Raw genomic sequence first — 72,089 nt, 5'->3', positions numbered from 1 at the left:
TAAGAATGATTCTTTACACAAATTCAAGACAAAAATTTCTTGTATGACAATATGTCTGAAACGGCTTAAATTCAAAGATACAAGATGAAAGAAAAAAAATTTCAAAAGTCATTAGTGATATTTTGATAAAACTTTGTTTAAAGTTACTTAACAGTCACCCTGCATATTATTTTAAACTATATAACATAAAGATAAATATTACTCTTGGGACAAATTTCTAATCTATTTTAATCGATTGTTTGTAGTACCGCTCGAGTTCCGAGCTAGGTCAGTACAAAAAATAAGTTAGGTAATCCTATTTGTAAACATATTTACCAGAAGCACTTTTTGTCCTTTTGATTATGAACTTTCTTTGGCAATTATTTATTTTAAGGGATGTCGATACCTTGACCTTGACATATGTTGTCAAGGTCATATAATTCTGAATAACTTTGTCTTAACAACTAGGTGGCGGTCTATTATAGTTTTTGAGATATTTAGTGTTAAAGTGCAATTTTAGTAGTAAAAATCTTTTAGAAAATAAACTCCTGGGGGCATCCTTTCCACTCAATGCGAGGTCCACCCTATTTCTCTTCTCCTGTTTAGAGACAAAACGAGATTTATAATTGTAACACAAATTTTCTATTTAAAATACAAATTCTCTGCTTTAAAAACACAAAAATTATATAAGAAATAAATTGTGCTCACCATCAAAAAATTATTTTGTTAGAACTTAAATGAAGAATCTCTTGATTAATTAAGCCTTTTATTCTATTCTGTATGGATCTTACTTATCAGAAAATGTAGCACTGCCACGTCCATCTTGTGGCAGTGTTGTGTATTGTGCGAGTAAACTTTATGTCAATTTAGCTTTACTTTAAAATTTAAGAACGCTTTAAAGGTTCTAGCTACAAGAAATAATAAAATCGGTTGTTCTAAGATTATATCAAAGTCAGTAATAAAATACTTTAAAAGTCTTAGATTATTTTGGATTAACCTTTCATACACTTTAAATTACCTCAAAATTTTTAAAGTAAACTTTTAATTACCTTCAAAAACCTAAACTTCATTTAATATAAATTTTCCCAAGGATATAAGAATGAGTAATACACCATTATTTTTATTATTGCAATACTACTCTAAGAAGATCGTATACATTTTCTATATTTGTTAATTTGATATGAAATTCACTAAAATAAGATACATTATTAGTAGTCCAATAATCCAATAATCGGAGCAAAAAACGCATGTACTTAACTATGTACAGGTAGCAAAGGACAGTCGTATTAGCTTCAGCCGACCAGGCTGGTATGAGACACAATTTCGCCGGCTAAAATTAGTCACAGAGTGCTCGGTAGTGGTACATATTTCCACATATATCAGGTTTATTTGTGGTTCACGCGCGTTGAGTACAAGTGCCCATGCGTAGGGACATCAGACGTCAATTTAGAGATTCTCTTAGCCGATAAAGCGAGGTCGCTCACTCTCCCTTTAACGTACCATTCGGGTATCTTCCTCAAATGACTGTATGCATCGCGATTTACATGTAAGCCGTATGAGCTAGAATTTTATTTCTAACGTGTATAAAAATGAAAATAGATATTTACTTGTCCTTGAGGTAAACGATGTTACTTTTAAGAGATAGTAACTCCAATCTCTTATACTTTTATAATAGGATAAAACCAACATTATTTATAGATTATAAATATGATATAAAAAGTTGTTAGAGATTTGTAATAACAAAAAAAAATTTTTTAATATAATAAAGAAAAAACAAAAGATGAACAAAAATAATAACAAGTGCCCTTACATATAATATAAAATAACATATAAAGAACGTTCTATATTTCTCTCTCTCCCTCTCTCTCTCTCTCTCTCTCTCTCTCATCTTATTAAACTAACAATGTTATTTAAACAATTATAATGTTCTCTATTATTTAATATTAATTCCATTTTATGTGATGTCTCAAATAATTGCAGTGTGTGCGAAACATTTGCTAATGTGCGTGTATACATGCATATATGTATGTATCTACATTAAAAGTTAAAGCTTTTAGGTTGTAATAGTCGACGAACAAATTACCTGACAATGTCACGTACAGAAGATACGTAAAAAACGATCATATAGTCAAATCAATCGTTCTTAAACGTAAAACAACGTGAAAATTTAAACCCATAAATTTCATTTTCAGAATACGTTAAATTAGCGATCCAGATATACAGATAAACGAAGTTACATCTACGTATAAATATATCTATCAGGAAATGTCAATTACTTAAACGTGTGTGTGCAACAAGATACACTGAGGATATTTATACACGCAATGTCCGTATGCTCACACTCTGCGCGTCTAAATACGTACCCTACATCTCTGGATTCATCGTACGGAGAGGTGATAAAGTGTTGACGATCGATGCCGATCGTTTCAACGCTTCCAAGAAGAGGCTCGCTCTCTTCATACATTGTAGTACGTAAAGTGCCTTATGCTCACGATCAAGAGGCATGTTTTAAAGTGAGAAAAGCTGGAACGGCCCAGATTGCGGTCTATAATCAGACTGGTATAATAAAGACACGATTCATTTATACCTTTCGGCTTTTAGCTGATTCTTCGAGGGATATAAGCTAATAACTATGAAACTTCATTGTTCTCTCTCGATTGTTGTTAGTTTACAAATATTATTTTCTATTGATTTGTAGAAAATTGCATTGTCAATAAACAAACGTCGTTAGAAAAACAAATTGTTAAATTTTCACGTGTGAGAGCATGTACGTATCACCGTATTTTAACCCATCAAATTCAACATTAGATTTCTACGTGCTTTTTTACTTTAAAACCTTATAAACTGAGTCCTAATCAAAATTTTTGCGGCCTTAAAATTTTAATTAGGACTCGAGTTATAAAGATTTAAAAGATTTTACAAAAGACTCTCCTGGGACTTAATGGGTCAAAATAAATGTAGAATAAAAGAACCCAACCAGAAGAGTAGTTACTTCGTAAAGTTATTATTACGAAAAGAATTCAATAGCAAAAGTAAAACAGAATGAAATATTTTTACAGATAGTAAAAATATTATTTTAAAAATCCATTAAATCCATTGAATAATTAGGTGAACTTCCAAAAACAACTCATGTCTGGTTGCCATGAATTTTGATAGAAATATTCTAAATTAAATGACGTCAAATGAATATTGTTAAATGGATTTCTATCGACAAAAAAATTTAATGCCAGAAATGTTTTGTTACAATTTAGAAATAGGGCATTATAATACATAGCTTTTCAATGTTGAAAATTGTTTTTTGTTGTGATTATGACCATCAGTTTTTTATTTTAAACTTAGCAAAAATTAGAAAAAAAATCGCAAAGCTTAGGTAGGACATATAACGTCCGGTTACCTTATATACCAATTAGATCGAGTGGCCCTTGATGGGAGCAAGGCTTGTTGCAAATGTGTTTTGAATTATTTTGCTTTTATTACAATCGATGAGCGAAATAGACATGGACAGAGTCCTCGTCTGTCTTTGAATCACAACTATGCGTTCTCTGGAATACGTTCTTGGCGACGATCTGAAAGGATGCTCAATAACTGGTAGGTTAAACGTTAATGCTAATTACTGTCACGTTGTACACGTCATTTCTACGCAGAGTCTGCTTCCTCGAGCGTCAGAAATCGAGTCGTTAAAATATTTCAAGCTATATTGGATTAGCGATATTAATACAGAAAATCTGGATGATAATAATAGCAGTGGTAAGACTCGAATGGAATTACTATATATACACTCGTCAACAAAATTATCGCAATATAAATTTATATCAAAATTTTGCATAACTTCAAGTAAGCATAACTCCGTGACAAATGATCGTATTTATGGCTCTTTTTTCATTCTCAAGGATAAAATTTGTACTTTAAGCTTTCGATAATTTTTTTTATTTTTAATTTTAATTTCTGTTCTGTCAAAATACACTCCATTCGATGGTGCAAAAAAGCTACTCTAAAAATTATTGAGATATTTGCGTCTGCAGGTTTTTGTGAGATAATTACCTACTCTCAAAAATCTGCATGCGCATGCAATTACCTACTCACAAAAATCTGCATGCGCAAACGTTAGTGATCAAAATTGTACTGAACGTATTCATTAGACTTCCTACTACATGCGACATTACTGTTGAAACAAAATATTCGATATAAGCTTCCGAGTACCGTATAATGTAATTATAAATTCAATATTATGAAACATTGTTTAAACACAAAGTTTACCTATTATATTAAAATTCTAAAAAAATTTTTATCGACCTTGTTGCTTACAGACATTGCAGGTGGTCTGGTGTTTGGTATACCTTTGTCTCAATGCATAGAGAATGATAGGATTACTAGAATTGCCGCTGGAGAGATCATTGATGTTGGTTGCTTAAGCAGGAGTAGCAGGCACGGAAGTAGGACCAGTTTTTCTAGCTTTATAGAAACTCCACCGACTGTAGCGGCAAAAACAGAAGAGGTAAGAAACTGATATCTAAAGAACGAACTCTGGTGCAAATAAGAGATTCCTTTTTGTCTCTTCTATTCGTCCCGTATAAACAATTATATACTTATTACGTCATTTCCTTAAATTCTAGAATAAATTAGTTAATGATATTTGTTAATACTTTCTTCTATTATTCGATATTTTTTATTATAATATAGAAAAATTTTATTGTTAAATGTTCCACTTCGACATAAATAAAAATAAAATTCTTAACATACAGTGTAAAGAGCAGCCTTGAAGTTTTTTTATAAAGTAATAAACTCAGCGACTTTGAATATGCAGTGCATGTTATCTGCCGGAAGTGCATGTTATCTACGCAGAAGTTACCTACCTCTCGTATTAAGTACATCCAGTATCACAACCACTTAGTAGTAATCGAAAATTGGTTCTAAGCTTTAAATATTATTTAAAATTATTAATTTACTTTAAGTGGAAAAAATTACAGAGAAATTATAATTAAAATCGTTTTATTCATATAGTTTAAAAATATAAAGGAACATAAAAAATGCTATCTTACGATTTTGCAAAAATCAAAATAATTTATATTTTAAATCGGAAAAATGTATAGTCTTTAATTGATCTCTATCGTTTTCTTTAGCATCTTTACGCCAAATTATGCTTAACAAGAATGATCGATTGCTACATACGACATCACGACGTAGAATACTCGTGCCGACGTCACGTGCGTCTCCCGCGTTCGAAGTGACATCATAGATCAGAGACGTAAATAGAAGGGAAACGAGATCGCTAATTTTAACCGCAGACTAATTAAGAACTCTCAATTTTACATGAAACTTTATTCGTTATTCCCAAATGATAATAGGAGTCCGCTAAAATGTACGAATAAGAAACTCTTTTATACGATATGTGTATTATTTGTATAAATAAATTTTTATGTCGTAAAATGAGGAGACAACACACCTCTCATATCCTTGATATGCGTAGATAAATTAGACGTTTAGTTTTATAGATCGTATTTAAAACTGTTTTTTTGATAGTCTAGTTCAAATATAGTTTATTTTGAAAATAAGTTATACATACATCAAACGGACACATATTTATGTTTTTTATATTATATATTGAAAAAAACTATGTCTCTTTTCTTTTACTCTTCTTGTTCTCTCCTCCTTTCTCTCTCTCTCTCTCTCTCTCTCTCTCTCTCATTCACTCACTCATGCAGCTTTTTGTTCCTATCTATTATCTTTCTTGTACAAATTACATTTTCTTTTATCAAATTAGGGAGGATCTTCTGAGTCCCTGTCGTCGAAAGGTGGTGCTCTTACAGGAAGCGATTCCGGAGTGCTCGAATTGAATGACAGTGGTGGAGGATGCCTCGCCAGTGAATGGGACATGGTACCAGGTATCGTGAGGCAATGCATTAGACACCTCGAGGCCACTGGTCTTCGGACGTTAGGCGTGTTTCGCGTGTCACCCTCGAAAAAAAGGGTGAGGCAGGTATGACGTATATCTTTAATAATAACATTTTCGTATTTACCTTATCTTGGAAAAAATATTCGTGGCTAACTGTATAACATGATTTTCCTTAATGCCAAAAGTATTATAAGACAATTAAGATTTATTTGTACAATACAACATGCAATTAGATTTTTCCTGAACAGTGTTCTTTAAAATACCTACAATAATTTTTATCGCTACATTTTTATCTAAAAATAGAAAAGCACATAAATGAATTTACATAAAAATTAAACATTTATGTTAACAAAAGGTAATTTAAATCACTGTTTCAGGGTTAATGTGAGCTTAAATTGGAAATTGGTTATACATTTAAATTCTTTTAGACCTTAATCGCACGATATCGGATTTTCTCTTAATGTCTTCATAATGATATCTCATATCTATTACAATTACCAATGGAAATTAAATATTTATAATAGGAATCGATTACTTCGACATAAAAATTAATAATAAGTAAATATTTAATAAGAGCGAGTGAGAATATCCAAAGCTTTATACCAAGTCTTGTATTATTAAATCTACAATGATCTTTTTTTGTTAAGTATTTTTGTTTAAAATAATTTTAATGATTATATTGCATTTTCTTAGGTTAAAATAAATTTATTCTGAAAAGGTATATCTTTTATGTAAATTTTAAGCGTGACATTTCTATAATTATTCCAGTTAAGAGAAGATTTTGATTGCGGTCGAGAGACAAAGATAGGTTCCGATCAATGTCCTCACGACGTAGCTACCCTCTTGAAGGAATATTTCCGTGATCTACCGGACCCTTTGCTTTGCAGGGATTTATATCAGGCCTTTGTGCACACTCAAAGTAAGCAAGAACTAGGTCTTAATGTGATATAAACTGCCGACGAGCATTATTTACATAATTCCTTTTTCATAATTCAGTCGCGACAAAAATTTTTGCATTGTAAAAATTTTACAGATTCAAAATATGCTAAAATGTCAGTCATTTCCTATCTATCTTTCTATACTTCATAATTTCAATGATGGGTTTTCAATCCTCTAATTTTTGCGTTCGGCGAAAGCGTGATAAGCGAGCTAGTCAAATATTTTCCAGAAATCAGAAACAGGCGACTGCAACAAGAAGCTTTGCAGCATCTCATTCAACTTTTACCCACGCCCAATCGCGAAACTCTTTGGGCACTTCTGAATTTTTTAAGCGTTGTTGCAGCGAACAGTGAGGATCAGAAAAACGAAACAGGAGAATGGATCTCAGGAAATAAAATGGACACGACGAATCTCGCGACCGTTAGTATTTAATAGCACTTTTTAATTTTGATTTTTTTTTTGTATTCTGTTCCAGTCCATCACGACAAAAACAGTTTTGCTGAAGTATTTAAAAACCTAGACAAATACAAAACAATTTTGTTGAACTATCAAAATAATTATGTAGGACGCTTAAGCTGGTTGCTGGAATGTCGAAATTTTTTACATCGTTGCTCATCATGCTTAAATTTCCTGCATAATTATTTTAATAGTCTAACCAAAATTTAGATCTGTGTTCAGCTAAATTTTCAAATATTTGAGCAATCATCCTTTCCGTATTGAGTTGCGTATTGCACTTTAATAACTTCTCTCTCTCTCTCTCTCTCTCTCTCTCTCTCTCTCGGTTAAAATACTTAATAAGAGTTTTTTTATTAGTAGAAATATGCATCAAATTTCAAACTAAATTCTTATATTTAAAATTTTTTTCTTAAAAATCTATTATTATAAAAGCGAAGTAGTTAAGTTAATATTAGTCAAGAAAATTTTTAACAAAAATTAATTTTAATTCTGTTTCCATAGTCATTGCATAAAATTCTGCAAATGTCAATAATAACATTATATCGTGACGAATATCCGTGTCGAAATTTCTCAATAATTAATTAATTCGACAACTGATATAGCTCTTGGCTACTGTCATTGGTACTATTTCGAAAAGGTCACATTAAATTAGGAATTATTTTGGGTTGGGGTGATGCACAAATTAAAAGTGAGTTTTACAGGTGTTTGCGCCAAATATTTTGCATTGCGTGAAAGCCGGTCAAATGAGGTCGGAGGTTTCATCGGAAAGAGCCGAGGAGAGAATAGATGTGATAAATGTTGTGCGAACACTTCTGGAACACACGTCGACATTGTTCATGGTACCAACGGCGCTATTGGACGAAGTATATCAGCATATGATGGATACTCATCCGGCGGAGTTAGATATTGCCTTGTCTCGTCGGGTTGAAGAGTGAGCATCACGTTTAACGAGCAATGATTGAACAATACTATCAGAATTACGAAATAATATTCTTCGTATATATGTGTCTTTGCATAGTTTAATAGGATATAGATAAAGAAACGAAGCAAATTCCGTACATGTTTTTGCAGGCAAGGTGGAGATGAAGTAGACCCCTGTAGCGAGGCAGAGACGTTCTCAGTTGAAGAGACACTGACCATGTCGACGACCACTGCGACAACGACGACAAGAAAGGTGCTATGAGATCATGCAATTGTTATCTGACATTTAATTTTAATTTTGCGCGCGTGCAAGGTTTGTTTCAAGTAAATGTTTACTTTATAAATATACAGCGATGTTAAAAGGTGATGTTAAACTAATATTATTTTAAAGACACAAAATAAAATAACAATTACATGTAGATTTAGCGTTAATATTAATTTAATTGACCCAATTATAACCAAATATAACTTTGGTATTCATCATTAGTGGATAATTAAGGCATTATTCAAAATAGTATTTATGTAAACATTGTTTTATTATTTATTAATATGTTACGAGTGTAGTCTACTGGAAAAAAAATCGTTTTCTTTGTTTCAGATGTGGACTAGAGAACAATGTTTACATCAAACCGCGGGTGTTGGCGGTGATATTGGACCAAAGCATCGACGGCCAAAGAAATCAGGAAGCCGAAGGAAGGAGGAGGGTAGAAGCAATAGTGTCGATAGCGGATCGAGCGAGGATCCATCTGATCCTCGGCGAAAATCCTCGCCGATAATAATTACCGCGAGTCTCACCATACCTATGTCCGACGCGTTCACCCTGAACCTCGACGACCCGGACATTCCGTACATCGAGGAAACACCAAAGCAACCGAGCGCTCCTCCGAGGCGACAAAGGCAAAGGTCCGTTTCCGGTTGCAGCGAAGGTTTGTATTTTGTATATCATTTAATATTGTTGTAAAAACATTTTGAATTTTTTAAACGAAAATAAATGTAAAACATCAAATATAGTAGTTTTTAATTAAATTGGACACTCAAAAAATAAATTTATATGTCATTAAATTAATGTGTTATTTCAACAATATTAATTAAATTTTAATCGATTTTAAAAAACACACAAACAATAAATAACTTAATGATTCAATAATCATTAAGAGAAGATATACAAAATGGATTCCGTTAAATAAATTATATAATTACAAAGAATTAAATCTATAAAGATAAAAAGGTTTTAAAAAAAAGAATTAAATGAGTTATTATATAACCTTACCGTAAGTAAACAAACTTTAAATAAACTCTATCCACGCATACAGAAGACTGGAGCAAAGCGGTACACTTAGCTGCATACGTTAAATAATATAAATATAATAAATTTCACGGTAAAATAATAATGAAATAAGCTAAATAGTGAAATTGTCTATTTTAACTTAATATCTCTCTGCGCTTTCAGGGGGAAGACACGGAAGTGATAGTGCCGTGGGTTCCTCGGCAACTCTGTCGGGTGATCAGACATTAAGTTCCCCGCCTTCATGGGCGTCTTCACCTCCAGCTAGTCCCGACAGCACGGTCACCGCCGTTTCATACATCCCAGATCAGCAAGCGGTTCTCCAGAGAGTCTCATTCACGACCTCGAGTGAGGTAAGGCAAGTGAACAGATCGACTGGTCAGCAGGAAACAAGTAAAAGTACAGCGGTGCCGTATACGCCAAGCATCACTAGCATTGGCGGTGCGGTTTTGAGGTGAGTATCATATTGTCCCCCCGTTGCTCCTACAGTTGCCCCTTGCTGCGGTTAACCCCTTTCGTCCCTCTCTCTTTTCGCGTTAAGTGGGAATCTTGTGTAAATCGCTAAAAAGAAGATAATTTTACAGAATTTTTTTGAAGAAACAATACAATGGATCTTTTAAAAAATTTTTTTGTTTTATAAAACATTTCCAAATATAGAAGAAAATTTTTGTGCTAAAAAATAATTGATTTTATAAGATCCATGAGCACAGATGTTGATGCGACCTTCTCGTCGAAGTTGGGAAGGATTATATTATTTCTCTGAATAAATCAGTATAAATATAAAATATATTTGCATTAATTTTTAATATTTTTTATTACTCTTTATTAATTTTCTTTCATTGTTTTTAAAATTTATAGTGTTTTGATGTTAAAAGTATTATTTATGCTGAAATATTTTCAACAATGTCTTAGTCATTTTCTTTTCTTAACGATTTCATAGTCAGCGATTTAATTCTACCAGGGCTACTATTGATTATGCATTACTAAACATAAAGGAATAATACACATGTAGAGATAAAGTAATTCCAATTTTGCATTAAAAAAGCTTTTATTATATGTATATCGTACAGTAAATGTTAAATTGTTCGTGAAAATTCTGCTACTAATATTTCATACGAACTAACGCGAACATGCGTTCGCGTGATTCAGGTCCAAGACGGCAGATATCGAGAGAATGCTGCAGATCTCGCGGTCAGATTTCGAGCCCACGAGCCTGCAAACGAGCAAGAATTCAACGGTGACCTCCAGCGAGAGCAAGAAGTATACGAAGAGACGATATACGGATTCAAGGCATCAGACGCGCCATATACCTGATGCCGACACCCTGGCTGGGAAGACACCACTTAGCATGACATCCACGTCGACGATATTACCTTCCTCTTCTGCTTCAGTATCGACGCAGAAGCAACGCGTACCAACGCAACCAGTGTGGAAGAGACGAGAATTAATCTCCAGTGCTCCAAAGGATAGGGAGGGATACTTTTAATTTGTTATCTGCGATTACAATATCGAATCGAAATTCAAAATTTATTGTCGAAACGGTATTTTTGAGGTTTTTCCAATTGCTATTATATATCGAATTATATACGATCCAGTGTATAGTACATTTTTAAAAATAAAACACCATTCTTTATTCAATGACACTAATCAAATTATATTTATTATCACACACATGACAATTTTGAATTTTGATTCGATGAATAGGACAGTCACTGCCGATCAGGTGTGGCCTGGAAAAATGTTCCTTAATATGTTTCTCATAATCTTGAAAAATCGCGAGATATTCGTTGGTTCCTGTATTAGTGCCGTCCTCGTGTTCTCGAAGGATCTCCATGACGAAATGCGCATTCTCGTTTCACGACGAGAGTTTTATCGACCCTTCGGATGAACCTTGACAAAGTTAAGATAACGGGTGATCGAGAAAACAAGAAAATTAGTGTGAAAAGTATTATCTTACTTTTCGCAATAAAAATATTAATTGTCGCGAGCTCGAAATCAGCCTAAAAATCGTTATCTCTCCGCTGTACTTACCTGATTGCAGTTGTCATCCGACGAGCAATGAGAAACTTGAAATTTATTTGTCCTTTCTAATGTGTCTTCTCTATGACATAATTATTAATGTGAATAATTATTAACGTGAATTGTCATGAGAGACGCGTGCGTTATATCATATTATCAGTGTTGTTAAGTTTTTTTTCTAGTGTCTGTAAGTTAATAAATAAAAGTTAATTTTTTTACTATTATTGTCTTATTTCAATATCGTCGCAAATCGAACCTATTTGATAAATAAGATAAAAAATACAGTAATAAACGATTTATTATTAAAGACAAAAAAATTCGATTGTTCCAAATCCTTTTCCTAAATTATTATCAATGTTAACGTCACGAGGCATTTTCAATATATTTTATAAATATATATCATTTTTTTAAATAAAGTCAGTTTCTCTTTAAATTATTACATATATTTCGTCAGAGTTACACTATAAATACAGGAAAAATGAAATTATAAAATATATTGTATAACCTCACAAATCGAATATCTTTAAAAATGTCTGGTAATTCTCTCGACAACACTCGTAGACATATAAAATATATAATAGTCCGCGCAGAGCGAACTAAACTAAGTTGAAAACCTTTATCATTTTGCAAATTTCACAATATAGTTAACAAGATATTAAATTCTAAAGATTACTAAATAAGCAGATAAAATCGACGCATAAGACAACTTTAAGATATCTTTCAGAGTTCTTTATGAAATATCTTAAAGATATTATCTTAAAATCGATTTTAGACATTCTGCTTATTGGGCAACTAAAAATAAAATAGCGAAAATTGCAAAATGATAGACGACTTTTCAACTAAATTTAGTTCGTTCTACATACCCACGAACGTTGTCAGGAGAATTACCAGACACCCTGTATACTCGAGAATTTTTGTAATGCTTATTACGTTAATCAATACAAATAGTAAATACATTTTTAGTAAAAAATTAAAGATCTGAAATAATAATAAAAGTCAGGCATGTATTTTATTAACTCATTTATTATTCAATTTCTTATGTGTCGTTCTTGACGATCACTTAAATAGTGCCTATATTATCAATATTATTAATACAATATATTGTCAATAATATAGATATGATATTTATTGAATGTTTTTTAAACGATCAATATTAATGTAAAATATTGTATAATAATATTGATCACATAGACTTTATATATCACGTTATGGGTAATACATATAAATTTTACAAAAACAGCCGACTTAACAAATATAATAGATAGGTGCAAATGTGACAAATATATCGTCCACATTAGAATATGAACGATAAATTTGCGATAAATATATACAATATATGTATATTTATGATTACACATCATTAACCAGCTCATTATTTAAATAATAGAAGTTAACTATTCACATTATCTAGTATGAACAATAACAAGAAAATTAAATATGTCACAACAATCTTGTAAGATGACGTAAAGAATGCATTTGCGGTGATAATTTTGCACCAGCAAAATACTTTTTTTTTCTACACACACTTCATCTGTGCAAACCGTAAATTTCACATCAGTAAAAAATTTACAATTGACGTCACACGAGTTATTTCTTCTTAATAAGTAGAAAATACGTCTTTATTTTTTATATCATCTTTTATAAAGTGATATAAATTTATTATATAATTACCTTATGTAATCAAATACTAGATTAAATATAATTAAATACTGTAAATTCTTAAAGGGATGATATGACTTTTGTATTATAATGTCTCAAAGAATTTACGACAAATTGAATATATTTTCTCATTCACTATGATTAATTATTATCTTAGAATATAATAAATTGGAAATTATTTTCACTGTGATACAAAATTATCTTTGCCACTGTAATTTTAACATATTATTGCGATATGCTTGTCATAAAGTAGGTATTGAAACAAATATAATCCGGTGGTATCTTTTACAAAAGTTTCAATACAAAAGCATATTGCACACTTAAAGATTTGTGATTGATCTTAATATACGCGTTTTCAACTTACTAGATAAACCTTAATTTCTAATTTGATTTATATCGTGTTCATACAACTGTTTTGTGAGAGTTATATGATAATAAATTAAACTTTGAACGCATGTATATATATCAAATATTTATTTAGGAAAACATTTCAATTGTCTGTAAAAACAATCGTGATTCGCAATACAAACATTTTAACAAGGCCGGTTCTCGAATAATGTTATACAAATATTTGTGTAAAAATAAAGATACGTTGAACATGTAATAATAACAATAATTATGAAAAAAAATCATAAGTGATAAAGTATAATAATACTTTCGGAGAGATAGAAAAAAACAAATTTATATCTTGATCTCTGATATACGCAAATAATAAATTTTTGTCTCGCATACGTAAATACATATACATACATCATGTACGTAAGTACGCTAAAAAAAATTACTAAATCTTAATACATATTTCTCTGAATAGTATAATTAAGTAGACGTTTAATTACAGTAAATAAATTTATACTTAATAAAAAGATAATAATTAAATCACAAATTAACGGGTTTTGTGTAAAATAAATATATGTTTATATTTAATAAATGTTCACATTTTTGTTAGAATTATCCAAACAAATATTTATTCAAATTTAGTATTTTTTTCAGTGTATGCATGTCTCTCTCTCTCTCTCTCTCTCTCTCTCTCTCTCTCTCTCTCTCTCTCTCTCTCTCTCATCACTATACATACATGCACACATATATGTATATACACATATATTGTATATATACATATATATGTATATATGCACATGTAATAAAACAACTACTATATAAAATATAAATATATAATATTTGTATATCTCTCTTTCTCTTGCCATTTTCACAGCTGCCTACATAGGATTGGACGGATGCAATGCTGATGCAATGTGATTTCACTTTCCTCCCGCGAGAAGGAAAATAAAATTATCACTAAAACTAATAAATTAAAAGAAAATATATAAATACAAAAGAAGAAAAAAAAGAGGAAAACGTATCACGTATCTTGCAAATTTTGTTATGCCGAACAGTTTTATAATTAACGATTAAGTTTATGAAAAATGAAAATTATATTCTTTAGAATATAAATAAACTTTATTTTTTGTAGCGTGTTAAGTTGATTTAATTAAAATCACCTGAATTAACTTTTATTTATTTTAAAATTCAATTTTGTAAAACACAAAATATGTTACACTCTTACATTATAATTAATTTTAACCAATGCAAAAAGTAGTATAATCAACCTTTAATTACAAATCAACTCTTCAATCGAAACTATTTTTTGTGAAATTAAAGTGTATTATATTACTTACAAAATTATAATAAATAAATCAAATAATACACTTTTCAAAGTATACAACAGTTTCTACGTAATCGGTGTATAATACATTATGAATATTTCTTTAATAAACGTTTAGTAAAACATTATACAATAAATGAACATTAATACTAAATATTATAAAGTACTTAAATGGACGGAAAACTGTTAATAATAATATTATTAACACAGATAACTAACAATAATATGTAACTGTATCATTAATACTTATATATTGGATTAAAAAATTGTCGACGAGTTATTAAATTCGGTAACGATTCATTTCCGTATATGTCTTACAGTATGTATAAGTTCATATACATTTTTAAACGAATTTTTTGCTATTTCCTTTTAAGCGTTCAAAAGTATGAAAATATTTTAGATATATGATTACATTAAATAGTAGTTGTAACAAGCAGAAAAGGCCGGGATTTGTTGGAACGGTTTTCACAATTTTGGCATTAGATTTTTTAAACAATTATTACGATTAAAATATATTAATATAATAGAAAGAACCTTTCTCTACATTTTCATACCAGTTCTATACGTATAGTTTCTATATGTTTCTTCGTAATAATAATTAAATACAAAGATGCTGCATTGTAGTCAACTTGCTCCGACGGGGTAAATTGATACATATCACGATGTAGTGTTGCCTCTATGATAAACTTCATATTAAATTAATAAAAACGTAATATAAAAGTAATAGAAATAAAACTCAGTAGTAGATATGTACTTCTTAATAGAAATTATATCTTTCAAAGTTATTTTGAAATAATCAAATAGCAAAATGTTGTTACAGAAAAACAAATATAAATATTATTTTAGTTACCTTATTTTAATACAGAAATATTAAATATAAAGCGTTTTGACAGAATTAAATTGCAATTGAATATTCACGCGTGCGGTACAGAAAGTCTAATTTTTTTTATAAATAAGCCAACAAACCTCATCCCCGCACACGTCTGATTTTTATCATTTTATAATAAATTACCATTAGTACTCAAATAAAATAGTGTCTTATACAAACACTTTTCTTTTAACTAATAATACATCACATAGATTTGTTTTCTCAAGCCGAAGGATTATTAATACAAAATTATGAAATGTTCAAAAATTTACTTGCCTCCTCTTAAATCAAATTTTTCTTTTTTCTATTGTAATACTTACTTGATTTGAATAAAATTTAGGGAAAAGTACTAAGGTTATAAAAGAAATATTTTGCGGTAACTTTTCCATTGTTTCTTTAAATATATAAACGGAACGCGATACCAATTTGCCTCATATGCCAACAATCCCCGGTCTTTCCTATTTTGGTTTTATGTTTGTATACGTAACAAAACAGAAACCATACTACAAAAGTTCCAATTCATATAATTTATGTATATTTGTCTAATTAAATTTTGACATTGGAAATTGCGCTTAGTTAAATGTGTGATGATAATAAAAATTATTTATTGCAGTTTGAATTATACAGTTACGTAATCAAATAACTCCCCAATAATGTATAAACTAAATTAATCATGTTTTATCACAAGCAAGATGTTTCCAAAATAATTTGTATTTCCATAATAAAACAAATTGAAAATTCGGTTTAAAGAGCCTCAATACGTGATCAACATAAAAGAATAAAAGGGGAAGAGATTAGATTTATAATTAAACTTTAAACAAATGCACGACGAACTTTTTATATCATCCGCATAAACTTTCAACAACAATAAAAGTAATAATTCTCTAAGACATCATTATCAACGATTTTTTGCTCATTATCAATTCTATCTTTTGGCATGTATTTAATAAAACAAGAACGTAAGATGTGTTAATATGGAGCATTGAGATAGATTACAGTCTTTATTTCATAAATATCTCTTTAAAAAAGTATATTTATATATAAACATAATTTTTTAAAATTTTAATATGTATCTGTTAAGGGGATCTTAAAATAAAGTCCGAGCTCCAATAAGGTCGCTAACTACCGATAAAATGCGACATATCGACACATCGTCTTTATATACTATTACATCAATATCACGCACACATATACATAAATTTTCATAAAACAATAACGTTTTAATTAGATGTCTGAGTCTAATTCTAAGAAGTCCACGTTGTTTATTCATGTAAAGTACTAGTCTGAGTAATGCTGACTTACGAAATTGTGGACCAGAATTTCGTAAGTACAGAATGCAAAGTTTTTATATCAAGCAAATATGGTTAAGATATTGACAGCTCTAACGCCATATAATTAGACTAAAAAATGGTAAAAATCTCAATTTAAACAATTGCTTTCGTTCTCGGCATAAGCTTTACCTCACATATTAATGCGTATACTTTAATCTTAGAGAAGAATTTTCAAATCTATAAAAGAGGAAAATAATAATTGTTATATAACAATTATTGCGTTTAGTCAGTAAAACAGACTTTAGAATCCCCTTAACATATATTATTATATTGCAATAAAAGATATGCAATTTTAAATAAAAATATAATATTATCATTTACATACCAATAGGTTAAATTTTTTTTCCTACTTTTTATTTTTTCAAAATTCAGATTTTTAGTAACACATTTTACTTAAAAAATTAATTAAATGCAAAGTTGATTTTTGCTTATAATGTGATTGGTAATAACGCAACTAATTTCAGCTATTTACTAATATCATTTGAATTAATATCAATTTTATTAATTTATCTTATGTATTTATGACATTAGCTATCTTAATATCATGTTCTTAATGTGCGAATTTTATTGGTCAATACTCCATGAAATTTATAAAAATACGTGCATGACATTAGATCAAAATTTTCATCACTTATACATATACAAACACATGCCCACACACATCCACACACACAAACACACGCATATGTGTTATATTTTATATTATATAATGCTTTCTTAACCTTCTTTATATTTTAAATTCTGCGTCATCATGATTTATTATATTTATAACAAATGCAATTTTCCTCGTTTTTTTCTATCATATATGATATGTTTCTCTATTTTAATCCATCCTATTCTCCCGCCAATATTTTTATCATATTTCATTTTTGTTTATATTCTATTATATTAGTCCACTTATAAATGTATACGTCGTGTAAAGATATTGTAGAAAAATTGGAAAAGACCTAATATATTCAACAAGTCACTATTAACACGTTAAGCGCCGAGCCTATTTCGTTCAACTTTCCGTTTACGCCACATAATATCGTCGACTGGAAAGATACGCGCGATGCGGGAACTAAAGTAAATAAAAGAAGGAGAAGCAAAGTGATGCCGGGACGACTAACGAATCATCAGTCACACAAAAGGCATGGTACAGTTTTGTTCTCTAAAGCAGATCTCTCTATCAAATATTAAAAAAAATTTTTGGGACATCACCGCTGCACCGGCGTGGCGTAAATGGAAAGTTCAGTGCCGGTTCATAGGAATCAGCATGGCGTAAAACGTGTTCAAACCACGCGTTTGATCTGAATTTCTTTGATATTTAACTCAGGTAGCTTTGAAGAGTTCCGACGATTATCAATCGTAACTTATTTACACTTTATATTGTAACGATATTATACCAAACTCACGAACGACTTGATTCGCATCTTTGGAACTTATTAAAAGTCCCATTATCGAAATCATAGACGACGTCACCGACAGAGAACTTTAGCATTCGACTATGGTGGAACAGTAAAAATCGTTTGATACCGCAAAGACATCGTCTCCGATCGCCGAATCAACCATAGTTAGTGATATTGGAAATCACCTACCGTTAATGGAACATGCACATGGAACTACTTCGAGTAGACGTCTTGTCATCGCCATTCAATTTCCTGTCGCAACAGCCTTGAACGATGACGATACTGCAATCACGTAGCAAACGCTCATGCTGACAACGCACACGTGCCAAAAGAGCGTCAGTTAAACTTCCGTCGAATGCGTCTGTATACGCACTTTCTTTTGCGAGCCGTTCCTCGACAAGGTCGGGCTGTGTGCCGAGAAGCCAGGATTATGAATGCCAAGAGGTTTGGGCTTCTTCAGAGAACTCCTAAGGGGCGAGGCTGTGCTAGTCACGCTACTGGAAGTCGCTACCGAAGCCGTCGATCCATTTCCGGCCCCACCGACGTACGGTTTGCCGCTGGCGTCTGTCATCGAGATCGTACCACCTGCAACTCAATAAGATTAACAACGCGATTACATTTCGTTCTGTTCTTGATGCTGCTTGATTAAACAAACTTTTACTTCTTTTTATTTCTTTTATATTCGGATTGTTATCGATGTAAACGAACTGTTATCACAGGTACGTATATTTTAGATTATACTCATATAGCACAAGCCTATCCCAGGTAGCAAGCTGCGTCATTTTGACGTCAGCTTGCTACCAGGGATATAGCATAAGACGTTTTAAAGAAAATGAAGAACGTTCTATATCCTAATAATGTTCTCAGAATGTTTCTCGGTGCTGTATGGGTATAGACATCTAACATATACAGAGGGAGAGAGAGAGAGAGATCTGCATAGGATACTAACTATAATATGCAAAAGAATGCATAAAAGCTTACGAGCTGTGATACGCACCCTCAAATCATTTTAAAAAATTTAACATTTTTTTGATTACTTACTCAAATGTTTGTCAATGTAACAATGTGTTTTTAATAATAATTCTTAAGATCCCATAACAGTTATTGGATCTAAAATATTATTGTTTAAAAAGGATATATTGTTATGAATATTTAAATAAGTAATCCCAAAAATATCAATCTTTTTAAAAATATTTTCAAACCTTTGGCTTGGAGTGTAGTATTATATATTAGCAGAAAGAGTGTCATAGATAATATTACGATTACATATTATTATTTAAATTATATATATTTTATACGTATATTATTCGCAGTGTGTGTTACAACATTGATAAGCATTAAGCGTACCAGGACGACAAAAAAAGCCACTTCGTTTTACGATCTAACATATTACGACGCCAAGTCCATAAGTTACGGTAGATGGATTTGATGTATTGGGGGTGACCTTTATGCGCAGTAATATGGTGAAGATACGCAGCGTAGCGTAATCGCTACATTACGATGAATTTATTCGGTGTCTCAAAAATGCTATGTAGTGGCGAGCAAATACACAAAACACATCACAATTTATCTCATCCTGCATATAGGTATATTTGTAGTAAAACTTTAAAAGCGAGAGAAAGCGTAGTCTACTACGCGTGTATTACTACGTTCTTCTTTCTATACTCTTTTTTTTCTTCTCTCCTGTATCGTTCTCTTATCACATTTATGGTCATCACTTTTAAATCGACTACTAAATTTTAGTTCCAGACGTGATAACATGATCCTTCTTTTCTGAGAATTATATCGATTTTATGTCAACCGACTAAACCAAATTCTTTCAGAAAAGCCGACCATCAAGTATTGGCAAATATGACCTACAATATAAATTATTATCGAACCTTCGTTGCGAAAGCGAGATTGAGTGTTTCAAGAAGAAAGGATACGTCAAAGCGGATCTTGACAAAGAAAAGTCATCCATAATAGAGCAATATAGATGTCATAACGCAAGAAAAAAAGCTTTCTTTTTGTGTGGTTTTAAAAAATTTTCTAATTCTTAGAAAAGATAAACAGTTAGTTGAATAGAGATTAAAAACTCTACTGCTTTAAAAACAGATGTTAATCGTATTGACTGCCTTATACTGCCAGTTTGGCGAATTTGATTGTGAGTCTATTTGCCATGATATTAAAAAAGATGACATGTCTATATTCAATAGGAAAATTTAGTTGAGTCACAGATATCAAAAAATTGAACTGCTGTCCAGTTCGGGCTTACCGTTCGTGGGTTGATGATATTCCCGATATCCTGGATTATTTATGGTGGCTCCACGAGGATCCGTTACGACCCTAATCTTAGTCGGATCGCCACCTCTTCGGGCGTAAATGCCCTCGTAAATGGCAGAGACCAGTACACCAAAGTTCAAGGCGATGGCAGCCAACTGCAATAATAAATAAAATCTACTAAAAATGTCTTGACCAAAATCTAATCGTGCGAAGCTATGTACATACATCAAAAATATCGATCGTATCTTCTCTTAGCACATTTCATAATTCTTCTTCCCCATTTCATACATTTCTCGTCAAATAGTAAAATATTAGATAATGACAATTATTTGTAAGCAATAACTCTAAAATGCCTTATATGCTCTTGTAATAAACCAAAATTTACATGGAAATTAATACATATATAAAAAAGCATATATTATTAAAGATAAACAAGGTCCTACATCCTCTTTTTATGAGATTTGTAATCCATCAACATATTCGGACGGAATTAAAGCATAACATATTTATCACAAAATAAATAAATTTTTAAACAGATACCTACATGATGCATATAATCGTTCTGTTTGCAATCATATATTATATTGATTGAATAGGTATAATATAAATTATAAATATATAAATAAAACGCATACTTATTGCTTGAGCTTTAAAAATTTTTTTATTGTAAAATTTAGAAAAGTCTTACGTGTTTGATTTTAATTTAAAAAACGGCTTTGATTGTTTCATTTTATAGTTTTAAATGTTTTCTATTATGTGCTTTCACACATTGCTGAGAAATTGGAGAATATGAGTTTTACTTTTAGATATTATACGACTCGCATAATTTAAAGAGTCTATAACAGAATCTTGTCACAAGAAATTTTGACAAAATAAGAGTGAAAAAGAAATATATGTACCGTTTCTTTTTATATATGCTATCTTATTATATTCTATACTTATCCTAACTTACTGAAGTTGAAAAACGTCAATCAAAAGTTTATCAACTCATGGCCAGACTGTTATGTCTCCAGTATAAGTAAAGCGAAGTTTATATGAAATTGATAATAATAATAAAATTAATTCACTAAGAAGCCTATTATATCTTAATATAAATTGTTTATTTTGCGATAAAGATTTATGATCTCTGAAACGAGAGAATGCACCTATCCGGAAATGAGACATAAATAAAATCACAAAAGCTCGGACTGTAAACTTTACGTACACAACCATAAGAAATCAATTGCTTTTCTGAGAATCGCGCATTTATTTTCCTTTGCACTAATCGGCTTGTAGATTCCAATTACTTGACACATCGTCCGTTGTTCTAATCTGCTGTTCTAATTTGGCGCATCTGCGTGTTCTCAAAATATCAATTCACATCGAGACTTCGCTATATACATGCTGCAATACCATAGTCCCTACTATCTTGCAGGAAAACGATTACACACTATGAATCCCATCTCCAAGCGCGCGAACAAATGTCTCTCTTTCTCTCTCTCTCTCTTTCTCGAACGTCGTTCCTCCTTACACGACAAGCAAGTAACTAGGAGATCCTCATCGTGTACTATCGATATGAGCAGAAGAGGCATTATCCGTAGGTGGTGATCGACTGGATGGATAGTGGAAGGAGTGCGCGAGGAAGGGGAGACAATTTAATTAGGGCCAACAAAGAAGCCACGCGCGCCATTGTCGTTCCATCGCTATAATTAATCTGGTCGTCCGGTGTTTGCCTCCTTTCTTTTTGTCCTCCTTGGGGATGAACGTCGCGACGAGCTTCTCTCCCCTATACGCGAGAGACCTGATAAAAAAGAACGCAAGCAACCGCTCATCGTCGATGTTCTTCACCACCCCCTTTTGATTACCAAGGCGATGGTTATTTTTCCTATCGCATTGGACGGGTTTCTTTCGCATTGATGTACGTATGAATATTACCAAACAAATCAAGAAAAAGCAAGTCGTGGTAAAATAACGAAAATTTCGAAATATGACTGAACAAAAAATAAGAGGAACTTCATTTGGACAACAAAAACTGGTTTGTTTTTTATTGCTGCACTCTCTAAATTGGTGCACACGATGCAATAAGTTAAAATGAAACAAATATACAAACGTATATTTCACTTTAACTTATTGCATCATGTGCACCAGTTCACTTCAACTTATTGCATCGTGTGCACCAGTCCAGAGAGTGATAAGAAACAGACCTTTGAGCAATAAAAGATAGACCTTTTATTTCATGCAAACGAGTACGCGTATGTATCATATGATTTCACGACAAACGATATTTTCACACGTATGTAATAGCATACATTAATTGTATGAACGGGATGACTTGGTGTCGTAATAAAACTCTGCTAGCAGCTGTTGTGTGCAACATTAAATTGCTCGCTTCAGTGACTTTTGTTTGCGTAACATTTACAACGAAAATTATTTGCATTATCAATTAGCTGCAACTTGATTTATTTTAAAGGAGATAACTTATGATTATTATTCTTCCTTCTCGATCATAAAAATTCCTTAATGTAGAACTGATTGTCCCTCGATGGAATCACCAAGTTATAAATTTAAATATAATAAAAGATATATAACAAAAGTTTTTCTGTTATTTTCATTTGTACATTTAGTATTACAATATTGCTAGTATCATAGGAAAGTAAGAGCATAGGAAAGTAAGAGCAAATACATTAACTCAATTGAATTTCCTTGAGTAATGATATTACCTTGCCTTGTTTGTGCTTATTCATTCTGTCCAATTCAATTTCGTCCTTGGCCCCTTTTAAGAGACTCCGTTTTCTCTTGTCCATCATCGTATATTTTCGAAGATAAGATATCAAAATACCATCGTATCTAACATAATGATAAAACAATATCGATGTTGAAAGGGAATTTATCGCGAGCGAAATATACAATGCAGTGACCAATCAATCGAAAATTTCGTCGTTTTTAAATATATTATATATTTAATTTTTTAATATATACTTATTCAAAAAAATATAACTAATAGCTTTGAATGGTAAAAAGTATTGCTCACGTTCGAGCTTGCGTGCCACGACAAAAGGCTGAACTCATACCAGCTGAGAAACGAAAAAATTCACTTATCGCAAAACTGAGAACGAGGACAACACGCGGCGAGTTCATTAACGAGCCACACCGAAACACTCACTGCAGGTCCGCCAATGTCGGCTCATTGTTTTAAAAGTATCTACGAGTCGTGGCTGCTCCGACACATACTAAGTTACGATCGGTGGGGAGACAGGGGCTTAAAGAAACACCTGAGTCCAGTTCACGATCAGGTGACTTCTAAGCTTAAGTTTAATTCTTCGTTAGATATACGTTTCTACGTCAATTGACAATTTACTCGCACGCCAACGGAAGTGCATGGTATTACTTGATAAAGTTATCTCAATATGCTCATCCTTTTTTTTTTTTTATATAAGTTCTGCAACTTCAAGCATAGTAGACGATAGTAAGTTTAAAATAATCTATCTTAGCATATTCATAGTATATTATAGTCAGGCTAAATTTCCACGCAGAAAAATGAAATTTATGAGATCTTGGCATAATTTTGCTACGAGATCATAATATTTCTGAAATATATTCCATCACATAATATGATGATATTTGAAAACATTTTTATATATGTTATATTGTATACCTATGTTCATGGCTTTTTGCAAGATATATTTTTACGTACAAATCTATTTTCTTTAGAATTACGTACTTCTTAACTTAAAACTTTACTATACTGCAAGTACTAAATTACAAAGACCGCGAATGTTTCATCTGCATTGGGAGAAACCCGAGCTGCCGTCTTGCGATAAGAACAAACTTTCGAGGTGCGTTGGCGACGTTATCGTTCAGTTTTATAAAACGTGACATTCTTCCATATGCCATCATTGTCGCTGCTGCATCGTACAGTGCGATCAATATCCAATTCAAATTACTATTCATTGCCAATACGAATGTAATTTATTTTTTGATTAGTTTATATATCCATATTAAAGTAGGTTTAATAGAGCCACATATTATATCGGAATAAAAATGTATTCGCGTATAAAAGAGAGATATTTTTATTTAATTAACAGTCTCCGTAATTTTAATAATGTTTTTAATAATAATTTTAATAATAATTTTAATAATAATTTTAAAATAATTTAATAACAACATTTAATAATATTACTTGATCGAAAAGATTGTTCTTTATTTCTTTTTATTAATCTATAAACATTTAAGGTTCTTAAATATATACATATCCTCTTTAATACATATATAGGATAATCATTCCGCGAACAATTGTAATAAAGAGTTTGGTATTTTCTTAACAAAATCGGAACTTTACTATATATACTGCAAGTGCTGAAGTGAGTGAATTGCAAAGACCGTGAATATTAAGAGAGAAATTTTTATATATAAATTAGATTACCTATTACAAAAATGAAGTTAACCTTAATACTTTTACCCAAGGTCAGATCTCGTTAATCAAAATATGTCCCCCTCGTCACCACGCAACATCGTAAAAACAGGATTTCGATATCTTGCTTAATTGAGAAATTCAAATACGTTGATTAAAATGGAACATCCTGTGTATAATCGAAAAATTTAAGTGCGTTGATTAAAATGGGACATCTTCTGTGTGTGTGTGTGTGTGTGTGTGTGCGTGTATGTATATACAGGATGTCCCATTTTAATCAACGCACTTGAATTTCTCAATTATGCAAGATATCGAAATCCTGTTTTTACGATATTGCGTAAACCTGTGTAAAAATTATTAATTGTGTGAATTTTGTCCTGAAACGTCATATAATAATCAATCTAGCTTAAAAGAAACGGGAATACTTGACAGATGTCAATATTAGATGGTACTTTAGAGGAAGTTATACCGTGCTGAAACGTGAAGTTAGCATTTCTTTATTTTTGATTTTTTTAATATTAATGCAGAACATTTTGTTATTTTTAGAAGAATAGTAGGACAATAGAAAGTACTACCGAAATAATTATTACTTTTTGAAAATTAATAAAATTCCATGCTAACTTCACAGACACGGATAGTTTGAATATCTTAATTAATATTAGCGTATCAAACGTGCATGAAATACGGATGTAAATCAAACAGACCAAGTTCAGAATATATACACTGCTTCTGCGTGCAACAGGTTCGGGAACTAGTGTTGACGTCAGCGAACAACATGTTTTAACGGTACATCAAGTGTAAGAAATTAGAAACTTGAAAATGGATACATAACGCGTTCTATTGAAAATTATCTCGTTTGTTAACGGCATCATGTTAACTCGAAGGTCACCCAAGAAGTCAGTTAAGGAAATACACGCACACATATTGAAAACATTAGCAAGAAAATGTTGAAAAAATTAGAGGAGAAAAATTGTCACATATTTAAAGTGTAAAATGCAGATTTAATAAATTAACAACAAAATTATCTAGTTATACTAATGAGATCCGTGGTACTAACACGAATACATAAAAACATATGCCACAGAAATATTATTATTTCAATCTATTCTATAACTTTTCTATAACTTTTCTATAACTTTTCTCATTACAAAAAAAAAACAAAAATTCAAAATACGAAATTCAAAAACAAAAAATTGTTTTTCGTTGTATAGTTGAAGTTATTTTCGTTAAAACTTACAATGTTTAAATATAAAATTTATCTATTTTAACTTATCACTAATATTATCTCTTGTTTAATATATCCTATTATATACCTATTATTTCCTATATAATAATAGCATAATGTATGTACTACAATACTTCAATATTCGACATAATAAATAAATCTATTTGTTGATTCTTTTATTTAAAAAAAAGACTTAAAAGAAAAAATTATTTTCAGCTAAAAATGCAAGAAATTAAAGAAAAAAGAATAACACATTTTATCGCACTATTATACTTTACCTGCATATAAAAAGCTTCTCCTCTTGTGATGGCAAAACTATTGGCTCGATCATCTGTTTGCAGAGCGAAGAGGCTCGCTGCTACAATCGATAATGCCGCTGAAAAGAGAAATTAAACAAATCGATTTATAAAATTTTCAGTTTTCAATCTTATTCAAACGACTAAAATTGTACACAATATTGAATTTTATACAATTTCATATTTCAATTCAATATTATAACGCAATTCATTATATTATTTGATAGATAAAAGGACTTTTCTTATGAAAATAAATAACTGTTTTGCCCTTTATTATTGTTATTTATTTTCATTATATTATTGTCAGATATTAAAAAACGTGTATACAAAAACTACATGAGTAAGAAATACTCAAATATGCGTGCCGTTGGCCGGTGTGAAGTTGGCACCCCATTTTGAAAAAATCGATATTTTATACGCAGTTCCATTTGCACCCACAATAGTTCTACAATAGTTCTATTGTAGAACTATTGTAAAACTGTAGGAAAATAGCAAAAAGTCCGCGGGAACTGGCTGTTACGTGGTACTTTACTCTTGTAGTGGGATGCTGGCTCTGTTGTTGACATTAAAAAATTGTTTAAAAATACGTAGAGGCCAAAACTCTGTGCAAAACCTACAGAAAGCGTTAGAACTATTGTAAAATTGTAGGAAAATAGCAAAAAAGTCGGCGAAAACTGACCGTTACGCGGTACTTTACTCTTGCGGTGGGGTACTGGCTCTCACTTTAAAAAATTGTTTAAAAATACTTAAAAGCCGGAACTGTCGCTGAAACTTATCAGGAACTGTAGAACTCTTCGAGAACTTTAGAATTTCGTGATAAAAATTAATTTTTGCGATACCTGGGGTGCCACGCGAAGTTGGCACCCCATTTATAAAATTTTTTTTTTTTAGTTAAATCAGCGGAACTATTGTTAAAACTTATCAGGAACTGTAGAACTATTGTGGGTGCAAACCAAACTGTGTATAAAATATCGATTTTTTCAAAATGGAGTGCCAACTTTCACACCGGCTGCGCATTGGCGAAATATACTGAAAGAAATTTACTAAATCTTATTATATATATATTTTTTAAACAGAACAAATTAAATATTTACTTATAATAAATAAATATTTACTCAATAAAAAATTATAAGTAAATTAACGATTTCTATAACAAACATTAATATACGTTTATATGTATTAAATATTTACTTAGTACCGTTCAAATAATTATTTATTATAAAATTTAGTGTATATTTTTGTAATATTCAATATTATCTTAACTTATGAAAAGTCATTATATAGTCAACACAAGAATAAAAGAGATTACGCGGTACTGTCACAGCGCATTATAATATTGCTTTAATATAAGATAATCTCTTGTAGACAAACACACACATTCAATACCTCGTATAAGGGCTTACACATAGGTCAGTAAATAGACGAGTAAAAGTAAGCGATAATTCTAATATATTATACGCTCGTAATATATTACAAAAACATGCGACGCACCAATAGAAAGAACTTTTAAATACTTTAATATAATTCGGATATTTTATGTACTTTCAAAGTTTCAAAGTTTTGGTCCATAACGACTATTACGCAGAGTACTAAATAACGCATCAAGTATAAGTACGTAATCTCAATATCAGATGTGAATATACACTATACATTAAAATTGCACTATAAAATAATTTTTTTTTTAAATATATATTTTTTCCCTCATTCAAAAACAAGAAAAGATTTGGCTAATCAAAATCGGCGCTGTAAACGGTGCGCAAATATTTTAGTAAACAATATTTAACATTAAACCATTTAAGGTATTTATATAAAAATATTTAACAATTAGTCATCATAACAAAAAAATACGTTTCAGTTAATTTATTATCTTCAGCCGAAAACAAAACTCAAAATTTTACTTCAAATTCATCGCTTTATTTTATTTTTTCATAAAGTAAATATAATTTTGATTAATTATGTAACATTAAGTATGGTTTTACATTAGTAAATTAGCTAAGCAAAATATTCAAATTGTTTTGAAATTTTTCTTTTCCCTTCTCTCTCTCTCTCTCTCTCTCTCTCTCTCTTTCTCTTCATTTACAAACATAATTTATACTCACTTGCCAATGTAGCAAGGGCGACTTTGCCTATTAAAGCAGTACTGTACGAAATTACAACTCGCTTCGCAGAAGAGGCCATCGCTAATTGAAGCACAGCCAAAGCGACCAGAATCCCCAAAAGGGCAGAAGCGGCAGCGGCAGCTAATCCCGCCACCCACACAGCCACTGGAAATAAAGGAAAAATCTTGTCGTGATTCTATTGCATTGTAATGCAATTCTGCACTTGCATTGAGCTTTCTATAGCTGTAGGAATTTTTGGCGCTGCGTAATTACACAATTCGCCCTTTTTCATATACAACATTTTTTGTAATAATGCAACGAAAAAATAATAAAAGAATAGAATAGAGAGAATAATTTATCATAGGATTTTCATTAATGTTAACAACTCACACAATATATAAATTTTTCGTGAATATTATTAAAAAACTAAATAAAGCTGTTGTATTAATCAGAAATATATAACGTAAATAGTCGTTATGCAATATTTTAACAAATAAATGAAAAAATGAAAAAACAATATATTTAATATAGTTATGCAATATTTTAAATCGTTTAATATTAAAATTGTAATTGATTCAACATACATTTAACTGTTAATTAAAAACCATAATATTTCATGGCTTTATTTAAATAATTCAAATTTAGGAAAAATTGAAAAATATACAAAAAAAATACTCGTCTAATTTGACCATGCTGAGCGTTAATCGCAATTTATCTTTCTTGTTAATTTTCTACGCAGAATATTTAAAAGAATTATTCAAGATCTCATAATATGGAACTATTGTCATCAAACTATAATATAAAACAGCCAATTACAGTCAAAGTTGGATGTTTCAAATATTACATTATTATGTATTTATTAAATAAATTTATTTCAGACATAACTGCGCGTCGATAACTTTCGGACTTTCAACACAATCAATATCTGAAATATTAATAATCCCCCCTTAAATTAAATTAGAAAATGTAAGGAACTTATTGCGAAAAATATTACCTCAGCCAGGAGTCGAACCTGAGACTTTCCGGGGCGGGTGTCTTAGCCATCTCAACCATTGAGGCTTCGGAAATATTCCTCGCAATAACTGATATGTATAGAGAGAATGCTTTAAACGGTAGAGAGAACACTTTACGGTAATTATTGATTTACTACATCAAAACCAGAATTAGGCTACAAAAATAGAAAAATAATATCGTTCTGGCGAAGAGTGGCATTATAAAAATATCAGCACTTTTTATAGTCACACAAAACGAAACTTACACACTGGTTGGAACCTGGAGACGCTTTGGCCGCACCACTCACGTCCATAAAGAAGGAGTTTACATTGTCTCCATGGTCCGAAGTAACCCTTCTCCGCGGCAGTACCAGCTGTAATAATATAAATAGGAAAAATTGAATATAAAAATTTTATTTTTTTCTCTTGCGGAAAACACGGTAAAAACAAATACAAATTCATTTGCAATTTTATCGAAACAAGCTAACAATCAATAAAATAGCATGACCTATATCAAGTAATTCTAGAATGTATAATTTAGTACGTCAATTTTATTCAATGCTATTTAAATTGGAAATTATAGACGAATTAGAATGATAAATTAATGTACAATCATTCTACATACATAAAAATAAAAAAAATATAAAAAGTGAACTAAAATAATAAATAATAATACATATACACTTACTAACAAAGGTTAAGAAGCAAAGTATTTTTTTAAGAATTATATTTTTTTATTTTTTGAGATATATACGTTAGAAATTAAAGAAATGTAAAACAATATCATTTTCTACATTAGGTAATTGTGAACGTGCTTTTAAATATATTTTTACAAACGTCAGAATCAATGTCAAATCGAAGAAACACTGTTAAAAAACAGTTCTAGCAGAAGAACAGTTACAATTGTTACTAAAAATTACAATTATTTTCAAACGAATCAATTAACTTATTCTTTATTTCAATTTTTAACAGAAAAATATAAACTAGGATATTCCACTAACGATTAAATTTATAAACAATAATAAATAAAACGTTTATAAAATGATCAATTGTAACGTTTTGAATGTTTCTTAGTTTTCTCTTTACGTGCGAGTTTCATGGCAATAAGGAATCGACTGGCACAGTGGCACCGGTGTTCAATGTTTGTCTTTTGCAACGTATACAACATCACTGTATTGTATACACATGCTGACCTTACTTGCTATTGGCGTAAAACGAGATGCGATTGAGTCGGGCAGGCAGTGGCACATGAATCGCATTATTCCTCAAAACGCGCTCGCGACAAATAACGAAAAATGTCAACGGCGATCGTTTTGCATTAATGAATATTAACGACTTGAATAATATATGGAACCAATAGTTAATTATTCATATACAAGTATCATATTTTAAACAAGCGTGACAATTTAAAAAGTCTGAGTATACAATAAAGGATATAAATTATAAATTATTAACTGCGATACGAGCAATTTACAAATAATACTGTCCAACAAAAAACTTTCTTTCTAGATCACAAATGCGACCAAGTAATACTTATTGATTTTTGATCGTTGAAAACGATTCCGATATAAAACTATAAAAATATAATTATTACTATTTATATTATAATAGTAGTAACTATAAATGAAGCTCTTAACCATAATTATTTTACCATATAATTATAGTCACAAATACGAAACATTCTTTCAGTGTGTACACATCATACTGATAAGTTTAAAATTATTTTTTATTTTGACTTTTTGAGATAAATTGTTTATGCTTTGAAATATTTAAAAAATATTTCGATATTGCGTTTTATCTCACGAAGGTGTTTTTGGAGATAATTTTCCAGTGGTTAGACTGGCGTGAACGCTCATGGAAGCGACAACCTCAATAATTATTTGATGGCATATCTAGTGGTACATTTAAAAGTCGCTTAATGCACTTTGAAAGGCTCGCCGCACGTTTTCAAGCAGAAAGGATATTAATGCGAATCGCCACTGCTGTGACAACATTTGATTCCCCGTAACTAAAAGCACGCAAAAATTTCACGGTATAGAGCTAAGAAATTTTCATCTCTTTTAAAAATGTTTTGGCCGTACATTATCAGCTAAAAGTATCAGCCAAAAAATCAGTAAGCTCTATATTCTATAATATACTGGAACGCGTTTTCCCTACATTAAATTATAAAAAACAACGGCTCAACAGAGAAGAGGGAGGCAAACAAATACTTTCTAGCTCTTTCCTGCAAAAGCATTAGCCAATTAGCAAGCCTAACAAAAGGACAGCATAATCTTTACATCAAAGTGTCATTGTGTAAAAATTGAAATACCCCTTCCTTGATGACGAACAAATATATATTATAAAGCTTATTGAAAAAAATGAACTAAAAAAGCCAATATCAGCCTTATATCAGCCAAAAAATTTTAGTCATAAATATATTCTGAAACCAATTACAAAAAACAAAATAACAAATAATTTGCTTTGTAACGACTTATAAAGCGCAATGTAATCATAATTTTCTACATTTTTATATGAATGACTTTTAAACAAGTAGGGCTATGTTCAGATTCCCACCCGAGTGCCACCTAGGTATCACTCTATCCATGTTATTTATCGAACGTTAAATAAGGATGACATGACACCCGGACAACACCCGAGTGGGAATCTGAACGAGCTCGGGTAAGACCGCCCAAGAGTACACACCGCTTAAGAAAACGCATTGAGCTTTACGGCGCAATTATCAGATCGTAGCAGCTGTAACTTATACAACATGCCTTTTTGGTTAACCAATCTGTGTATAAAAAAATACTTCTTTAAATATATCTTTGCGAGAAAGCATCGTAACAATTTTTTTAAAAAGCTTAAAAAGTCAATTTTAAAATGCTGATCGGTTAAATTTTGTTCGATGTTCCATCCAGATAGAGCACTTAAAAAAATGATAAAAATACTAGAAAAAATGTCAGTTTCCAATCTTATATAATTTAGGAGAAAAATATATTATATGTATCATAGAGACAAAATTCAAATGCCCGATTTTGAAACTGTATATTCTTCTTCTTTAAAATACATTTTTAAAAACTTGTCTACAATTTCACCGAGATACTTACGTTGTGAAATGCGAAAAAACTGCAAACTGTTCCGAATTTATGAACAGAAGTGTATATTACAAAAAGTAAATAAAACTAAAAAAAGTCACAGGTAATCAAAAGATTGATAAAGAGTTCGAACATATAAACAAATAAATAACATACCTATGCCCAAGTCTTCTCGCAAACAATCTTTTAATTACCCGATTATGTTAATTTTATTTTTTTTTCATAAACAGCGTAAGTTTCTTTTATCGAAATATATTAAAGAGAGCATATGAAACCAATAGCAAGATATCATGACAGTATTTTGCTGTTTATCGATATCACGTTTGATCAATATAGTCAATAATAATTAGATTAGCGCTCGCGCACACGCTCTCTCTCTCTCTCTCTCTCTCTTACCACGAAAAATCTAATAACCATTCATAACACTTGCAATTTGGGCACGTAGATTCTATTTATTTTATATTTACTAGCGTTATATCTTCCTGAAATACATATTGTATTCTCATGTTCTTATTTGCATTTTATAATAAGGCAATAATAATAATGTAATAATTTCTACAATGTTCAAAAGTTTGCATTTATTAATTTTCAGGCAGTAAATTATTGTACCTATAATACATTCACTAGAACGTCTGACAACTTATACACGTGATGTAAATGTACAACACAGTACGACCCGTTAAAAATGATATTGCGCTCTGATTGCGCATTTGTTAATTAAATTTTTTCCATTTGCCGTTGTCTCGTACACGAGAATAGGACAAACTAATATAATGCTCTTACCATAAATGAGATGAGTATAGACGGTATATAGCGGTGTGGACACCCACGCGACCTCGTTCATACATTAAAAGGTCAAGCACGTTTGTTCTTTCACATTGAATTCGCTAATGGTGCCGCTGACGTTAGTCACGCCAACTGTAAACATATTCTACGTAATTCGCATGTGCGTAATAACTTCGACATACGCCAATGTTTGCATTAGCGTATGTCAAAGTTATTAGGATACCGTAGGTATCCTTATTTTCATATAATGAGAAAAGGATTTCAGTACATTCTAGTTCAATTCATAATTTGTATTGTGCGTTATGTTGAAAAAAGATATTTAAAAACATCATATTAAAAAAGGTATTTGAAAAAGTTAGTTAATTATTAAAATAATCCCACAATAAAATAAGATAAATCTGATTGCTTAAAATTATTCGAATTTAACTCTTGGAATTAATCAATTACAATCTAAGAATGCTATAATCATGTTATTGTAAATGTGAATGATTGAAATATTCTAGTAGGTATTATACGCGACACCATTGTGCATTTGCATCATTTCGGTAAACAACAATCTAGTCGCTGCTATTATAATTCAAACTACGCCGTAGTCAAGCCTTCTCATGATGTGTTATTTCAATGCTTCAGTTATGTGTTCGTGGAGTGTTGTATATTTCACAAAATAGCTTTGAATTCAGATAAATACTGATCGATTTGTATTGTTTGCTAAATTATAATTAATTACAGCCTGCACTTGGTTTAATGATACATACACTATTCAAAGCCATACTCGGACATTAAATAATCACTTGTTTAAACAAATTTGATTATACTTATTTTAAAATTACCAAATTTTTTTCTAATAATAAATCTTTCAACGATACACTTCTTTCTATTTATATATTTATAGAACTTAAAGCTAATTTATAATTAAAATTACATTTCAACAATTAATAACTTTAATTACTTTTTTTATAACATTTAATGGATCTGTGTTATAAATCTCGTTATAAGTGATTCAATAAAATTTATAAATATCAGTAATGTAAATAATAAGAAGATGTTACATATCACACAGAATGTATTTATATCTCGCAATTAATTTTAATTAAACAACTAAGAAATGTTAAAATTCGTCGCTTCTATAAGACGCCAACTGTGATAGCGAAATGTTAAAAGCGAGTTCTATTTTAAAGATATTGCAACAATGATAGTTGTTCTTAAATGTCAAAACGTTTCCAAGTCGAAAGAGAAGCGCTTTGTTGTGAATCATATTAACACAAGAATCTCAGTCGGAAATTAATACATTCATTACATTCGCGGTATGTATACGTTATGAGATGAGGAAATATGTATAGCTATAATTATACGATGACTGCGTGATTCGGGATGAATACGATTCGCGCAATTACCGACCACACGACCAACACATACTTGTAACAAGTGCAAACCTAATTGTGGCATTCGCACGACGTTACACTACATAAATTACTATCGTTGTAATCTCGCGTATACAGTACCAGCAAATCTGTAGACAAATATATGTGGGTAGTGTTGTGAGATCTACCGAGTGATATCGTTGAAACAGATTCTTCATATCATTATCGTAGAATATCAGTTTATTCTCAACGAGAAATTCAAAATATGTCACGTTCTGCAGCGTAAAAGGGCAAGGGAGTCCTACCAGGGACACTCAAAATACAGGTTTATAAACAGTTAGATACTAAATCGTTAAAAATTTTGGTAAATATTAACAATAACGGATGTAGCTTAAATAATCTTAATTTTGACATATATTATTAAGGTCATGATCCAGATTGACCTTCAGAAGGTTTTAATCCACGCTCGTTATTCGCCTAAAAGTTATTAACAAAAAAATGTTTTTAATGTCTTGCAATGTTAAGAATCATTTCACACTCTCCCTTTCTTGCGTAATGACTTTCCAAGCGAACCGAGGTCCACTTCACTATTCTTCCTGCCTGTAAGGGACGTCCGATTTTCCATACAAAGCTAGGTTCACCTCACCTCTCTCCTGCCAAGGGACGTAATGACTTTTCATGCGGTATATCTTGCTTTGCATAGAAACGTTCCTAGATAGAGAGGAAGATGAGGTAGATCCAGCTTCGCATGGGAAGTCATTCGCCCTAAGGCAAAGAGGGAGGTGGGGTTGAACTCGCTCCACGAAAGTCGTTACGCAAGAAAGGGAGGATGTGAGATCGTAGTTCTTAATATTTAGCAGAAATAAAACGTGATCTTTTAAACTTTCTTTTGTAGTTTATTAATAATTTTTGAACCAGTAACGAGTGCAGGCTAAAACCCTCTGAAGGTCACTCAGGTTCATAACCTTGACAATATACAATATGTCAAGGTTAAGGTCATCAGAGCTGGGTTAATTATAGTTAATATTTATCAAAATTTTTTATTTAATTTTAATTTATAAAACAAAAATTACCAAATCGTTTTTAATTGTTAATTTGTTTTATTTTTAATTCAAACATCAAAATAATTTCTTTTGCTAATAATCTTTTTTTATTAAATATAAAAGGTATATGTGTTTTATTTTAAATGTGTAATAAGAAAGTCGAATATTCGGGAAATATAAAAAATACAGGAAAATATTTCAGATGAAAGTTGAATGATCTGAAGGGATGCAAATATTGGTATTAATTTTCGAAAAAATCTATTTTTCAAGATTATATGGAAGTTTTTTAAATAATTTTTTATTTAATGTAATTCTTTGATTATTTTCCGCATATAATAATATTAAAGTATAAATCTATCGAAAAATTAATATAATTTACGAGATATTTAATGTATATATATATATATATATATATATATTTTATGTCAATATATGCACCACAAAATATAAAATATCTCTTAATCATTATTAATTTTTCGATAGCTTTACTTTAATACCTTTACGGAATAATTGCAAGTATAAATGCAATAATATATGCACATAATATATAAAAGTTAATATTCTTAACCTAAAATCTAAAAAAAATTGATTTTGCTTTTTAGCAATAATATAACATTACAATAATTCGAACACATTTTCTTTCTTCTCAAAGATGTGAAGCAAAAAGACGATTTGTTGACTATAAAAACATAAGTCATAAATAAATAAATAAGTTACATTTAAACAGGAAAAAATTACAAATATGAAATTAAAAAGGTTTTAATAGTATGTGAGCTATAAATAAATAATTTTTCTCAGGAAAATCTCGATATTATAATTATCTTTGTATTTCTTTAAAGGTTAAATAATAACAAATTAGTCACAATGCGTGCGTCATATACAGTAATTTTCCGTCATATATTTATTGTTTATATGTTCTAATATTTTTCTGCGTAGGTGTGAATAAAGATGTATTATTATCTGGAGATAGTGGAAATGTTTGTTTCATATATTTTTTTAAGATAAATTCAGACTCTTAATAACAAAGTGCTGTTATTATATTTTAATTGGAGTTTTAATAGAGGTATTAATTCACTGCGATTCCAATTAAAAATCCTTGTTTTTTTGTCAAAGTGGGAGCATCAATAAACAGTGGAATATTGTAATAATGTTTTATAAATACTGCGTCGTGAATGAACAACCGTTACGCTTGCTTGAATGAAAAGATCACGACGTGCGTAAATATAGACAACACACTATTTTCCGCGCGCAGTGAAAGGAGCACATTGCGCGATCACATTCGCAGTCGTGGAAATACTCGCCATTTATGTCGTTTACCATATTTAGAAGCAATATTCACTGCGTAAAGCTATAATAAAATGTTGTCTCCAATATCACGTTTCGAGTTCATCGAACTTATTAATCAATTTATTACGCGATGGCATGATGTCTATCCAAACAATGTAACGAAAAATTACAACAAGAAATCTCTCTCGTCAATCAAAAATGTGAATATACATATTATAAATAAAACTTACTTTAAAAAATAAAACAAATAATTTTTGATGTCATAAAATCAATGGGAAGTCCTGATAATTTGTCCTGACAATATAGGAAATGTTTGCTTTTCACTGGAATTATATGTAGACAAATAAAATTAAAATTAAAAGATTAAAGAAACCGATAAAAACTAAGGGAAGCAAGATGTAATATCTTTTTACCGTGTGACGTACATAGCAACATAGGCGGACTCAATTACGTTTAATCTCGTGCAACGATAAGTGGCTATTCGCTTCCAATATAAATAGACATCCTCGGGCGGATAGTGGCAATTCATGTAACATTCTTCCCGTTTCATAACTTAGGAGAGATATCGGCTTACACACACTCTCAAAAGACATCTATCGAAAAAATATTACTGCTAGAAGAATATCCAATTCAGTCTGGCTTTGCAGCTAGCTGTCTCAATCTTTTGTTCCGCCAGAAGCTTAAGTAGCTTATGTTATCCATGAAAAGGCGTGGTGCTTTTATGGGTAATATCAGTCCTTTTTCATATTCGACCTCCATATGGTTTTATTTCTATGTATTTTTCTCATTGTCTGATCGTACATATGAAGAGATTTCTTTGTCTCTCTCTCTCTCTCTTAGATTTATCTTTTCACGTGCTGGACGATTAAATGACGGATTTTTTAAGTCTCGCAATTTTTATTTAAATATAAATTAATTGTTTCGGTTTATTATCTTACGAGTAGGCAAGAATTTGAAAATTAGTTTTCAATTAACAAAAATAATTTCGAATAAATAAATAAATTTTTTATTGGAAAAATGATTTTCAAATTCTTACCTGTCCTTGTTAGAAGACGGATATCGAATAAATAATAATTGAAAATTACTAAAAATGTAAATAATAAAGAATGAGAATGCATAGAAGGAAATAAATTTAATGTACCAATAAAATAATTTATAAAAAAAACAAATATATTGCAATCAATCTAAAAAAAAATATTTAAAAATTTGTCAGTGTTAAAATTTAAAACTGTAATTTAATTATGTAATAATTATTTTTAACAGTATTTAAATTTAATCGAAACCTATTCATCTCTGACGTCTTTCATTTTATTTCTATTAATTATTACTATCTAAAGTAAAGGTTATTGCACATCATTAATTAGCTTCCGAACCCATGCCCTATAGGTATGCAGTACTACATCGTTATAACGTAGGCGAATTCGCAATATGGGCACTTTTACGTGCGTCATATATCGCAAAAAATGTAATTATATTTTATAGATAACGAGCGTGTGTCAAATACTGTGTAGTTTGCATCCGGTGTACAAGGTCTATATACAACGATTTTTCGCTGAAATATCCGGTAAAATCGGATGGTACGATCTGATGTGTCACCAAACACTACATTTCACAATAAAAATACAACATAATATGGTATTTCTATTGTGCTTTCATAAATCGTAGTAGTAATAAAATACTTACATAAATCATAATAGTAATAAAATGAAAAAAAAAATGTAAAATTATTGTTCTTATCTACATATAAACATTATAATTATTATAATCTTGACTCCTGGCGATGTAGAAAAAGTAGAAAATGCAAAGTCGCTGTAGAGGACATTGTCTAGTCGTTCTAATGATTAACCGTCGTAATGGTACCGATCTACGTTAAATACGGACTATTATCAGCATGACATCCTGCAGATCTTGGCGTCACGATTGGCACGAACACGCGAACCATGACCTGGGTGTAGCCATGCAACATGCCGTAATCGTTGCGAAATGCGCATGGCGCCATATCCGTCAGTAAATTCGAAAAAAAATCTGGTGACTTTTGAACATTTGCAAACAATATTTCGGTAATAAAACTATATCTCAATTTAGCAACATGTAACAAATTTGTAAATATCATACATTCAATCGTTTCTTCAATCTCCAAAAAAATGTGATTTTATTAAATTTTATTTATTTATTTATTTATTTATTTATTTTCTTTTTAAATAATAAAAAATAAAATTTTTTTATACTTATCTTCCCTATAACATATTTATGGATATGAAGATGCCTTTCCGAGTCACACAAACACTGGTAGTTCGTGTTTGTGACTCGGAAAGGCATCTTCATATCCATAGATTTATTTAACTAAGTCTAATTATATCTATTTTGATATCTTTATATTTCAAAATAATAAGACTTCAACAACTTGTGTTGAAAGTTTTATTTCTTAATCTCTCGACGATTTTCTGAACAATAAACATTTCTGAATTTGTGTATATTTTCTGTAGAAAAAAAAATAATATACATGCATATTAAAACAATTATTCTTATTTTAATTTATATCTTTATATATATTTGACTGAAAAAACACATAAATTGGAATATTTTTACATTTTTCGTAAAAATCACAGATTAAGTCAGTCAAGCGTAATTAGAATAGTCTGATTGCTGCGGTCTGTATTACTGGAATTGATATCTATTGAGAAATATTATACATATGATTCACTTACAATTCACATGAACCGTTTGATTCATTATTTAATGATAATCACTTTTGTCGATTACAAAAGATCGTAATATAATATGTAATCTTTATAAAAAAAACATATAAAATCTAGATACAGTGTGAGTATATGACAAAATTATAAACATTTAATATTTTATTGTTCAATTCGTTAAGTCTAAAAAAATAAAAACTACTATATAACATAGTTCGATGCATGATAACGTTTATTAAAAATATTCTTTAATTATCGCTGTGGAAATGTAAACGTTACTATAACAAAATTTAGGTCTAAGACAAATGATATTTCAATTTAACATTCAAAACAAATATGCTTTTCTTATTTTATATATATATATATATATATATATATTATACAATTTTTAATTACTTAATTTTTCCCCATAAACGGAAACACCTGCTGCATGTTTAAAACAATTATAGTAAGAATTATTCTTTTATATTCCTATCCTTTATAAATGAAATATTTTTTTTTATATGAAGTTTTACATAAAAGTTTTATATAAAAGAAATTATTTTTATATACATATAGGAGAAGGTACAAAATCTTTTTATATACGAGCATGTATAATATTTTCCCCAGCATATAAATAGTGCAAACGCAGAAAGCCATACATTTTTTTTAAGACTCCTTTGACTCCTTTACCAGATACCTACTATTAAGCTTTAGTTATCACAAAGAGTAAAGCGACTATCTTTAATTGATACGAAAGGCAACCGTAACACTGCACCTTCCTATACGTATCTGTAAAGGCTTGAGTGTATCCGCAAGTTGGTCTATATATGTGTATTCGCTGTACAGTCCATAGTAATACACTCCCACCATTTCCGCCGAATATTGAATTCCTAGAGAACTTCTGCACTTCGAGTAAGTACGATTTATCGTTTGAGAATTCCACACATAGCTCCTGTTGCTCGCGACATTTGTATAGCAAAATCTAACATCGTTTAACTTTGCGATTGAAATCTACACTTGGCGTTAATAAAATGTTACATAATATTAAACACATTGCAAAATATATAGTTTTTCGGTAATAACTGTTTCAAAAGATAAAGTTACAAAATTTATAAATTATATTTTTAAAAGGTAGAAGATGATAACGTTTCCTTTTTTCTTAATGCAATTTGTAGTTTAAGCTATTAATAATCACAATACGATTTCTTTTCGAAAGTTTTGATGACTTATGATAAAGATTTAATAACACACTTTTAATAAATTACTTTTATTTGAACACGAGTTAATTAAATGTTACGCGACAAAATACAGCAGAGAGAGAATGAATGCTTTTCATTTATTATAAAAAAACATATAGATAAAAATCTGTGTACCAGTTAGAGAAAAAACAAATAATAATTATAATTAATATTATACAATAACGACTTTTTATAAGTTTAACTTAATGTTGAAATTAAAAGAATATTCCACTTCTATTTGTAAAGTTTCAAGATTCATTATTTAGGTAATTAAATTTCCAAAACACCTCCAAAATCACATTGAATTTTGTAAAACTTTTACAAGAAAAAATTATTGTAATACAAAATTTAATAATAGCAAAAATCTGTGTTCTGAATATTTCAATTTTGAAAAAATTGATCTAAAATTGACTTCGTGTAAGCGTAAGCTATTCGAAATCTCTTGTGTGATTCATCAGTTTCAACTACAATTGATAAAAATTTTTGAAAATTTAACTATGATAAGCAAAATACAGCATTTTGAATAAATTTATTATACGTACAATTGAAAGCTGTATATTATATTTACAATTTTATTACCGTTATTAAATAATTTATTATTAAATAAAATATTAAATACCACAACGTATGCAATACAACTACTTGTTTTTACTGTAATTATGCTATCCACATGATAGATAATACATTGTTGAAACTTTTCGCATTTTCTCCCAAAACTTTTGCTTTGTTATTTTTGCTTTATACATCGTTTACTTTACTTTATATATCTACGTGTATATAATATAATAGCAAACGCCCACGTAAGAATTTGCCGTGAGAGGAATTCTTGGGATTCTATTCGGAATAATATTAGGGATTAAATCTCAAGATATGGATATCTGAATAAGTAAAATACGTCGACACATTGACGTAAATATATCTTTATTGATCGATATATTTGTGTGTATTCTATTTTGTTGCTCCAATACTATCCAATTTTCGCATACTAAATTAATGATAGAATATTAATTAGAGAGACATTAACAATAAATGATAATGAATATCAAATAAACTGCTACCGTTATTTAGTTTTTCGTTTAATTAGCTTATGGAAGTTTCCATTTCCTCTCGTATTAAATTAAAGTTATTGAAGTGAGGTAAATTCACGAAATTATGAAATTATCGCATAAACAATCATAATTAAAGTCATCATTAATATTCATAATGTTAAAGTAAAAAAATATAAATTTGACATAAATATAATTTACGTTCTTCTTAAATAATAACAAATTATTATAAACCAATAAAATAGTAATTAAAAATTTATTAACTGTTATTATCCTTCCTACATATGCATTCTTTTACGAGATTAACCGACTTATGTGTGTGTGTGTGTGTATATTTTAAACTTGAAATAATGTAATAGCCTCCAAAATCTATATACACAGTGTGGGCGAGCCCTAAATGTATTGTACAACTAAATGAATCATACAACTTACGTCAATGAATTTCGGATATTTTGTCCCAATTTGGCCTAATATGGTCATGAGGGATACCACAATTTGCTTTGTAGGCGATAAAATTGATCACGCTGCAATTGTAATTGTGCGGCATATATATGTATGATGTGTATATATATATATATATATCGAGCGCAAACGATACGATTGACGACGCCCATGCTTCCTCTCAAATTACGTTATCACCTTTGCGATATATATTTGCATACGTTACATCATACGTAGCATGGAAATATAATCGATATATAGCAATTAGGACATAATGAATACGAAAGCGTGAGAGAATAATTATCTTTAAAAATATACGAGTATCTCTATCTTATTATAAAATTTTTCTTACATGATTTATCTTACTTCATTTTCATCATCTAGGTACAAGTACTTTGGAAAAAACATACCGAGACACGGATACAAGTGCTAGAAAAATAATATATATCTAGATTCCAATCTACCTTAAATTCTCAAATGTATCTTAAACGTATCTTAAATGTATCTAAGTATGTACAAGTGCTTTTATTTGTTAACATAAAATTTCAGAAAGACATTTATGATTTCATTTATCGGCACACAATATTTACGTATTATATATATTTTATATGTACCTACATGAACATACATAAATATTCTATGCGATAAGTTTAACATGTTGTACAATAAAATAAAGAAATACTTGTAAAACTATTAATTAGTTCTATTCAAATAATTCATTTTACATTTATACATCACGGTCAAATTTAATCCGTCGTTGCATTATATCGCAATGTACACTCGGCAAACTCGGGAAAAATTTTATCTCAAATTACTTGAAAACAATGACATTTAGAAAAATCAACCGAATTGAAGGGTATTTGGTAACGCATCATCACGGAAACAAGTTTAAATGAAGAATCCCTATAATAATGCATCGTATTCCGTTACGAACGAGGTCTTCGTACCAGTAAATGAGACTCCCGCGTATACGCGGGACTATAATTTTTAGAGAAAGGTCGTATAGAGAGTGGAGTCGCAGAAGGGGCAGGTTGAGTGAGAGCCAGGTAAAGGCCATTGCACTCCCGGCTCGAAAACTCCTGGCCCTAGCGGTACCTTATGCCTTTCTCTTCTCTTCCTCCCTCTCACCCTCCATCTCTCCCTCCTTCCCCCTCCCTCCCTCCCTCCCCCCTCTCTTTCTCTCTCCTACATTTTATTCATTATATATATATATATATATGTTATATATATGTGTGTATATATATATCTATTACGCACACGATAATCTTGCACCGCGACACGCATACCTACGCTCGTTCAATCATTATACAACCGTGCGCATGTGCGTTATTTTGTCCACGGTCACGTTGTAGTACCGCTCTAAGGAATCGACCATGACGCGTCATCAATCGGATCTGACATGAACGCGCAATGGATTCCATCGATCAAGAACCGGACCCGAATGTAATGGCACGTTGACGAGTGAGAAAAACAATATCTGATGCGTCTGTAACCATCTGTCGCGATCAAAAGCTCATTGTCATTTTGCTTCTTCATCTTGTTTCAAATCGTCTCTTATTGGTTTTGAAAATCTTACTAAATCGTATCAAAACAAGAAATTTGATATTGGTGTTTCAATATTAACGAGGTGTGATTGTATCTTTGAATAAAACTGAATTACTAGCTAATTTATTATTACTTTGATTCCTTTACTAAAATAAACTTACTTTTAAGGAAAAACAGATTTAATATTTGAATAATTTTTTTATCTTTTTAGTTAAAAATCATTTAAATACTTTAAATAAATTTTTAAACATTGCAGAAATCAAGGTAGAAACATGCTTTTACCATAAATTCTTATACCATATAGATGTAATTTAGAGATAAATGCTGTTAAATTAGAAAAATAATAAGTTATAGCCATATAATTTTCCATTAAATGTCTGAGAGATGAAGTTAATGTTTAACGAAAAAAATCTGTTATTAACGAAAAAATTATCAGGTACATCTATTTATAAAATTAGAGAATATCATTCGTAATAAATACGTAAAACATAATTGTGTACCATAATAAGGTGTAAAAGAGACAATTTCTATTACATCATAATAATTGATCCAATCTTCCGATTCAACGAGCAACAATAACGTAACGCATATAAGAAAAAAGAAGACGAAAGAAAATGCGTCCCGCGTTGTTTACGGCTTATCGACTTCATCACAGAACTTTCTCGACAGCCCCGTTTCTCGGTCTGTAATTAACAGCTTCCCAACGTGCATCGTCACGTTACACGCGACAAGAACAACAAATGTATGAGTGCTTATGTGTGTGTGTAACAGTATTCCTGCCATTTGTAAAACGCAGGGCTCTTGTCACAGGTAACCACATACCTGACGTATCTTGTATGCAAATGACCGTATCTCATATACTGATACAGAATGAGAAGAAAATTGCTAATTAACGTTTATTTTCTAAAAATAAGGCTTTTTAAAATTTATAAAAATTTTCCTTATACGAATACTTGCATTCATTGTACATAAAATGTCCCTAAAATAGATTGTCAAAGGGGGATGAGTAAAATTATCAGATTTTGGCCTAAATGATGGAATCTTTTTTATGCATGTGTGTGATTTCTTATATTTTTTAATGTGCTGAATTTTTAGCTTGAATAATTTCAAGCTAAACTGATGGGAAAATATTGAAAGTTGGAAACAAAGATTAGATTTCGACGAAATTGTGCTACTTTTAACGTAATTTTCAACATGTTCCCATTAGATCAGTTTGAAATAAATGTTTGCAAATGATTCAGCACATCAAAAAAATATAAGAAAAAAAATTCTATTGTTTAGATCAAAATCTGATAATTTTACTGATTAGAAACATATTCAATTGTATATTTTTTCTCATAAAGATAACAGAATATTATACCCCACTCTGTTGCAGATTAAAAAAATTCATTCTCTCTCTAAATTATAAATATTTGTGATCTGTGAGGTTTTGTATAAGAGTGTAATTCATAAATGATTAACCTCAACGTGAATTTCTTTTTTTCATCTTAAAAATATAGTAAAAAATGGTTTCTTTCTGCAATTTCTTTTTGTTCCTGAGGTAAATAAAAAGTCTGCTCCTAAAGTCTGTTTCAGGAATACCATATATAGACACACATCCGTGTCCAATATTTAGCTGCAGCGTCATATGGTTGCAGACACCTGCTACTCATAGAACGCGGTTACACGCGCGCGTGTGCGTACATGGTTGTATAATGGCTACGGGTTTATCGAACGAACGAGGGGAGCACGAGTGTGGGAGCGTGTTATTTCTCGGCACGACGGAGAGACTTTATTCCTGGAGATTTTTCTCCCGCGCCAGGTCGGAGGAAGCCGTTGAGGAGAGAAGTATTGTACTATGTTTCTTTCCACGATGCTCCTCGATATGCATGCGTACACGCGAAACGGAGAATCCGGACAATGGCGGAGGGAAGCGATGAGAATCATGCGTGTATGGGAAACATAAATTATTTAATTTCGCCCATTGCTCGAATTTCAGCGGATTCCGTTACGATTATCCGCATGATAGACCGCACGCGAATGAAGTGTCATACCGGAGTGATTACCAGCTGGTACGTGCGATCTTAGCAGCATCGTTACGCGGCATCCTACGCGGAATATCATCGACGAGAAATTACGTATGCTGTTGTATTTAGCTCAAGAAAACCGCGCATTATTGAGCAACGTCCGTTTCGTCAACGTTCTTTGAAATATCGCGTTCTTTTATATCACGATATATAATGATGGATAATGAGTGTCGCGACGATATGTTTCCCGTGTCGAGCGAAGACGAGAAACGTGCACGTTTATTTAATCATATATGAGCCACTTATCTTAAAATTTCATTACTCAAAGGAATCATCATAAGTGAAAATATGTAAGAGCTGACTTACAATACTGTCATTGGTAGTTCATACACGGAGAGAATTTTTTCTTAGAGTTTACTTGAAAATATGATAGTCGTGGGATAACTTTGTATTTCGAAGAATTTTAATGTAAATTTATTAATAAAACTACATTAAACTATAAAATAAGTTTGATTAATTTTACTGGAGTGCATGATAAAAAATTTTTTTAATATTATATTGTACTACAACTACCATATTTTCGGAGTAAATTTTAAAAGAAAATTCTCTCCGTATATAGAATTCATAGAGAAGCATGTATCGCTCATTTACTCATACAACAACAATATAATTCAAAATTGTCATTATTACTTATAAAAGAAGCAGTTGCTTGTAAAAAAAAAAGAATGGGAACAATATATAATTAATATAAAGAAAAAAAACATATTTTAAAAGTGCATATTATTATTCCTGTACAATCAGTTATTATATTCAAATTACATTTCGAAATTAATATTCTAAAGTTTTAATCATTCAAAACAATCAAACTTATTTTCTAGAAAACCTTGTTTCTTGAATTACGTCGTTATTGTATATAATAAGTAATACGTAATGATAAAAAACATATAAATTAAACAAAATATAACAACATTTTGATACTAAAATTTCAAAAAGTTCAAAATTAATTTTTCGCTTATTTAAAGCTTCAATATAATAATCCAGACGATTCCGGGATGGAGAATACGTAATAATAAGTATATATAGAAGCGCAAGCAATAAATTGCTCTCGTTAACGAGAATGAAGGAAACATCGCGTTGACGCGATTGTGCAAAGAGTAGATGGACTTTGTAGTAGAAATTACATGGGATATTCTCGAGAAGAACGCCGCATTGAAGTCGAAGGCTGAGACTATCTCCGCAGCGCTGTAACTATTAGGCAAGAGAGAAACAGGTCGGCGAGAGGTAAAGGTAGACGAGGAAAAGCAGTACGCGTAACGTGGCTGTAAAAATGAGCTGCTGGAATTAATTGACTCGATATATAGAGAGCCGTATGCTCTGAATTGGGTCAAACCCGTTACTACTCCGTAAAACGCGTTTTGATTATACTAGGCTGATATGAATGAACGAAGGAAATGTTTCTGGCTCCTTGAATATATTTAATACGCTCTACTTGCGACGCGGAACCTTCCGTTGAAATCCTCTCGATGCTGGAAATACACTGTTCGTCGTGAAAAACAACATATCACAATAACGATAATTGCATCCTTGATCCGTCTTGGAATGACATGAACGTTTCTTGAGATGTGTAAAAAAGAAGTATAAGTTATAGCTATAATTTAGAAAAGCTGATTAATCTTGTTAATCGGTATAACTTGCGTAATGCAAAAATGATGTCATCATATATTATGGTTATTTTTGCGTAATATCTTTAAAAGAAAAATATATCTTCGATTATCAAATATTATACTCATTATATTACATATTTATTTATCGAAAGGATTTTATTTTACTAAAATTTTGATATATAAATATATTACGTTGGTTAATTATTCTTGTACAAGACAAGAACAAAAGTATTTTGCAAATACTTGTACAATGCAGTAAATTTTGTAATTTTTTAAATAAACTTATTAAAATTTTTCAAGAAGAAGAATCTTGAAAATTTAAATATAATTTTGTTCGACTTTTATTATGACTAGTGATCAATTTTAATTTATAGAAAAGGCTTTTAATAAAAGAACATCTTTAATTAATTTGCATGTGAAGCACGATTTCATCTCGTTATGTTTTATCTTTGGATATTAACTAGACAGTCATTGCACATTCCATATCCGTCCGTTCATTTATCACGTACGAAAATAAATCTAATACAGCGTAATATCCAATATCCTTTGATGATCCCGTTACGTGCTTTAAGATTTGCATCACTAATCAGTACATCGTCGAGATGAGATTTCTGACTATCGATCATTCTACGAGATGCAACATTATTGCAAGACAAGACATCCAATTTTATGTGACATTTCCTCTATTACTCGATATATAAGACAAAGTATTAGAGATGTGTTCTCTAATAAGCTTAATCACAAATAACAGTTCACCACAATTCACAAAAAAGAGAAATAATAAAAAGCGTGTTTTGAAATGCTTTTAGAACGCCAATGTTATTATTTGCTACGTCGATCAAAACTAATCCAGTTTTATGACTTATGAATTTGAATAACAGATAAGAATAAATCTAATTAAATAAGAGAATTCTTACATTTGGTCAAAACGGATCTTAATGCTTAAAATTTCTGTGTGAATTTTTATGGGTGTCTGATTCCGCAAACAGCGCGTCGAAATCTTTTTGAAATCATGAGCAGAAGTAGAGTAGTAATATCGCTTATTAAATTGATAAGTGATTTAATATTTTTTATGCTAATATAAGCATCTTTATAGAATATTAATAATCAGATGTTAATGAGAATCTTAAATCTGCGAATAATTTTATTAATATTAATGATATTATTAATAATTAGATTTTAATGAGAATCTTAAACCTGTGAATAATTTTATTAATATTAATAATCTGATGTTAATGAGAATCTGCGAAAAATATTACGTCAGCCAAAGTATGAACCTGAACTTCCAACTTTCCGAGACGGACGTCATACCAATTCGACCACCGAGGCTGATCTAATTTTAATTAAGATACCCGTCACGAGGTATACTTATAGAGAAATTCAGGTTTGAATCTTGGCTGAGATATTTTTCACAATAAATTCTTGACAATATTTCAAAGATGCTCATTAGCATTAGTATTATTAAATCGCTTTGCTCGTCAATTTAATTTGTAACATTACGTACTCCAGCTTTTTTTAATTTAAGATTATGTTTCAAGATTGACAAATAAATCGGTAAACAATTTGCTCGAAGTAAGATTCACACAAAAATATTATCAGACATCAATATCCGTTTTAACCGAATATGGCCTTCTTCGCTTATTTGTGTTAATCTGATTTTCTTTCGTCACTTGTATCAGTGTTATTAATATTACAGCTATAAAAAGAAAACAGTAAAAAGTTACTATATATAAAATTATTATGAAAGCTAAGTTGAACTTAATTAAACAGCGTTTCCTCTTTTTTCCAATATAAACTAAAAAAAATATTCAAGCCAGCTTATCGAGCACGCCAAACTCGCGAAAAAAACTTAACCTACATAACCACGAAGTGAGTCACGTATATGAGAAGCAGGGCTTAATTAATAAAACCGATCACGCGCGCGCCGGACAATGACTCACCGTCAGGATTGGTGAAGTATCCCCAGGTGGGAGTCGCAGTGGCCGCCGATTGCACGACGAGAGCCACGACGCTCAGGGCCAGAGCGCCGGCGGCACCCCGTGCCGCGACGGCGCGCTTCTCGCTCCGCTGCGGATCGGTAGTCGTCGTGGCGATCGCCCTTACGCCCTGACGAGTGCTTGAAGAATTGGTTGCCATTCTTCATGCCGTTCGTATTCTTCGATAACGTTCTGCCGGCTTTACGTCGATGACGAGTCTGCGACGAGAGTTCTCTGCGTTGTCGCGGATGTGTGAATCGGACGCGAATCGATCACGTTGATGTCAATGGCTTTGGTATCTTCATCGACAATATCGTATGCGATTTATAGAGATTTGCATAAATCAACGAACATATCCTATTGAATCCTTCCTCAGCTTGGAGATGTCAATTTGTTACAAATGAATTTAACGTCATCAATATGTCGATATATTATTAATATAGGTATTCTAAAGTGTGATCGGGAATCAAACGTTTCAAGCATCGGCGCGATTCGATACTATTGACGAGTATCGATTTTCCCATTTAATGCTCAACGTTTGTGTTGATCGTTATTCGTCGTTGAGAAGTAAAATATCTTTATCTTCTATTTTTCGATATAGATTCTGTTTTCTTCCGATTTTTATTAGTAATTACAGACTAGAGTACGATATATATCCATATTCTGGATATAAACGAATTAGTAATCTAAATTTTGTCAACAATCAATCTTATTTTTACTTATTTCTTCTTGAAGACCGCTCGAACTGATTCATTGATAACGATACAGTTTCGATTCCTCAATCGTGAAGCATTCTCAGCATTTTTTGCGGTCCTGTCTGTCTTTGACTTTGATCGTAAACTCGACGATTTTGACAGGTACCAGTTAGCATCTAATTCAGGTGTCAAGTAGCTTCTTCAATCTTCAGATGTCGTCAGGTAGCTTCTTCAATCCCGAGATCTCGAACGTCGTCGTCGTCATTACAGTCGATAATCGAATCTCATGTCGACTGCGTTATCGCGTGCATACGCACGCAATCGATAAGCCGGTAGCCTGAGAAAAGAAGGGGCGGCAGAGGTGGTTGTGGCTGATGGCTGGGAGTTCGAGGGAGTAAGGTGCGGCAGGGTGCACGAGAAGTGCACGCGTATTGACTTAAACGAATTCCACGTTCTGTGACATTGTTTCCTCGTATATCTTCCTCTTTATTCACACATACACACACAGATACGCACACATACACGCACACACACAAAGCCTTGAATCAGATATCACAATGAATTTGTTTGTTGAATCTTTTATGCTCTATCCAATTTCTGTTTTATCTATAATTCCTGGAGTTGTCATATACCTTTGAATACTTTAGGAATCGTATCCAAGGGAATTTTCACCTCAAAGTGCCTCTGATAAGCATATATTTCTCTGTTCCTTTCTTTTCTCACTCTATCTCTACAACAGAGACAAACGTATACGTGTCTTTGTTATCTGTATACGTATTTCTTCCTCCCTCAAAAACCCTTGGCGAAAGCTATCGGTTTTCTTCGTACTCTTGTAGATTGTGTGGACTCTGTGAAACCGGTTTTTGCGATGTGCAAAGCGGCGTTGCTAAAAATAAGATATCTTCTTTCTCTTTCTTTCTCTATTCCTTTCTATCTCTGTTTTTCTCCTTCGTCCTTTCCCCCCTCTCTCTCTCTCTCTCTCGCTCTCGCTCTTCTTTTCTCTCGCCCTTCTTCCCTTCTACCTCCTTTCGTTTGTCTCTCTTCCTCGACTCTGATTCTCTTCGCGTTCCGCTTCGAACGTTCCGGAGAAGGGGAACGAAGATACCGGATCGCGCGCGATGCGCGCTAAATCGATCGTTGGACGACGATCGATTCCGTCGATCACCGTCGCGTCATTAACGACGACGTTCCATTACCGAATATCACCCGAAAGATTTCTTTCCACTCGCATCGTCGTTAAACGCATATTTTCCCTCGCGCGTGTGTTTTCGCTTTCTCTCTCTCTTTCCCTTTTCCCCGTTTCTCGCCGACCCGTTTCTTCGAACGTATTACAAAAACGTCGCGCGACTCTCTCTCAACATCATCGGCGTGGTTGAACGAGTTGGGATCGTCGGCGAACCCATCCACCTACTCGTCACGCCGCTCCTGGAGGTCACGCGTTGTCCGTTAGGTTGGATTGGCTGGTAGCACAGGCCGCTTGCTATTCACCGAGTCGACTATAGTGCAGCTATAGTTATCGATCGCTTGCGGATACGCTCGCTTCATTTTGTGCCACATCTCAGGCCTACAGGAGTTTCGTAACGCGCTCCGATCACATTCACGTACGTTCGTTCGTTCACACGCGTTCCTTTCTTCCTACGCGCGTAGCGTGCGCTGTACGTACACCGTACTCACGTATCGTGTACGGGTCGGTTCCAATATCGCTCGATTTTCCCGCTCTTTCCTGCGACGAACTCGCGACACTTGTGCGCGCACCCATTCGCATCGGTTCAATCACTTTCGCCCGTGTGTCACCGTGTCACTCGTCGCGTGTATGTGGGTCACGCGACTCGAGTCGTTGTCGCGCGCAGACGTCGCACTGACGCATCGATACACTTCTTCTTTCCTGCACGGAAAAGAAAAAAAAAATATATATATATATATCTTCTTCGCGTTACCTGCGCCCGTGTTTCGCGGAGCAGCGGCACTCGCGAGCGACGGCACTCCGTTAGTCAACTCGGTGCACTCGGTGCGCGGCGCGACGGCCGACCACGACGTGTGTACCTGTCCTCCACGTACCTGTCTGCCGCTGTGCGCGAGTAGTCATGCATAAAAAAAAAAAGAAAGAAATCACGTGCACATACACATGTATATATATGTATGCATACACACGATTAACGCACTCGCGGATACGCAAGAGCGGCGTAGAGAACGCGCAGGAAAAGGTAGGTCGCGAAACGCGTGCGTGCGGAGGAGAAAAAAAAAGCCTGCGCCGCGAAATATTTGTACTTGCGTATTACTTCGATGCACGCGCGCGCACGCACGCACGTAAGTATTATATTCGGCGTGCGTAGGCTACGTGTTGTACGTACGTACGCGAGGAATACGCGCGGAGCGTGCGTACCGGACGACGCGACGGTGCGCGCGCGAGAGAAGCGGGAGGGAAGAAGAGAAAGAGAGGACTCGCCGCGCGCGGAAAGCAAAACGGGGAGAGAGAGAAAAGGACAATACGTGTGTACGCGAGCCTGCGCGCTGCACGGCATACTGAGCTCCGATGTCGACCGACGCGGCCGAGTTGCCTGGAACGAGCGCGCTCTATCATTTTCTATCTTTCTCCAACGTGCACCCCTCCTCTCCTCTTCTCCTTTCGTCGTACCATCTGCTCGCTCCCTCCGTCTCTCGGCGCCGTTCACTGTTGTACTCTTCACTCTCGTGACTCCGTGATACTGTACCTCACGTTCGCGAGGCACCTCGCTCCTTTCATTGTGCTAAACCGAGGGCGAAGTACAAGGTGGATTTTTAAACAGGAAGCTGTAAGGGACTGGTTGAATGTAGAAGGAAAAGAGATAAATCTGTGGAAATATACCATTTTGTTTTATCTCTTTTTGATAACTTATAAATGAAGCGATTCTCTTGTTATATCTGCGCAAATGTCGAAATGTCATGTCGGAAAAATGTTCTTAGAGAAATATCTTCTCTCTTTATATGCACACATACTTATACAATGTTAATATATATTATTATAATTTAATATTAATAAATGCTCAACTAGTCCACAGTTTAAATAGTTGAATTAATTAAAATAGTAAATAAATATTAATGTAAAATGTAAAAATGTTACTTTTTCATTAAATTCTGTGATTTATTTAGAAGATTCCCTTTGTTTATCGACCACATATTTGTGACTTGATAACAGGGAATAGAAGTATAGTGACGCCGTTACTTTTACCGTTATAATACTTTTTATAATAACGATTCGATAATGACGTTGCAATTGTTTATGACTGTAACGATAACTAACTAAACGATAAGATTGCACTAAGATTGGAGAAGTCACTTTGAAAAGTAACTTGTCATCATTAAGCGTTATATTTACTGAAAAAATATAATGCGATACTTGTAACGCATCGACGCGTTATTTTATTCGTTAAAAGCAACGAGTAACATTGCGAATAATGAATTATTCTTTTCAGTAACGAGTGACTTCCGCTCTATTACAGTAACGACTGACTTTTCCAATTCTGGTGTTGCTGTTATTGCCATAAAAAACTCGCAACGTCATTAATATAATCTCTAATAGCACAAAGTATTTGTCGCAATATTGGGAAACAATGTAGAGCCAATATTAAACATTGGTAAGTAAGAATGGAATCCTCAATATTAGTCAAATATTGTAAGGTAGATGTCTAATCATATTTAGCTAATATTGATTCAACAATATTAGGGATTTAATTTTTGTTCAATGTTTAATAGTGGCTGTACACTGTTTTCCAATGTTTCGCCAATATTAGGAAATAATGTTTAGCTAATATTAAACATAATTGGGTGATTTAATTTCATTATCACACAGTTATCCTGCAGGATAACACGTGCATGGAAGATGATGCATTAAGCGTTGTGCATGGTACTATATATCACTACAGATACAACCGAACGTAAACCCATTTAAGCTGTGAGGATTTCCGCTTTTGCCGAGTAATTCCACTCTTAGATTTCTTCATCACATATTCATATTTCAAACTACGAGTTCTTAAAGCCTCGGCTTTACGTCTCCACCTCTAAGTCTATTACGTAGATGAACTTTAGGAGTGTTCAACATCAAATCCTACGTTGAAGGTCGATATCACTTTTCATAATTTTAGTACAATTTATTACATTTAAATGGCAAAGGCGGACGCTTTAGTGATATAAATTCTTTAATTTTTGATCTTCTATAATCTTATATAATTTAATAATATTATTAATATTATAATAATTGTTAATATTATAATTATTAATATTATAATTATTAAAATTATAATAATATTGTGAGTAAATAAATCGGTATATTTCTTTTAAAAATAGAAAATAAAGAAGAGAAAATTGATAAATACATATCTGGTTATTAATTAACAAATTTTACTGTTGGAAGAACACAAAATTTAATATCTCTCACACATCAGAATATATTATATAAAATTTATCTTAGAGATTAATTATTGTATTATATTTGATTTAATAATATAATGAATAAAATATTGTTTAAATAATATGATACGAATTTAGACTGATTATCTAATTAAGAGAATTGCTATTCCTATATATATTCCTACCGCGTCAGTGTAGTCGTACTCAAATATCAAAGAATTATTACGCGTACATGTATATCATGTTGCCTCTGAATAAACCTATAATCGTTTTGGTATCTAGAAATTATTTCGAAGCGCAAATCGCTTTCATAATGTGCGTTTTAATTAATAATTACAGCAGTTTATTTATCACGTCATCGAAAACATAATGGAATGTGAAGGCAATGTATCCTGCTAAAATTATAGTTTCCACCGTTGTTCTCGGGGCAACAAACTCTGCGGCTGGATACTTTATAGTTTATTCTGTGGTGCAATAAATTCCGAGCGAAAAAGTGTAAAACCGCAGAGACGAATCGTCTAATGTCGCATATTGTGATAAGTAGGAATAAATGTCGAGAACCATGAAATTCGATACGCTTTTTATTCAGCGACCACTACTGAGCGAACATTATCCGGACTCGTGAGCTAATAACGAAAAGGATTATCCTGTATAAAGTAATCTTCACATTACGGAAACGTCAGCTGTGCGTGATTTTACGCTAATTCCTTTCGTTACACGTGTAACATCGAATCGTTGAAAGAAACGTCATTATTAATTCTTTCGTAAAAGTCCACGACATAATAATTTTCTCTTTTCGATCATATTCCCATTATAATGAAAACTTGATCCGCATTGCACAGTAAGAACACTTGTTTTGAATTTAAAGCGCAAATTTAAAGCGAATTTAAAAGATTTATCTAGAAAATTAAAGATTACTACATAATACTAGTACTGCGTTAACCTGATTTATAGCAAAACATGATATAACAAAACACTACATACAATATAATCGTAAACATAATACGTTTATGTATTATGTTTACGATTATATGTCGCGGACAAAGATTTTATAAGGATAAATTATTGTAAATGTCGTCAAAAGATGAAAACATTAATTCTTGGTAAACAAACTTGTGTACAAGGAATTAAGCGATTCAGCGTCTTTTGTAAATTTAGTACCTGTCTCTGTTTATAAATCATTTCGGAAATTAATCTTTTGTTTAACGTTTCTTCCTCTCATCAAGAATTTTAACATTATCCAAATTAAATTTATGTCTCGTACCTACCTTATGTTCCGTAATTACCGAAAGCTGATTTGTATTTCTGTTAATATAAATCCTGTGTTCTCCGTAATTCTCTGGTCTTTAGTCACCTTCGTCTGGCCAACATATAATGCTTTGCATTCGTTATAATGAATTTCATAAACTACATTTGATTTGGAGAGCAAAATGATTTATTTTTTGTACTTTAACTACTCAACTTATTGAGATAAGTATAAGATAAAAACTAACCGTTTGTTCTTTAATTCCAAAATTTCAAATACCGAGCGATAAATTAATTGGAAGGATTCAAATTAATGTCGAGACATTGAGCCCACATGTCACAATAGGCTTATAAAATGAAATTCCACCCTACTACCGATATTAAAGTTAACCATGTCAACTCCTCTCTTAAACAATTATCTTTCACTATAAAAATAGATGATGATACATTTAGTATTTTATTTGTTTTTATAAACCAATACATTTTCTTGCCCCTTTAACATAATTCATGGATTTATATCGTGTTCTAAGGAAAGTGTGACATAAACTACATGGGAAAGTATCTATCAAGGCTTTTGTAAGTTTACAGATATTATGTCACAAATTCTTTGGTGATAAAAGCCATCAGATCAATTTTTAACTTCAGCAATCCATTACAAGTTTTATTTTGTATTCAATTACACTGTGTAACTTTTTTTCATGTTTTATGATATATCGCAGATGATTCTGATAAGTTTTTTTTATAGATTACAAATTCTAAAATAAAACAATAAATACTTCAGCACATCAGTTTTTTTTTTAAGAAAAATCAGGTTAAAAATAAAAAAACAAATTTTTTGCCATTTTTGAAGTTGTTTAAAAAAATGGACATCATAGAAATTCGAGCATTAACTGAAATGAAAGCTCAAATCTTAAGCTATAACCGCAAATTAAAGATAAATAAATAACATGATAAAATGTTTTTGTAGTCCGCTGTAGTCTCTCTATGCTGTAGCTTCTCTACGGATTAATCGTTTGGAAAATGTTAAAATCTTATGATTATTCAATTGATTAGTTATTTTATTGAAGTTAAATAATTATATTTTATTAGATATTATTTAATTATTAATATTAAAATATTTATAATTGGCTCCTTTTTAACATCCTCCGAAAGAGAATAGATTTTTGCCGAAAAAGGTTTAAGTAAAGGAAATAGTGTTTTTGTAGATTTTAATCTTTTGGATTTGATGATGTTAAGTTAAAAAGTTTGAGGAACACTTTGAAAATTAAGTAAAAATATTAAAATTTGAATAAATATACGATTATGTTTGTGCTCAATCTTCGAAATATTCGAATTTCTTAATAATTTATTGTATTCAGGAAGTCAAAATTTACAAAAAATATTCCTTTTATTTACTTCTTTTGGAGCAGAAATTGGCCTCTTTTTAACATTCTCTTTATATATATATATATATATATATATAATATACTGTAATGAATAAATCTAACAAAATTTAATTTAAATTGCCAATGAGAGCCGACATTGGACAGAAGCATGTAATTTTATTTATTAATCTTTATCTGAAAAATAAGTCCAAAATTTAAAAAAAGAACAATTTCCTTTTTATTGTAAGAAATATGCTTTGCGTACTTTTAATGCTGAGACACTATACCATGTTTCTTGATTATAATCTAAACACGCTTTTTCATCGCATTTTAAATAACATCTGCTCTTAATAGAAAAGATTAATCCAACCCAGGTTGGTGCAAACCCGATCGGGCCGAAAACGCTATAAGTTCTAATCTTCTCGACAGTAAATGACGTCAGGACGTAGGCAGAGAGACACGGCGTGTTCGCTCTTGTAGCTTGCTCCCAAGGTTGCGAACCGCATGCTTGCATAGTAATCCCACTTACGCAATGTCGTACCGAGACGTCGAAGAGACCACGTAATATGCACCAAAGATATTAACAGACAAGATAAACATGGTTCAGTAAACAGAACTGGTGCACACTCTCATAAAAGAGTATTACGATATCATGGAAAAATGTGGTTCTCAGTATAAAATATTAAGTCAGAATACTCTTTTTCTCATCCAATCGGAAATACTTTACGCTACATTTACCTTCTAAAACTAAAGTTACTTTAACTAAAAAGTATGAATCTGCAAAAAAACTTGTTTCGTGGAACTATCATGTGCAAAACGTGATCCACATATTATGATTCCCTCGTCAATCGTGTTATCAAACTTTCCTCCTGATTACGTTCTTTCATATCCTAGCCGTGCTTCCTCCTTTCCTTACATTCGGCAGTATTTCATTTCATAATCACAGATCCCGAAGCTTTTTTAATTTAAGATATCTGTCTTTATAACAACTTAATTACTGTAAAAAGAGTTATAAAGACCTTGGACCGGTATTTATAGCCGATTCTTTTACTCAAAATTGTCTTAAATACAGTGTTAAAATGTCATTCACCAATCAAAAATCCGTATTAACATCTTAAAATATTATTATATTTGAGACGGTCTTATAATAAAAACAGATTATAATATAAGTACCAGCCTTATCCAGGATAGAAATTACATGAAAGAACAATACTGTGTTTTTTAGAAATAAACTTAGAAGCTATAGTATATAAGAAAAGATTACATGAAAATTTTGTGTTATGTGCGTACGACATTGATGCAGTAGTATGTAGTGATCTGTTAATATTTCATAAACCATATATTATATATATTATGGACCGTAAACCGTAAATGTGTAAGTCGGTAAAACAGCAATTTCCTTAAAGATCATGCCAGCATCCACTTAAGGTGACTCTACACGGTCAATAATATTACTACTGTCATCATGCATTAACAAATACTGACAATATTTCTGATCGTGTGTAGTTAATATTGATGAATTGACGTAGAATACTGATGGTGATTAGGATTTTAATTCTCGAGCATCAGTATTGCTTGATTAGGGATCCATGCCACAGTGCAATAGATAATGTGCGTAAAACTAAAGTGAAATATATAGTATCAATGATACTGATCGTGTAAGATTGTAAAAATATTAAGAATATTGATGCATACTGCCAGTATTATTGATTCAATATTACTGATCAGTATTATTCACCGTAGAATCACCTTTACATTTACATAATACTTATTACTTCTGTCCTGACATTGCGACACACGTCGTTCTAGAAAAAACAATTGACTTAGGTGAACCTAACAGAATGAAGCAAACGTACGTGACGAAAAGCTTAGCCCATTAATTATAAGAACTCATCGACGTTGTTATTGCATCACTGACATACATACGAATCACCTCTCATTACTGCCCATTACAGAAATTATTTATGATTTAGTTGAAAAATCTCATTTAAAGTGTTTCTATTTTGTCATTATGTGCGAATTAAGGCTGGGTTAATTAATTTAATAAAAAAATATAATTAATAAGTTTAATTATTAATAAAAAACGTGAATATATAAGCAATATTAACAAACACCTATGTAGCCGCGCTCTATAACAATTTTTATAAATTCCTTTTCCTCACGGTAGGTTTACTTTATAATAATGTATTTTATAATATTATACACATATTTTAATGACAAATTTCGATAAAATTTGAACGAATCAATGTGAAAAAAATTCTATTATTAAATCTATAAGCGTGATATTTTTATTTAGTTTTATCTTTATGTATACAATTGTTTTTAAACATCAAAAAGTTTCTGTAAAATAACAAAATCTTTTTTGAAATACCAGTCCTGCACTTAGCAGATATTCTTTATAAAGGAACATTTTAGGCCAAAAGAGAATTAGCTTGTTAATTCAATGTTTTGCTCTCAAATATATATTTTCAGCAAACACACGCATAATGTCAAAAGGCTCTGTACAAATGATGAAATATTCTGAAAATGTATATATCCGGAACACCCGTTGCATTACCAAGAGATTATTTATGATATAGAGTCGACTCGGGCAAGGACGTAGGTCATCGAGGTTCCATGGGGTTAACTCGTTTAACCTTTTCTTCTCTTCCTCCCGCGCAAGATCGTGATCGAGATCGATGTGGTCTTAGAAATATATACTTCAATTAGAGAAACTCACGATAAAGTGTCGTTCATTAGTTCTTAATTCTTATCGATCTTTTGTTGAAACGATATTGAATGTAAAAAGAAAACGAAACAAAGTGCAAATAACAAGAGAAATCGAGACATTTACTAAATCTAATTAATGAAATTACACAAAATTAATGATATATTTAATTATGTTAGATTAAAATAGATTAACTCATTCAATAACACATATATGCTCCTAACTGAAAAATTAAATGAAATAGAAAGTTTTTATTATCCATACATTTATAATATATTATTTACGTGCATGTTTTCGATGTTATAGATTCTGGTAGCAAAGAAAAAAAATAACGTAATTTATTTCAATGTAGAAATATCGTGTTTCCGAGATTTACAATTCATAATATAACTCATTGATAGAGTTTGCACGAATCCAATTCAACTTTAGCAATACATACTTTTGAAATACAAGTCAACAAAAGCTTCAGTCTTCATTTAATTTCATGCAGATTCTATTTCTTAATCTAATTTGAAACTTGAACAACATTAACACTTGGAAACGTACGAAAGAAACTGACATTAAATCAGACTTCGCAAAGAAGAGAAGCTTCTAAATTGTTTAGATTTGTGAGACTATGTATATTGTTAAAAATTTGGTTTTCGATGTAAAAAATAAAAAATTTAATAATGAAATATTTTTTAAGAATAGAATAACTGTAATTAATCGCAAGAAATTTTATGTAATGATATATTATTTCTCGTATAAATTTATATAAATTATAAGTAAGAAATATATTTATTATTTGTGAGACAATTCCTTGCTGCAAGAAAATCGCGTTGTGAGTTAAACTGTACATCACTGTCCAGTTACTTGACCCTGCGTATCTAGCATGACGTTGCTCGGCTTGAAGAGGTCATCGTGACTTGAAGATGATCAAAATCTCTGCCTCTCAGGTGCAAAAGATAAAAAGCTATCTTTTTATTCATATTTTTTGTTTAGTTATTTCAAAATCGTGTTTCTTTTATAAATTTATAGTTTTTATAAATAATCAAAGTAAATATAGACAATTTAAAACTGAAAATCTTAACAGCTTTAAGATATAAAATTCTTTAATGTTAATTATTTTATGCTGATACTGAACCTGAAAAAAGCATTAATTTATATACTTATTTAGTTTGAGTATGAGATATTAAGGAAGTCGCATACTTTGAAATAAAAAAAACTACAAATTAAATTATCAATGATCTGGGGCAGCACAATAAAAGAGAATTACACACATTTCGTATATATATAATATATATTATATTTCCATTTTATATCGGTATACGTGTACATCCACCTTCAAATACAATACATAAACATTTATATTATTGTAATATTTCCTTTATAATCATACATGTAGGTAATACGTTTAAAGTTTAAGATGCCGGGAAATTGTAAATTGCGGATCATCTGTAACCTATACATATTATACTATTAAAGTATGCTTTTAGATAAATCGCAATCGTTTTAGACACACATATAGGTATATATTAATAATAAAGCTCTATTCTGACTAGAAATAATTCCTTCTTCTTGATTATCATATCCATATTTGATTAGAAGAAATCTGTCGTTACATCAGTTTTAATTATTCTATCGATTACTCGCAATCATTGACGAAACAATGACTAACAAGTTGAGGAAGACCGACGATCTGATTGGCGAAAGTGGCCGGAGAAATATCTCCAATCAGAGGGCAGTAATTCCTATAATTCGCGTATCTCTTCACTCAATAACCTTTTCCAATTTTTTATCCAGGAGGATTGCGAAGTCCCAAAAACATGAAAATTGAATCTGACCCAGTTTGACTAAAAAAAGTTATATTTTTTGTAATAAATATCAGGATTTGTATCGTTAATTGTAATGAAACTCTCGATCCTTTACAATTTAATTAGTAAACATCCGGAAGGATTATTAAAAGGAATAACGCAATACGAGAGAATCGAAACGAATTAGACTATTTGAAACGTGTGTCAATATAAACGTATTAATTTCCACGTATAATTTTTCATAATAGTTTATATTATTATCCCATTAAAATTTAGAGTTTATATTTAAAAAATAAATAAAACGACTGTTGTTACGAAATAAAGACAATTTTCCATTATATTGCATTTACATATATTTTAAATAGAAATCAGAACTTACTCAAGGATATTAAATAAAAAAAATTTGTATTTTATAAAGAATAATAATAATTGTAAGAATAATTGTAAGAATAATATTTTTATTTGCAGATATTTCGCAATTTTTTTTGCACTTTTACTTAACAGTGAAACAAAACGATAGAACTTGAAAAGTAATAGTTAATAGTTATAATATAATAGGTATATCCTTATTCCTCGCGCATTTTATCCAGAAGATCCGATGAACTGCAGCTGAAGGAACGATCGATTAGTGTGAATCAAGGTCCTTTGAATGCAGTGTGCATTCGCCATAGCGTGCATTTCTGGCTCCAATTTAACGACGACCTTCACTGGTGAAGATGGAACGGCGGAAAATCCGAGGTGGGGTTTAGGGAGAAGAATATCGAGGGAATCTTAAGAAAAATAAGGTATATTTAAAATATGCAAATAAATGTAATATCGGACAAAAAATAACGTTGTATTTAATAGTAAATTTTTTGTACGTATAAGCGCACATATAGATGTAACTTTTGATATAAATCAATTGCATTAAAGTTGATCAATGTGAATTAATTATAATTTTCGCATTACCTACATTGTAATCAGAGAGGTCTACGACTTAGAAAGAGAAGGAGGATCGTTAAGCATATCGATTAGTCAACACACAGTTGATCCCGAGCATCGAATATCGTGAGAGAGGTAGTCATGAACTGCATTGGGAAACTGCATTAGGAGACTGGATCTATAGATATTGTAGAAGAATGTAAATAGTTTCCGAGCGAGTAACATTTTGCAAACTATTGCCAATTATGATATCACAAGCTTGAAGAATCATTCATTTCTCTCTCTCTCTCTCTCTTTCTCTCTAAAGAGTCTAACAAACACACGAAAGAAAGATGTCAAAGCGTATTATCGAGGCCTTCGTTTTAATCAAGAATGCAAACCGCAAAACTTGAAAACGTAGAATTTCTCGTGAAATTCCCACGAGATACATCGAGTGGATTAAGTTATATGGGAGAATCGTTCAAATATACTTAAGGACACTATACGGGATATCATCGTCAGAATAGACTTTCAAGGGGACTGGATGGGAAAGTAAATAGAAAAGAAAAGAAAATATATAAGAAACAAGACGCGTGAATGTAGAAATTAGATTTATGGCAAAAGGAGAAAAAGGGAGGATATCGTTTAGCCCCACTTCTGAAAGAGACCCATCCGTTGACACTTGCAATTAGAACCCCAGAGATTGCAGCGGCAGCTAGAGCTGTAGCAGCAGTCCTTCCGTCGGTGGTAACAATCGCCGCCACGCCTTATGCAAGCCCGCCTAAACAAGTTTATCGACGAGGTACGTCTACTCGAGATTAGGGAAATCGAGAAAATGCTTTTTCACAACATTGAGACATCAAGGGAGGGGAAAAAAAATCGCAATGTCAATTCGGTGTTTCGTGCAGTCACGCTCACACATGCATATATATGTACGTATTGACTATAAATACTAAAAGAATAATTTTTTTCTTAGAGACGTAAAAATAAATTGTTTTTCAAATTTTTATTTTCTGATCTTTTTAATTCTCTTAAAAAGATTTCATCAAAAAATAAAAATAATGTTATAGAATGAAAATAATGTTGTAGAGTCGCATATGTGTACACGTCTCATTATAATCGTATGTTTTCGACGTCCGTAAAATGTATGCAGTTTCCGTAACAGTCAGTCAGGGAAGAGAAGGAAAAGAGGTAATCTAGAGATCTCAGAAAAGATCCCGTTGAGGAGAATCATAGGAAAATAAAACCGGACAAGTAAGATAATCCACTCACTTTTGTGCCACTCGCATCAGATTTTCCAAAGCATCTGTATAATCCGAGGAGTCGTCAGCTTGAAGATCGTCTACATCTTCTGTAAGCGTAAAATAAATGGTTCGTTTTAATACATGCATAATCTGCAATATATTTTAATCCGATTAGTTACATTGTAAATTCAAAAAATAGAACTTTTTTTCAATTTATGCAAAGCGATTATATATTTTCATGGATTTTAAAAAAATAAGTATTCTTTGTTGGAATGTTGGAAAAAAACTCGTATTGTGTACAGCATGATTTGATACCGAATTTCTTCGAAATGCCACCCCAGCAAACAACGTTACAACGTTGCGGAAAGTTGCTGAAATGTTTCATAATGTATCTTGTTTACTGGGACAGAACATATCCTGAAAATGGTTTCGCGTTGAACGCAATGCCGTCGTCAAAATTTGCGTAAATTATCAGGATTTTAGGGTAAATTGGGGTGAGATAGCGTAAAAAATGCTACTTTTTTACTATTACGCAAATTCTGACGACGACATTATGTTTAGGGCAAAAATCGCTTCGAGATATGTACTATCACACTTCAAAAAGAAAAAAAGTATTTTATCCAGCTATGTAATCACATACGAGCATAGATTAAGCATAGACAATCCATGATTCAAGAATTTAAAAAGTATATCTCACAGAAGAAATTCTATTATATATTTTATAAGGCAATATCAACAATGGACTCGATCTTGATATATTTCTTTGACTCGATATGTAGTACATGATCACTACGGGAAATAATTTTATCTTTTGACAAAAAGAAATTTTACCAAATAAAATATTCCCTAGAAATATAACAAAACTACTTGCACGAAACTTGTAAAAAGACTTTATGAATTGAAACGAGTAGAAAGTGTAAAAGACGTGTACATATGCAAAATTATATAACTATACAAAGCCACCTTATATCAGCTGAAAATATATACAAGCTTCACAAAGAAGGCACTTCATCCAACACTGAAAATTATATTATACAATCGGGAAAAATAAAACTTTCTGTTTCTTTACACACACACACACACACACACACACACACACACACACACACACACACACACACACATTATATCCATTTTTAATAAAGCTTACAAAATTAAAGTTAAACTACCCAAACACACAGCGCTTACAAAACGTTAACAAAGTGCTAAAAAAACGATTATACATGCGCTTTATTAATGCTTTGCAAGCGCTGCTGTGCTGCTTGGATACTTAATTATAAAATAATATATTACAAAAAAAATTATATTCCAAAATTTGCATCGTTCCGTTTTCATTATCGCAAATCTTTGTTTTTGCTACAGTACAGCCTTATATATGTAGAAGAAAATTATGGTCCATTAAAATTATTACGACAAGTCTCGTTATACGTTTCTAAAACTCTTACACAAGAAAATCCTTTCTGCGGCGCGAAGGTAAAAGGTTATATTAAAGCACGCTAATAAAACGAACCATGATTTCTCTTCTTTCTAGAAAATGTTATCTCTATTGTTTGCAGATTAAATATTGTGTGCAATATCTGTATTATTTAAATTACTACAAATTGTTTATTATAAGAAATTTAAGAAATTATATAAATAAGTGTGCAAATTCCCAAATGCCATCCAGATGTCATTCTATCCTTCTTGCTCATTAAATGTTACAAGGATAACACATGGGACTTAGATGGGAATCTAAACGCGTCTAATAAAGAATAAAAAAAAATAAAGATAAATTGCAAATATAAAAACAATAAAAGAAGTTGAACCCATGTGTGTAAAACAAATATAAAATTATAACAAAACACCCTATATAGTGCAAAAGTCACACGCGCGGCTTTAATAATAATTTATTTTAATTTAAAAAGATAATTTTTATATATGGTAAACAAAGAGAAATTATACATGGCCCGACAAAATGATAAAATCAACCGTTATTTTTTTCTGTTAATATGCGTCCCAAAATTATATTTCCCGAACGATAAGACTATTTTAATTATGTTCTCGAATTCAGCAAATAAAACTGAGTTTTAAGAAAGGATGAATTCAACGATCCCTGCGTATTCCTAAAATGCGTACATTTCTTTGATTTCCTTTTTAAAATTTATCTCATAAAATAAATTTTTCAATGATTAAACAAAATAATATTGATATTAAATAAAAAATAAATTTACTTATTTTGTTTCTAAATGTTATGATGTTAACAACATATAATACTTTACAATATTTTTGGATGATCGTCATGGGCAAATATAATTTTGATTATGCGAATATTTCATTGCGCGTACATATTGGATTTATGATTGCGAGTCAGAACTGTTTAATTAAATTTGACAGCTCTTAACGCACACCGTGATGTAATCGGTATGCGTCCGATCATGGATGAACCTATTCCACTTGCACTGTCTGCTATCCAACTGATTTTGCATAATACGAATCTAATTGGTTCTCGAATCAAATTTTTCTATAAAAATATCTCCGTTTGTTTAATTCTTGCTTTAAAATATTTTTACATGACTTTTGATAATTTTACAGGTATATTTATAAAATATTTGCATCCACACTGTTGTCAGCCATATAAATCATACTTGGCGTATATGCACAGAGTCTAATTTGTAACGTTAACTATTATAAATTTGTACTGTAATAAACGTAAAACTTTTAACAAATTGCACAACCGTGAAAAACGCTTATATTATGTCTATATTATAATTTGAATTTCAACAAAAATTTCCATATACTATAACGCTGGCGAGCAAAAGTGCTATTATAATTTAAAAGATTTAATATTTTCAAAGTTCATTTCCAAAGTTAATTTCAAAACGTTAAATAGATTAGCATATTAATTAAAAAATTTGCAATGTTAAAATAACTTTTAAAAAGCATGTATAATTTTAAAAGCTACTAATAACTCTTTCTATTATAATTTTTTTATATAATTTGGTTCAAAATTATAATACGGTTCAAAAAATTTAATTACAAAGAAAGACTCTGACAAAATAAACCATACCAAACCTACTCAACGAGATTTTTTAGTAATTTCATTTATAACAGAACAGATATTTTTAACATACAGTCTTTGTAAGAGATATATTTTCACGAAAGCTTTATTGAAAATATATTTTCGTAAAGCTTTATTCGCGTATATACATAAAGCACACAGTGTCTACATTACAATTTTCATTTATGTTTAACACGTTAAGCGCACGTCAGTCACTGGTAACTGACAATATACTTTTCGTATAGGCCGTGTCAGTTACCAATGACTGACGCCAGGTAATTTTAACACATTAAGCGTCATGACTGAATATAAAAAATTACGCCATGACTGAGTATAAATAATTAAATGTGTAAACAAGAAGTTAAAAGAAGTAAGCTCGGTGTTTAACGTGTTAAAAATCATTGTAATATAATAATCGACATGTGAATATAATTTTAGGTATTTTATGAATACTTCTGTAAGTAATGCGTAATTAGTGTATGATATAAAAATAAACAAAGTATTAATTAAAGGCTCTATGATAGTTCATTTAGTTAATTATAATTTGGATTTATATTTACGTAATTGATGCATACACTGAGATAAAAAGTTGTTAATTTGACTAAACGCATTTAGTTCATAGTGATTATTTAATTCAAATATTTATATATCAATCCCTGGCAACTCGCCGGCTCGCGTAAAGTAGCCACGGGCAGTGTCGTTGCGCGTATCTTAGCGCCGAGACACTACCGCAGTGTCTCCAGATTTAAATTAAATATACGTGAGTCATTTTAACATGTTATTTGTTTGAATTAACAAATATTTGCTTGAAAATCCGTGACCGCTGCATTTAGTTAAATCAACAATTTTTTTCTAAACAACAACGCTTCTTTCTCAGTGTATAACACGATATGAATTCTTATGTTAAATTAATTATATTATTTATATATATAAATATATATATAATAAACGTATATAAAAGTTATTAAAAAATTATATAATAAGATGCAGAAATACTTAAATTTTTTTAAAAAGTAAAGTGTACTGTAAAAATTTGTTTAGTCTTAATGTATATATTTATTTTTTACTGTATACGAGTTATTTTTTTATATAATCTTCGATTTCTATAATATTCGACAGTACACGAGTTATTTTTATTTCGCGTGCACAGTAGACAATGCCATCGATATTTAAAAAATAAAAACCGACTTCTGTTGAAAAAATATTTCATATAAAAAAAAATAGTTAATATCACACTTAGCCTGGAGCTGAAAAATCCTAAAGGTCACAAAAAATGAATAGGTAATCTTTTATAATTATAAAAATATTCTATCAGAAACTTTTTGTCAATATGATGACATCAAAGTAAACAAGAAATTAATCTAGTTAGAAAAAAGTTTTAACGTTTCTTTCACAATAATAATAGAGTTCTTTTTATTCTCTTTACATATATACTTTTTATTCTCTTTACATATATACGCAATGCAAATATGAATTACGTTTTCTAAATAAAGATTTCTTAATTATTAGTTGCAAAAAAAGGATTTTTTAGATTATAATCGTAAATATATAATTTTTTTACATAACTTCTATTTTAGTAGTTACATCATATAATACATCAAATGCATAAAAAAATCGGTCGGCAACATATTGCAGCATATTGGTCGTAAATATACGAATATTTACCCAGTCAAAAATGATAATGGAATCAACGTCATTATCATTTCTGACTGGATAGTGGGTAATCACTCTCGTGCACGTGGACATTAAATAACTCGAATTTATATATCAGCAAAAGACTCAACGCAAGTGTAAGACCAAAGCTATCGTAAAAACATTTTGAATTTTTTCAACGTTTCTTCGTCGTTCTCAAAATGTCTTATGAGTGTTTATGTTAGATATATTTGAGAGAAGCAGCTTGCAGCTCTTCATTAACACGCAAAAAAAGGATCAGACTATGACTCACCACCATCATCGAAGTAAGGATTAGCGAAGCTCCTGTCGACTAAGACGACCAACAGAAGAAACAACCATAGCAACCAGGCCCTCATGCCTCACGACCTGTGCCCGCTCGGCTCACAGTTCGCGCTAACGAAAATTCGGTAGAAGTGAAACGCAAAGTCTCTGCCGCTGCTCCCGCTTGTCCTTCGCTCAGGAAGGAATCTCACCCTTGAATCACCACCGCGTACTGGGGTGCGAGTGAGGGTTTCACCGCGACCGTAGCGCTTATATAGACGCGGGAGGCGTGGCGATGCGCCCCCACGAGGACATATAGAAACGGAGCTTGGACTTCTGGATCGGACGAAAAGTTCTATACCACGCAAGCTCTAACATACATTGTTTGATCGTGTGTTGTAGAAACATCCCCTTCAAGCGGACAAAGGAATAGAATCATTTTCGGCTACTGTTTGCTCACACTTTCGACAAACTTATACCCTCGGATAAGAGAGAGAGCAACTAGTTGCAAAGCAACTAGTAGATTCTAGACATTTTTCTCCTCCTTCTTTTTCTTCTCTCTCTCTTTCTTTCTCTTAATTTGTTAAACATAAAAACTAAGAAATTATAAATTAAATATTATGTTAGAAAGACATGCTAGACATTTATTACAAAGTAAAATCACCGATATTGACAGATCTTCTAGGAACATCCCCTTATTTCTCGGAAACTGTTGTGTACTTTATTAATACCTACTGATCAAAACATGATCTATTTAGATAATTAAAGAAGTAAAAACTCATAGTTTTGGTATTCAAAAACATATATTTGTTTCTACAAAATCAACTAAAAACGAATTCTATAAATGCGAAAATAAAATTCTTACAATTTTTTTTTGTAAACTTGCGTAATTTAAATAATAATGACTGTATTATTGATAATATTGTATTGTTTTATATGTTCCTGTCGTAGTTTATAAATCAATTTTTTTTTCTTTCTTATTTTTCCATAATACAGTTTTAAATATAAAATCATAATACACACACTACGTAAATCAGCACACCTGTCTGTAAGACAGACCATAAGCTAACTTAATAGTGCCGCAGGGTTTATCGCCGTATGTCGTGATCCAATGTTAACGTTTCGTGAACCTTGCCGTTTACTTCATCAACGTGAGGAGCACACTACTCTTTGGCACCTCTGAAGAAAATACCCGTGGAAGCCTTCAAAGTATTATTAAGCTAACTAAATCTTTATAATATTACATTATAGTGTCCTATCTGATGTGAAGGCAATCGTGTATAATTTATGAGAAAATTCTTAAAAGGAGACATTTCGCATTACATGTTTGCATCTCGCAGAACAGCAGAAAAGGCTGTGTTCAGATTTCCACCTGAATGCCACTCAGGTATCATTTGATCCTTATTGTTCACCGAATGTTAAACAAAGCTAATATGATATCTGGGGAGTACTTGGGTAGAAATCTGAACGTATCCAAGTATGCATATAAAAAAATCAAAAAAATTTTATAGTGGAAATTCTAGGAAATATTGTACATATTCACTTGTAAATATTTTGTATAAACGGATCCTGTGAAAAAAAGCTAGAAAAAGTGAAATTATTGCTTATTATGTCAGTTTTGGAGTTCATTTTGCCAAATGCTTTTGCTTATTTTAAATATAACATAAAATAATATAAAATTGAGTAATAAATTCGTCTCTCTTACAGTAAATTTTTCTATTATAATCAGAATTACAAATATTATAGTTAAAAATTTAAAACACAAACTTTATGACTATTTACAAACTTATCACAATATAACGGCTTATAGTCCCACCAGATAAAGAAATAAATATAGATCAATAGACTTCTCGTATAACAAAGGAGTAATTAATTCAATCTGCTCGTCCTTGATATACAATTTTATAAATCACTGTAATTTGTTCATTCATTAAATTTGGCGCTGAATAGAAATTTAATAAAATTTGTTTACTAGACATAACCCGTCTTGTTTGCTTGAGTTTCCGACAGAGATAATTGTGGAAATCAACGAACATTATTCGCAACTCAAATTAAATATATCTATTTAAAGCTGAGAGTTGTACTGAGTGTAAAAGAATTATGTGCTGCGCAGTCTTTCTCGTTCAAATAGAATTTTAAAAAGATGTAATATTTTGCACAGTTTTAATATAAAGATATATATATATATATCTTTATGTATCTTTTTAAATAATTCAAATCTTTATGTACCTTATTAAATAATTTAAAAATTAAAATTTTACTAAAATCGATATTATTACGATGTAAATAAAAATCAAATATTAATTGTCCATCTATTTTCTAAAATTTGATTCGGAAAAGTTTTTGGATAATTTAGCAATTAATAATAAAATATTAACAGTATTTATGACTTGTTCTTACAGATCGAATAATTAATAAATATTAATGAAAAGAGAAAAAATGAAAGCTATCTAAATATAATTTATTAAATTATATGTAAATCAAGAAAATATTATACATGCACACGCGCGCGCGCACACACACATTATATACTTTTTATTAAAAAAAAAGATATTTAATTTTATAAATAATACATATATATAATATAAATTTATTCATATACATTCATATTTTCGCGTGTTTATTTCGTTTACATTTTATCAAATAAGTATGTAAATTATAAGAGAGAAGAAAAGAAGAGAGAGTCCTATATTTCTAGTTTTTTCTTTTATAAAAGTTAAACTCGTACTTCAATGCTTCTAATTTCATTCATATCTCTATGTTTTCTTGCAAGATTGCAAGAATATGATGCACTTTTCTTTTATGCATACAACATTGATGCAATTTTAGTAAAAAATTCATTGTCAAATATTCACTTTTCTCATTATAAGTTTCTGAATTTCAGAAAGTTCACGACACAAGAGTTACACAATGGCGAAGTTGTCGCTTAAACCACGTACGGGAAGTACAATGAAACAGTTGCTTTCGACAATA

General features: G+C 31.2%; 3 protein-coding genes across 6 annotated transcripts in view; 1 reads left to right on the top strand and 2 right to left on the bottom strand.

Annotated features, from left to right (window-relative positions):
- The window catches only part of RhoGAP102A (Rho GTPase activating protein at 102A), a 26,080-nt gene extending 14,431 nt beyond the window's left edge, over nucleotides 1-11,649 (top strand). The window contains exons 4-12 of the mRNA XM_018506942.1: nucleotides 4,287-4,474; nucleotides 5,741-5,956; nucleotides 6,641-6,791; nucleotides 7,041-7,231; nucleotides 7,969-8,198; nucleotides 8,339-8,441; nucleotides 8,787-9,114; nucleotides 9,639-9,927; nucleotides 10,623-11,649. Of these exons, the coding sequence (XP_018362444.1) occupies nucleotides 4,287-4,474; nucleotides 5,741-5,956; nucleotides 6,641-6,791; nucleotides 7,041-7,231; nucleotides 7,969-8,198; nucleotides 8,339-8,441; nucleotides 8,787-9,114; nucleotides 9,639-9,927; nucleotides 10,623-10,959 (2,033 nt within the window). The 3' untranslated portion in view covers nucleotides 10,960-11,649. The remainder of the gene's footprint in view (nucleotides 1-4,286; nucleotides 4,475-5,740; nucleotides 5,957-6,640; nucleotides 6,792-7,040; nucleotides 7,232-7,968; nucleotides 8,199-8,338; nucleotides 8,442-8,786; nucleotides 9,115-9,638; nucleotides 9,928-10,622) is intronic.
- A 6,105-nt stretch (nucleotides 11,650-17,754) lies between these two features.
- LOC108760781 (uncharacterized) lies at nucleotides 17,755-49,977 on the bottom strand. Its single transcript, XM_018506943.1, has 6 exons — nucleotides 49,775-49,977; nucleotides 29,929-30,036; nucleotides 28,671-28,835; nucleotides 26,554-26,651; nucleotides 20,653-20,815; nucleotides 17,755-18,983 (listed from the first exon to the last, which is right to left on the bottom strand). The coding sequence occupies exons 1-6, from the start codon at nucleotides 49,968-49,970 to the stop codon at nucleotides 18,739-18,741; spliced, it is 975 nt and encodes a 324-aa protein (XP_018362445.1). The 5' UTR covers nucleotides 49,971-49,977; the 3' UTR covers nucleotides 17,755-18,738.
- Nucleotides 49,978-62,570: 12,593 nt separating this feature from the next.
- On the bottom strand, nucleotides 62,571-69,346 carry LOC108760691 (uncharacterized). Of its 4 annotated transcripts, none has more exons than XR_001940091.1 (4): nucleotides 69,127-69,346; nucleotides 64,173-64,251; nucleotides 62,949-63,708; nucleotides 62,571-62,770 (listed from the first exon to the last, which is right to left on the bottom strand). XR_001940091.1 is itself a non-coding variant. In XM_018506775.1 (3 exons), the coding sequence occupies exons 1-3, from the start codon at nucleotides 69,209-69,211 to the stop codon at nucleotides 63,546-63,548; spliced, it is 327 nt and encodes a 108-aa protein (XP_018362277.1). In that variant the 5' UTR covers nucleotides 69,212-69,346; the 3' UTR covers nucleotides 62,571-63,545. The 4 variants fall into 4 exon arrangements, 2 of the variants coding, with proteins under 2 accessions (XP_018362277.1, XP_018362278.1); XR_001940090.1 differs by having other exon boundaries at nucleotides 62,953-63,708; XM_018506775.1 differs by having other exon boundaries at nucleotides 62,571-63,708.
- Between the last annotated feature and the right edge of the window lie 2,743 nt (nucleotides 69,347-72,089).

This window comes from Trachymyrmex cornetzi, unplaced genomic scaffold (genome assembly GCF_001594075.2).
Source record: "Trachymyrmex cornetzi isolate Tcor2-1 unplaced genomic scaffold, Tcor1.1 scaffold23, whole genome shotgun sequence".
NCBI lineage: Eukaryota > Metazoa > Arthropoda > Insecta > Hymenoptera > Formicidae > Trachymyrmex > Trachymyrmex cornetzi.
Note: the sequence above shows the minus strand (reverse complement) of the source record. Positions and strands in the feature narration are given on the sequence as shown.

Coding starts and splice junctions, on each gene's coding strand:
- LOC108760691 (XM_018506775.1), bottom strand. CDS start 69,211: ATGAGGGCCTGGTTGCTATGGTTGTTTCTTCTGTTGGTCGTCTTAGTC. Junction 64,252..69,126: donor TCCTTACTTCGATGATGGTG/GTGAGTCATAGT, acceptor TTACGCTTACAG/AAGATGTAGACGATCTTCAA. Junction 63,709..64,172: donor CTGATGCGAGTGGCACAAAA/GTGAGTGGATTA, acceptor AATCTCGAGTAG/ACGTACCTCGTCGATAAACT.
- LOC108760781 (XM_018506943.1), bottom strand. CDS start 49,970: ATGGCAACCAATTCTTCAAGCACTCGTCAGGGCGTAAGGGCGATCGCC. Junction 30,037..49,774: donor ATACTTCACCAATCCTGACG/GTGAGTCATTGT, acceptor ATATTATTACAG/CTGGTACTGCCGCGGAGAAG. Junction 28,836..29,928: donor CTCCAGGTTCCAACCAGTGT/GTAAGTTTCGTT, acceptor CTTTATTTCCAG/TGGCTGTGTGGGTGGCGGGA.